This window comes from Miscanthus floridulus, chromosome 3 (assembly GCF_019320115.1).
Source record: "Miscanthus floridulus cultivar M001 chromosome 3, ASM1932011v1, whole genome shotgun sequence".
Lineage (NCBI taxonomy): Eukaryota > Viridiplantae > Streptophyta > Magnoliopsida > Poales > Poaceae > Miscanthus > Miscanthus floridulus.
The window spans coordinates 33,947,245-34,008,327 of NC_089582.1; the positions used below are offsets into that span (position 1 = coordinate 33,947,245).

General features: G+C 44.6%; 2 protein-coding genes and 3 pseudogenes across 7 annotated transcripts; 3 read left to right on the top strand and 2 right to left on the bottom strand.

Annotated features, from left to right (window-relative positions):
• Window positions 1-16,592: 16,592 nt before the first annotated feature.
• LOC136543493 (uncharacterized) lies at window positions 16,593-17,348 on the top strand (annotated as a pseudogene).
• Window positions 17,349-35,337: 17,989 nt separating this feature from the next.
• On the bottom strand, window positions 35,338-36,377 carry LOC136543494 (uncharacterized; annotated as a pseudogene).
• A 6,201-nt stretch (window positions 36,378-42,578) lies between these two features.
• On the top strand, window positions 42,579-43,980 carry LOC136545416 (uncharacterized; annotated as a pseudogene).
• Window positions 43,981-46,586: 2,606 nt separating this feature from the next.
• On the top strand, window positions 46,587-56,436 carry LOC136545418 (uncharacterized). 6 transcript variants are annotated; one of them, XR_010781021.1, is made up of 7 exons: window positions 46,587-47,087; window positions 47,931-48,066; window positions 54,768-55,012; window positions 55,152-55,310; window positions 55,418-55,513; window positions 55,582-56,075; window positions 56,312-56,425. XR_010781021.1 is itself a non-coding variant. In XM_066537436.1 (7 exons), exons 1-6 carry the CDS (start codon window positions 46,674-46,676, stop codon window positions 55,630-55,632), a joined length of 1,101 nt encoding a protein of 366 aa, XP_066393533.1. In that variant the 5' UTR covers window positions 46,587-46,673; the 3' UTR covers window positions 55,633-55,665; window positions 55,795-56,436. The 6 variants fall into 6 exon arrangements, 4 of the variants coding, with proteins under 4 accessions (XP_066393533.1, XP_066393534.1, XP_066393536.1 ...); XM_066537436.1 differs by having other exon boundaries at window positions 55,582-55,665; window positions 55,795-56,436; XM_066537437.1 differs by having other exon boundaries at window positions 55,582-55,665; window positions 55,798-56,436.
• Window positions 56,437-58,541: 2,105 nt separating this feature from the next.
• On the bottom strand, window positions 58,542-60,723 carry LOC136545419 (UDP-glycosyltransferase 76C2-like). The gene is made up of 2 exons (XM_066537440.1): window positions 60,160-60,723; window positions 58,542-59,440 (listed from the first exon to the last, which is right to left on the bottom strand). Exons 1-2 carry the CDS (start codon window positions 60,662-60,664, stop codon window positions 58,542-58,544), a joined length of 1,404 nt encoding a protein of 467 aa, XP_066393537.1. The 5' UTR covers window positions 60,665-60,723.
• Between the last annotated feature and the right edge of the window lie 360 nt (window positions 60,724-61,083).

Consider the following 61,083-nt stretch of genomic DNA (forward strand, 5'->3'; position numbering starts at 1 on the left):
AAGTAGAACATGTGCTTATATAAAATGGTTAGATAATGAACTAATCATGACTGCTAATAAAAAACATACATAATGATTCACTACTAGTATTGCTTTTCGTAAAAAGGAAATCCGGCAAACCATAAAGCCTATCATATCTTTTAGAGTCGGAAAATTATTCCGACTAGTCGGGTAAGTCTTGCGAGTACATTGTGTACTCAGGGTTTGTTTATCCCTGTTATAGCTTGACGAGTAGCTGTTGTGTGAAGGATTTTTCTGGTGGGTACAGACGGATCCTTGTATCTTATCGTTAGACGTTTATTGTAATTCCGCTGTTTAAATTCCGCACTCTGAATTTGGTATTGTAATAATATATTTCTAAGAGCTCTTGTTGTATGAAATGGACTAAGTATTGTAAACTCGTTCTCATTATTAGATTCTGGGGGAAAACGTGGATTATTCAAGTTCTTCTTTGGGTTGTGCTCGACGGAACCGTTCGATGTAGCTTGTTTTCGAGTGCTTAGTGTCTGATGAAAGACGAGCGCACCTGAAAACATGTTATTTTGAACGGTCGTGGCACGTCCGCCGGGTGCGATGAACAGGCACCGTCACCAGGGGGCCTCCACGGAGGCGTTGCAGCGCACATTCGAGGGCGACTGGGCGGAGCTCGGCCTCGCGGTCGCCAGCATGGGTGCGGCCCACCACCGGGCGCTCTAGGGCAGCACGCCATGCCTGAGCTAGCCGCTCGACTCCGTGCAACCCGTGCGCACGACGACATGGAGTTTGTCCGAGCGGCCACCTGTGCGCTACCGTCCAACCTGGGGGGTCCTGGGCAACACTGTCGGCGGCGGCGACGTCAACTTCGTCACTTGGAAGCATAGCCCCCGAATTTTTTACTTTTTAGCCATTTTTTCGGAAGTTTCTCACAAATAGACCCCTGGCAGAAAGAATTCAGAAAATGGACCCTAGCTCGGCGCCATCGATGCTGGCGCCGAGCCCCTGGGCTAGGGCAAACTTACATGGAAGGAAGCTCGGCGCCAGTCACTCTGGCGCCGAGCTCGGCGCCGTTGACGCTGACGCCGAGCATGCCAAAATGGATATATAAAATTAACACCCTAGTTTTACCGTGAGATGGATATATAAAATTTTGGCTAAGTCCCTAAATTTACTATGAGATGGACATGCTGAAATTTGTTAAGCCTGAATTTTTACCATGACTTGGACATTGTCAAATTTGATTTTTACCATGGGACAGACATATGCAAAAATGGCTAAGTCTGAATTTTTGCTATGACTTAGAGACTAGAATTACCATGGATATGTAATTTGAATTTTATTGTGACTTGGATATGTTACAATCTGTCTAAATCTGTGATTTACCATGAGATGGGCATATGTATATTTACCACGAGATGGTCTGATTTTTTACCGTGGCTAAGTCCAAACTTGATGAGACTTGTTTTGTTGTCATATCCTCAGAGAGTACTCAAACTCGTAGTAAGATATTAAATTGAGTTGCTATACAAATTTGGAAGATAAAATATCACAAACATGTCAATTCACTGCTACAACATAGCACTGTATTCAAACTTGTGGTCACTATTTGACCATGTTAAAAACTGATTTAGGTTTAGGTCCAAAAACAAAGTTTGTTGTACTCAACTCAAACTACAACTTTTATTAAAGGTCAAACTTTATATTAAAAAAAACTATAATTTTACTATGGTCAAAACTGCATCATGAAAAAGGGTGTTAACTATTGATCCAACACTTAGAAACAATTTTAGGCTCGTTCATCAACATGAACCCTAGATCATTTTTTATCCTAAGTATTTCTATGTTGTTTTAAGTGCTCAAAAGTCAGTGTAAAACTCTAGAGTTAGCCACATTTCTCAATATCCAAGTCATGGTAAAATTTTAAATTTGTCAATGTCCAAGTCATGGTAAAACTCTAGAGTTAGCCATTTTTGCATATGTCTGTCCCACAAATTTCAGCATGTCCATCTCATGGTAAATTTAAAGACTTAGTCAAATTCTAAGTTGTCCATCTCACGGTAAATTTACCATCTCATGGACAACTTAGAATTTAACAATGTCCAAGTCATGGTAAATTTAGGGACTTAGCCAAAATTTTATATATCCGTCTCACGGTAAAACTAAGGTGTTAGGTTAAATTTAGTGGTCGGCGCCATGACCTATGGCGCCGAGACGTTACCTTGGCTTGCCGCAACAGACTAGGCAGCGGGCATGCACTACCTTCGGTAGCATCGTCTCTACCGCTCTGAATGGTTTCCCGGCACCCGCAACTTCTGTTCGCGCATCAATCGATCCATCGACAGACTGGTCTGGTATTCAGCCCTACCCGTCTGGGACGGCACACGGACGGCAAGGCTTGGCCCTGCCCGCCCGGCTGCATGTCCCTGATCCAGCGGATTCTTCTTTCCTTCCTCTCCCTCTGGCGTAATCTGGCCCTCTGACATCTGCTGTAAAATCACGCACGTCGTACTTTGCTATTGCACAGGCGAGGGTAAGGCTTGCCACTGACACCCTTCCCCAGACCCTGCACAGAGTGGGAGCTCTCTGCACTGGGTACGCCCCGCCTTTTCACTTAATGAAGCCAACTATTTGGATCTGCCTTTATAGTTCTCCTTTTTTGATGAAAAGTGGCTTTTAATTGACAAGCTGATTTTCAATTTTGATTATTAATGTACTTCGTCCATTGAGCTTCAAGGAAATTTCCTAGAGAGGCTGTTGATCTAGGCCCAGGTTTTGTTGTATTTTGATGTTTGGGTATTTTCATCTGAATGATGGTTTGAACTATTGCTTCATGTTGCTGCACAGAAACTGAGTCATGTTTATTTATCTGATGTGCATTTCATTATTACAATTCCAAAATAGTCGATACTGCTTGGGCCTGTAGTTTTTTCTTATTGTTATACAGACTCTTATACAACCCTACTTTTCTTTCAGTGCAGTTGCTACTCAAGAAGATGCTCATGTGGTTGAAGACGATGTAGATGAAACAAAAAGACACTTGAATGTGGTTTTCATTGGCCATGTTGGTAAGTTCAGTTTCCTCACTGCCTTCTTTCTTTAACATTATTTTATTGTTAGCTAGATTTGTGCTTATAGAATACTTAATTGATTGATGTGTTCCTGTGTAATTGTTGACTGTGTCTGATGTATGGTTGTGTAACGTGGTTAACTATTAGATGGTGGAAAGATTTGGTTTGTGGGAGAATTTAGCTGTTCTTTGGTGGTTCATGATTGGATGTAAATATCTTGATACTTTGAAACTTAGATGGGGCCATTTTATCATATTTAATGCTTCAGTGGAGATTGAAAGACAAAGATCTCTATTTTCCATGTAATTGATATTTTCATCTGGAATCTTAAAATATTTTCCTTGCAAACTCTCATTAGTTACAGGCCAAAAGATTGTAACATATCAACCTAATCTGAATCCATCAAAATAACAAGATGACATTGAATCTATTCTATGTTGGAAAAATTAGTTCATTGATTGTTTTGACTTAAGTTTACAATTTTAAAAATCTGTTTTCTATCTATGTGTGTTTTGTTGTTCAATATATGACATACTTTTTGATTCTTGATCAGTTGATTTACTGGAGTTCCACATTTGAATTTCTTATTGGAGTTTTATGCTAGTTTTCTTTTTTTCTTGCCTATTCCTTTAAGCCCTAAATAAATCTTCCGATGTTTAATGGGAACGTGCAATTTTCATAGTGCACACTGCCAGCAGGGCTCGCCATTAATTAAATGTCAAGAGGTCATCATGATTTAGTAAATTTCCAGTAGTCTGGTATCCTTTCTCCTAAGCGCTAGGCGGAGTCACCCCCTGAGAACGCCTAGTGTATTTTGTATCCTTGTACGTCATCTACTGCTGAAAAGTTTGAACTAAAGTGCTAATAAAGGGCTCTACAGTAAAAGGTTAGTGTAATTGATTTACAGCAGCTGAACTACAGTCATCAGTGATAACTCAACAGTCTGCTTTATGGCTCATGTTTCTAATTCCAGCATGTACTTTCCCTCTGCCATGACATATTCCCTTGTTTCCCTCTTCCTTCATCCTTGAATGCTTCAAGATGGAAGCTTTTGCTTCTCTTTCTGATCATTATGGCCCTGTTTGAGCTCTAGCTCTACGAAAACTGGAAAGAGTGCCAGATTGTGTGTCCCAGCCTCCCAGGTTCCGAGCAAGTTGGCTGAGATTTTTTTACACTGATTCACTTCTCTGAGTATCAGTAGTTGATATTATCTGCTTACAATTCTTCGCTTTTAGCTTCTTCTACCTTGCGCCAATTATATTTTTCTATTGTCTGCTTATTGTTCTTGACTGGCATATTTAAGAATCACAATGGTTGTGGTGTATTTCATGGTTGCTTCCATTTGTTAAAGGTCATAAATAAATGTGTTAATATTAACTTCGTTGTTGCATGGATCCAGATGCTGGAAAATCAACTACTGGAGGACAAATATTGTTTTTGAGTGGTCAAGTTGATGATAGGACCATCCAGAAATATGAGAAGGAAGCAAAGGATAAAAGCCGAGAAAGTTGGTGAGTAGTTCATTTTTGTTGCAAATAAGTCTTGAGGCTCTCGTGTGGCTATTTGCAAAATTGAGTATTTGAGTTTCACCATGATGCATTTTGAAATCAGGAGACATCACTGTTTATATTACTGATAAAATAGATGCTATGTTTTGTGTGTCCGCTTCTGTTTCATTACAAGCACACTACTGTAGTGATTTTTTTCCCCTAGGTTCCTCTTTTTCTTCTCACGTTTTTTAAATATCTTGTGAAGTGAGAACAGTAAAATGTGCTTAGAATGAACCCACATATACTTATTGTTGCATTGAATTGTAAATAACCATTGCATTCTTGCCTTCGCTATAAGTGTGGCTATTTACTTTTTATATAGCAGGGAAAACAATCCCAATTTGACTTATAAAGGAGAGGGTAAAGACTATTTGACAATTTGGTGTGATGAACGTTAACTGCTTTTGTTGATGTTCATGCTAATACCATTTGTTTTCCTCGCCATACGTATCAAGCTATTTTCTATTTGTTTGTGTTTTTACATAGAAGTGGTTCAAATTCAATGTGTAATAGCTGTTAATGCTTCCTAGATATGAGTTATGAAGTGAATCAGTGGCACTAATTTAAATTAACAACACTTTAACAGTTCGAACCATCAATGGGCCCAATGTGAGGATTGTTCCAAATGGAGGAAACTCCCAATAGATGCCCTGTTGCCCTCCAAATGGACCTGGTCTGACAATAAATGGGATCCAGAAAGGTGATCTTCTCTCATTGTTCCTTTAAGACAATTTGTGCCCATTTTATTTTTTGTGGCATACGAAAACATGATGAATCATCTTTGCATCCATGGGTCCCACATGGCAGCAAAGTATTTTTTTCGTTCAAAGCATTTCATTCAAAGTCGTGTACTTGGAAATAAATCTTAACCCAAAAGCCAGTCTGGTGATCTGGTCTTTATGTATATGCTGTATTGATTGTAATAATAATTTATTCCATGTACGTGTAATCAAAATCTGTAGCAAAATGTTAGACAAAGAATCACTTGATATTGTTTAATCTGAATTCTGAAGTTTGCTATATAAAAAGAGGCATCACATAGAATTTCATCATTGAACATGTTCTATGAAGTATATGATGCTTGTAGCCTCCTATGTACTACATAATCCAGTTGCACATGTACTAGATAGAATGTCTGTTCAGAATACCACATTACACTTTTCACTGACTTGATGCAACTATACTTGCATGTGCTTATATATTTTATTCCTTCAAAATTAATCCCACCTATATGTTCAAGAACTCTCTTGTCCAGCAAATGTTTTCTCTAATCCATAGAATACAATTCATGGATATGTTATTTGACTTCAACATACATATTCGATTATAAGCTGCTGAATTCGTGTAAGTTTTGAAGTATCACCTATGTACCTTGCAGTAGTAAGGTGACTTTTTTCTTGTTTACTTCAACCATATGATAGCACCTAGTCAGTATTCTTTTATGTGATTATTTATGCATAGGGACACATTACTTTGCACCCAGTGCTAAACACATTACATCAATCAGTTCAGTTCCCAGACTAGTTTTGCCTAGCCTTGCCTGCACGAGCGAGCTCACTTTGCCAGCTCGGGTGAGCTAAAATCGCTCTCCCACCTTAGCAAGCAAAAAGCTTGCCGGCGTAGACTCCGAGGACGACTTGCCTGGAATCCAAAGACCTTCCTTCGATCACCTAGCTAGGTCAAGGCGAGGCAAGGATTCATCCAAGAACCAAACGTTAGATGCATTTTTCTGTGATGGATTTGGAAATTTTTATGCGAGTCTGTATGTAAAGTGCATGAAGAATGTTGATAGCTTTCTATGAATGAGTAAACCTAGGATTAAAGTATCACTATTGAAATTGAGCACTGGAGCTGCTTAGGATTGTATGGAACTATTTCCAGCTGTTAAACTGTGTTTAGCACTGGGTGGAAAGTATTAATTTTGTTTCTCGGGTGTTCTAGAAGATATGCATGTATGGTGATATGCTAATTACTCCCTCCATCCCAGAAAAATTGATGGTCTAGGATTAAAAAAAATGTCCAAAAAAAACTTGATGTTTTACCTCTTGGACAATAGATTTGGCCATATCAGTTTGAGATTGCAGTCATGTTTATCTTCAATAAATAGGGGTACATGGGTAATTTCCTTTGAGCACTAATCTGTCCTAAGAATTCTATATCTATATGGTAACAGAATTGCATGACCTTTCTATATTAAATAGGCAACATAACTGAAAACTGGACATGTTTCTTAAAATAATAGTGTTTTTCCCCACATCATGAGAACATCATACACAATTGTGACAACCATATATCTAAATGAGCAGTTAGTTGTATGTTATGTCAAGACAGCTAAATATTCTCCCTCCATTCCAAATTATAAGCCGTTTTGGCTTTTTTAGATACATAGTTTTTGTTATGTATACACTACGTGTAGAATCTAGATACGAAGTAAAAATGACATATCTAGAAAAGCCAAAACGTCTTATAATTTGGAACGGATGGAATAGTTATTTCAATGTTTTCAAGGCGGTAAGGCGAGGCGTGGCGAGTGACTACCGCCTTACGCTTAGGCGAGTAAGGCGTAAGGCGAGGCGACGCCTTACCAACTAAAGAAAATTTTAAAACAGCAGCTCAGAGCAGTATATAGATTTTTTTGAGCAAACTAGGAGCAGTATATAGATGATAAATAAAAAAGGAAAGGAAAAAAAGAAAAAGAAAGGAGGAGTAAGAAGCCCAGCCCACGTGCACCAAGCAGCCCATGTGGCCCTCACCCTAGTAGCCCGTGTCTTCATCTCTCTCGGTCTCTCCTGCACTGCGCCGCCGCCGCAGCTTCCACCTCCGCCCATCTCTCTGTCTCTTCCCTCCCGTTCCCTCCGCCTCTGCCCACCTCTCTCTCTCTCTCTCTCTCTCTCTCTCTCTCGATAGTGGAAGAGGAACAGAGGAGGCGGGGAAACAGCAGCCTGTCGCGCGGATGGGGAAGAGGGTAGGGGGAGGCGGAGTGGCTCGTGTCCTGCTCGATGGAGGACCAGAGGAGGCGGCGGGGAAACAGCAGCCCGCCGGCGGCTGCTCCTCGCGCGGATGGGGAAGAGGGGAGGGGGAGGAGGAGCCTATTCTTGAGGCGGAGGCTCGCCGGCAGCAGCTTCTCCCGGCGGCACGGGCGAACGCGTTCACGCGGGCGAGCAGGTAGGTCCGTCTTCCCCGTGAGCGCTCCTCTCTCTGCTCTCTGATTTCTCCCGCGCTCCTCTCTCCACGCGCGCCTAATCTCTGCGCGCGGGACTGCTCTTTTCCCCCATCCTTTCTCCCGCGCTCCCGCGTTTTCCCGCCGCGAGCATCCCGTATGGCGCCCGCCTTGCTCGATCTGGGGAGAATCGGACGCCAAAGCGACGTTTTCCGGACGCCACAGGCCTAAGGCGGACGCCATACGAATTTGAGGCGAGTCGTCTGCCAAATCGTCTGGCCTGGAGCGCCTTGGCGATTAGGCGACGCCAAAGCGACGCCTTAAAAACATTGAGTTATTTTGCAACTGCTTGGTTTACTCATCACTACATCTTAGTTATTCAGTTAAACACCTGTATTTTTTTTTCTAGGTCTTCTTGCGAACCTGCACAGGAAATAAGTATGGAGGAGCTTGCAGAACTCATTCCTATAAAACATGGTATGGTACACATGCCCTCTGTAGTTTTTATATGTGCTTCTGCAGAATTAGCATTTTCATTAGTGTCTCTTTCCAAATAAAAATGCCAAAGATGCATTTCAGACAGAAAAAGTGGATCGATCCACTATGAACTTTGTACTCTGCATAGAGCTGTAACACAAGAAAAAGTTTAGATCATGAAAGATGGCTCATTGCTACTTGTATCGAGGCATGCCACAGTCCTAGTGCATGCTATAGCTAGGTACTTAGCTGCATTAAAAGGAATCCAAGCTAATCTTGTGTTTTCAGAAAAATGCATGGTGGAGCTTGCCCAACCCATTACATAATGGGCTATGTTTGTTTTCGTTCTGTTGGGTCCTTTTGTTGGTAGCGGTATTGGGATTTCTTGCATTGTAGTTCCTCCGTTTGTAATATGTGGCGTTTAGGACAAGCTAGCTAGTCAAAGAATGCACTAATCAGCTTGTCCTAAAGGGCACATATTTAGAAATGGAGGGAGTGGGAGTCATGCATTTTAAAGGTAGGCCCAATTTGCATAACATCCCTTCATTATTCTATGTAAGATAGTTTGTGTGATGTCTACTACCCCGTTCCAAATTGCAAGTCGTTCCGGCTTTTACATAGCTTCTGCTACATACCTCGATATACATTATGTTTAGATACATAGTAAAGCCTACTTCGTTTGTGTAATGTGTACTAGTATGTAAGATAGCGGTATGTCTACTAGCTTCTGCTACATACCTAGATATACACTATGTAAGATAGTTTGTGTAATGTCTACTACTACGTTCCAATTTGCTATAAACCATTATGTTTAGATACGTAGTAAGCCAAAACGACTTACAATTTGGAACGGAGTATGTTCGAAGTTTCATTTACCTGTATGATAATCTATAACTGTATTTAATGGTTTGTTGTAGCCAAAAAGCCCAAATTGAGGATGGAATCTGATGCTGTTGATGCTTCAGATGGGCTGGACACACTTGCAAACCTTGCAATTCTTGGCGAAGGTGAAGCTCTTCTTTCGCAGCCAACAACAAAACATCCTCGTCATCGTCCCGGCTGTTCATGCATCGTCTGCATCCAACCACCAAGCGGGAAGGGTCCAAAGCACAAGCCGACATGCACCTGTAACGTTTGTATGACGGTTCGCCGCCGCTTCAGGACGCTCATGCTTCGAAGCGAGAAGAAGGCGACAACAGATACGCCTCGCAAGAAAGAGACAGGCCAATCCAGTGAGAAGGTCACACAAGCTGTGTCCGTCCCGCCAGTAGCCAGTGCCAGTGCAACCAGCTCCCCTCGGAAAGCAGATGGAATTGCCGATGGACCCGAAGACATGGCCGTGGATCACAAGGTGACATCCTCTCCCGTCAAGAACCATATTGACCTGAACATCCAACCTGATCGGGATGATGAGCAGTCACCGAAATCTGGTGCGTCTGGTTTGTTGAGCCGAATGTAAACCATAAGTTGCTAATGTACCCTGCACATATTTCTCCCGGAGTTGGCAGGAATTGCCACATTCGTATGTGTGTTCAGGATGAATGAGCTTTGTCTTCGAGTTTGCTCCATTGTTTATGTAAAAATGATTTATGACAGGGATGCCATTTGCTGGCTGCCTGTAAAGATTGGCGTCTAAAGTGTAAGCCTAAACGAGAACAGCCGGTCCGCCACACCGGTACGCGTGTTTTCGGTCAGCAGAGTAGACTGGGATACCACCACGGTTTGCGCAAACTTGAGGAAAATATCCTAGCCAGACTGGTTAAACCAGTATACTTCAAAAATCAAAATACATGGCCGGTGGCTGAATGACGCGATTACGGCCCAAGTGCGACGTTAGTTGGTGAACTGATTGCGTTGTGTGAGGTCAAGTCTGGCCACGCACGGCAGGTCAACTCAGATGGCCAAATCCTCCCCCCTCCAGTGCAGGACTGCAGGCGACTGTGGGACAGAACCTGCTCTTGCCGGGCAGTAGGAGGTCCGCGTCCGCACTGATTGCAAGAACAACACAGAATGAGCAAAGAACCAACGAAATGGGATGCGATGAGCAGCAACTGAGAGTACCCAAAAAGAAGTTGGGGGATGTCAGGGCATCAGTAACCAGCACCTCTGCACCTGTCACTGCTACCAAGTACGATCGAACTTGTCCTTTCTCTTGTGCAAAACCTATCACTATCCCTTGTTACTTGACAAAACCATTTACGAGTTACTTGACAAAACCATTTACGAGTTACTTGACAAAACCATATCTTACAGAGACCAAGAACCAAAATCGAGAACGATCACGGAACAAAAAACCAGAACCCTTCTTGCGAGCCGCAGCTATTGTTTTTGAGTGGTCAAGTTGATGATAGGACCATCCAGAAATATGAGAAGGAAGCAAAGGATAAAAGCCGAGAAAGTTGGTGAGTAGTTCATTTTTGTTGCAAATAAGTCTTGAGGCTCTCGTGTGGCTATTTGCAAAATTGAGTATTTGAGTTTCACCATGATGCATTTTGAAATCAGGAGACATCACTGTTTATATTACTGATAAAATAGATGCTATTTTTTGGGTGTCCGCTTCTGTTTCATTACAAGCACACTACTGTAGTGATTTTTTCCCCCTAGGTTCCTCTTTTTCTTCTCACGTTTTTTAAATATCTTGTGAAGTGAGAACAGTAAAATGTGCTTAGAATGAACCCACATATACTTATTGTTGCATTGAATTGTAAATAACCATTGCATTCTTGCCTTCGCTATAAGTGTGGCTATTTACTTTTTATATAGCAGGGAAAACAATCCCAATTTGACTTATAAAGGAGAGGGTAAAAACTATTTGACAATTGCTGTCTCTACTGGGGACAAACACTTCCTTTGAATGAATGAAAAAATTCGATACAAATGCATGTGCTGATGAGATATGCTTTGAATATCTACAATTGTTAGACAAGGGAAACATAGTAATACTGTGTAGTTCTGGTAAACTGAGAGCATAGGAAACTAGAGAGTTTTTGGTTTATGACTATTTATTATCTTAACCTCCTTTGTAAAGAAACTAGAGTATCGTGTGTGAAATTGTATAATTGCTGTTACGTTAAACATCAGATGCACTTGTTTGCATGGTACAAGCTAGACCACTGTGTATTCTTCAACCATATGCATGACTGATGTTATAAGGTTTTCAGGGAATGAACTTAATGGTAATCTTAATTCAGGATTGTTGATTTGTTTGTTCCCTTATATCATTTCATGTTTTAGCTTGTGTCTGCAGTTTTTGTTTTTCCTTTCTACATTTTTTCCACACCGGTAACAACCGAATTTCATTATGATAGTAACGAAATTACAGAGTTTAGTACGCATCGTTCAGAAAGTAAAACGTAACAGAAAGAGCCACCCCGATACTGATCACCCAGGGATCAGCCATCGGGGGATTAAAACCAGCCAAAAGCAAAACATCCACACTCCAAAGAAACTGAAACGCAAACGAGGGTTCTGATTACATGGCTCTCGGCCTTAGCAGCACGCAGGCTGAACTAACCAATGCAGCTTAGGCTTGACCAGCATACGGCACAATCTGCCTTTCTTGCGCTTGTCTTCATATGTTTCTGATGGAATCGCCTTGATGGTCTCCGCACCTTGAAGAACCTGCTTCTCCAGCTCAGACTTCTGGACCCCTGCCCAATATGTAATAAAAGAACACATCATACAGATAATTTCAGTAGGAGATTTGACCCTCTCATTATCAAAACAAACTGCGTTCCTAATCCTCCAGATGGCCCAGCATACAGCACCAAGACCCATAGCATAGACAGGAGTTTTCCCTTTCTACATTTGAAGTGTCGCATAATTCCATTTGCACATTTATTGACATACTGAGAAGCCTGAACACGAATTCCCTTATAATTCTTTTGACTGAATGAGTGCATCATTTTTTATTTTATTACACGTAACTACATCAATTCCTGTATGATACTTGGGAAGCATTATGCCAAAGAATTCTAACTATGTCACTTAGGTGGCGTTTGGTTTGTGGGATACAGCGGGTGGGATAGGGATATTTTTTTTTTGAACGCAAGGTGGGATAGGGATATCATAACCCAATAGCTGCATAACCCATGTTTGGTTCATTGGTTTGGGATACAGTGGAGGTTTGGGTATGGGATAGGATGGCCTCTCATCCCACCAAATGTATCCCAGTGGGGAGGGTGGGTTACGATGGGATAGCTCGAGCAAGAAGCATGGAGGCGGCGAGGGGAGCCAGGGACTGCACCTCGGATTCTGACATCGTGGAGATCGATCGATGATGAAGACGCAACCGCAGATAGTCGCGCGGCTTGCCGCGCTACGGAGGGCCGCGGGAGCTGGTGCTCGCCATGCCGCGAGGACCACGGGAGTTGCCGCGTCCGTCTCGATGCGTGGCGTCTAGTCGCGTGGGCCGAGCGTCGAGAACCCCTGGATCGACGAGCTTAAGCAGCAGCAGCCTCCGCCGCCTACCATCGGTGGCCCCACAAAGCTGCGCCGCCCCATAGGCAGCCGTAGGCGCCTCGCCATGCGGGCAGTAGTAACTGGCAGTCAGCGCCGCCGCCGCTTATCTCGTCGCGTGGTTAGCTAGAGTTGCTCGACTTGCACACCGCTGCACAGGTGCCTGAGGTCGCTGGATGCCTGGATCTAAGCTCGATTCGATGAACCAGGAGGAGGCGATGGAGAAAATTGCATTTTTAGCCCTCTAAACAATGCGCAAGCATCCGAAACATTGTTTTCGTAAAAATAGCATCCAAAACAATTGCTTCTTGTTTTCTTTATCATTTTACCTTTTCTCTTTCTTTCTCTTTATTTCTCCTAAAATCTGGACAAAAGTGCCCCTTGCTAATTAAGATGCTAATTTCACGTAACATCCGCATCTGCTGGCACTGGACAGCGCTGGTCGCCGCTGCAGGCGTGGGCGCTGGCTGCCTGCGTGTGACTGCATGTGCACATACCCATATAATAGAATAAACAAATTTATGCGTATCACACATTCTGCCGCCGTCTCTCTTTCCAGCACGCGAGCCCTAGCTGGCTCTCCACGGACGACGTGCCGCCGCCGCTCGAGATGACCCCGCCGGCCAACACGCCGCCGCCGTGCGACGTGCCGTGCGACGTGCCTCCGCGGCCCGACATGCTGCCTCCGCCTGATGCCGTAGCACACCCCATCGCTGAGGGGGACTTGATCGCTACGGTAAGAGCCCTGCTGCCCGTTGTCGCGATTCCGGCCTTGCCGCACAACGCGCCGAGGCCAACCCCACTGCCTGCCGTACATAGGTATGCGATGAACGACTGTACTCCTATTCTCCCAATTCCTGTCTGAAGTGCAGTTTGATGAAGTTAATATGATTTGTCAGGTCCGATTTAGAATTTGTGGAAACTATGCCACCAGTTGATTGGGATAGCTCGCAGATCATGGAAACACATGATGAGGAAGGACGAATCGAACTTTTGAGTGAAGATCAGATGTACGTGTTTTTAGGCTTGAGAGACGAGGAGTCAGGAAAGGTAGCTACATCACATGATCGTGTAATGGTTGAGGAGGGTAGTCATGAAGATGATGCTGTGATTCCTAATAATGATGACATACCCACTGAGTTGGTTATTTCATATGATAAGGACCACCCACAAATGGATCTTGGTACGATGTACCCATCAATGGACGAGTTCAGGTTGGCAGTGCGACAATTTGCAATCAATGAGGAGTTTCAATTAGGGACAACGCACTCTGATAAGGAGAGATTTAGAGGTTTCTGCAAGTCTAGTGATGATTGCCCTCGGCGGTCGCACCCGCCACAGCCCCTCAGGGCCGGCCCTGCTCTCTCGACATGTTCGTCGTTGAGAACAAGGGTTCAAATCGGATATGGTCGGATAACTACGGATACGAATACAGATAGCTACAATGTTTCTTGGATTTCGATAAAAATACGGATTGTTGGATATGATACAAATGTATATCGACATCGTAAATATGTGATTGAGTATTCGGATACTGATACGCTATTAGATGTTGAATATCCGGACTCGGATACGTACGGATTTGAACTAGTCTAAACAGATTCTCTCTATATCATTTGCACCACCCTTGCCTGCTAGAATGAATATTACATCACTAATAATAGATCAAAGTACACATTATGTTAACATAGTCCAAATGTTTGGTTAGTTCAGTTTTCCGTGGCATATAACCAAAACTTTTTTTTTGATCAATGCATATAACCAAACTAACCGTAAAAAGTTCGGGTAGCATAAACTCAGACCAAACTAATGACCAAAAACTTCTCAAATAGTTTGCTTCAATCTTCGGTCAGTTATGTCCAGTCTTATACTACCTGGCTATCCCTCTCCAGCAACGACTATGGCTATGGGTCGTTGGTGGCAGCAAGTCCCTCATCACCCTCTCACCTCTTTCGCCACATGGAGGTGCTGATTAAGGTCGGCCAATTGCGCAGGCAGTTCTCCCCAACGCAGTATTGCTTACCAACATTCTTCCAATTCCTACTTTTTTTTCACTCAAGCTATGCATCGATTTCTACGGATAACTTTTCCAGATTTTGTCATGAATATCCAAGAACAGGTAAGGACTAGAAAATAGCACGCGGCCTTGCCGCGTGTCTATACGGTTGATTTACCCTATGTTACCATTTATGTAGTATTTAGGATTACCCTCAATTCTTAGTAGGTAGTAGCTCTGGTGTTAGTACCTCAATGATATTTGATATGTGTCGCCACTATTAACCATAAGGCCATCAACAGTTTAAATTGCTATCTTCAGTTAGTTTAGCGTCAATCGTTCACATCTTAGGCAATCAATAAACTTTAGAAATATTTAAATAAAGAGGAAATTATTTTCTTGGCCCAAAAAAAGTGCTGCTTAGTTTCTTGGCTCTTTTTTTCTCGAACTTGCTTATTTGGCCCTAAAACGATTTTTCTTTAATTTGGTTTCTTAGCCCTTCCATTAGTTTGATGGGCTAATGATGTTAAGCTGTACGCGAACTTCGTAATAGGTCCATGGGCATAAACCTTGCCTTGGACTGGACTGGAGTATGAACCCTTAGAACTAACGGTGTTAAGCCGTACGTGAGCTTCGTAATAGGTCATGGGCATAAACCCTAAGCCTTGGACTGGAGTATGAAGGCTTCTGTGTTGGCTGTTGCGTGGCGTGCTGAGAACAGTCATGTGTACGTTCCAGGGACCAGCGGTGAGACTATATGGTGCTGCTAATTTTCAGTTTGTTTAGTCATTTGAGGTGTCGTCTATTTGATTTACATATTGATTTCTCTTTTGATCTTTTTTCTTTGCATATGCTGTGCGTAGGCTGTGTGGCCGGTTCCTTTCTCTCGGCGTTGCATATATAGTACTGAAAGAGATTATTTAAAGGCTTAGAATATTGAAGTTCATGGCTTTGGGAATCTGTGAGGAAGCTGGAGAGACTTGCTACAGAATCAGATGGAAATGAGAAGCAGGATAGTCAATCGTTCTTTTCAGTTGAGAAAGATGGGAATTTGCCCCGTTCGTTTGGCTGATAAGCCATGGCTGAAAGTACGGTTGGCTAATTTATCGTGAGAGAAAAATATTATTTGTTGACGAAAAAAATATGGCCTATAAGCCAAACGAACAGGGCAATCGCTGCTAGGCGATGGTGCTAGTAATTTCTAGATGAGTGCCAGCTGGTGAGCTCTATGACCAAATATCCACCGTTAAAAACGAATCCAACGTCCAATCAAAAGTAGATGACGTGGCTTTATGATTTGCTAGAGCTTGGCTCAGGATTAGAGTGTAGAGATTCTCTGTGTAGGTTCTAACACGTTTCACTCTGTCTGTATCTGCCATAATTCTGTGGCATCTAATTCATGTCTTCGTACACCTTTGTGCACACACTGCAGTTTAGAAAAAAAAGTTATGGTCCAAGTTCAATTCAATCTCCCCTCAAAAAAAAGTTCAATTCAATCGCTGCCGCACAAGATACAAAATTCGTCAGGGATGTAATTTTGAGTCCCAAGAACATGCTACGTTGCAGTTGGAGTGACGCCATTTTATTTATTTGATTGTTTGAACGGATAACTTGTGGGAAATTTTCAAGTTACAGGGACACTTGAGGAAATTCGAATGGTTATATGTTGTCTTCTACACCCGTTCCGTCGCCGCTCCCTTCAGTTTCTCCAAACCGGGCTCCTGTACGAAGATAGGCTTTTCTGGAGGTGCCATCCATCTCTTCCCCTTCATTTAATCTGCCGTTTAATCTCAATCAATCTCTCAAAAAGCTGTTCTTTTTTCCTTCTTTTGTTTTGTATCAATCAGATTCAGATCGCCTAGGGGGAAGTCTGAATGAATTAGGCTCCCAAGTCGAGATCGAGGAGGATGATCCGGCGGTTCGTGAATGTCGTGGCGCGGTCAATTACAAGACCGATATATACTCGCTGGACCGCCTGGACGTCTCCAAGCATCTCTTCCACCAGTCAAGAGCGGACGCACGGGTGGTGCCGTTCCTAGCAGAAGCACAGGACAACAGCGGTGATAAGCAGCCGATGCTGGACAGGTTGAAAGAGCTGCCATCCGCCATGACTACGTGGAGCAGCTCCAATGTGGACTACTTCTCACTTCTGGGCTCCCGCTGCAAGGAGGGTAGGATCCTCTGCATGAACAAGGTGGGCACCGCTGTCCTCTATGACCCCCATTCGAGTTCCAATTTCATCTCTTCCAGTGCCACCCTTTGTCGACGATCCCCAGTACAAATACAAACCAGCCGTCATCAGCTCTTGCACCGTGGTGGACAGTGGCCACACGATCTGCTTGTCTTCAGCGGCAGAGGGCATTGGAACTTATTACCTCAACACAGTGAGTTGTGAATGGAAGCGTGCTGGTGACTGGGTGCTGCCCTTCACTGGCAAAGGTGAGTACATTGCTGATCTTAAGCTCTGGCTGGGCTTCTCCCTCCGCAGCCCTGGTTACCTTCGTGCAGCGTCTGGCCTCTCTGACATGCTCATGGATCATCACAAACCAATGTCGCTGGTTGCCTGGCCTGATCACACGCCCAAGGAGTGGATGGCAGTAAATGTTAAGCTCCTCAGCCAGGGCTCAGGCAATTTGCCGTTGCTAAGGTCTTCAGAGGTGTGAGCAACACAGAGGAAACAGGCTTGTTTTCTGAGCGGGATACAGTTCAGGTTGAGGTTGTTATCCTGAGTGGCGTGGAGCTTGAGTTCAGAGGCAAGGATACTAATGATGACCTACAAGGGTTCAAGTTGTTCCAGCACAAGTACATTTGCTACACTTGTGCCAACAGTACTGCCATACGCTATGTGCTATAAATAAAAGATCAGTATCGTTGGCTCTAGTATGTTAAGCATTTCCTGCTTAGCTATTGTGTGCATTAGAGCCTGTAAGAGACCACTGAATCGAAACATGGTGTGGGTTTGTATACCTGATTTTTCGCTCATAATTGGATGTCTAAATAATAGCATAGACTTGCTATTAATCTGTTGACTTGCTCTGAGCTGTGTGACATAGTACTTTTCTCTTTTTTCCCTAAGGATTTCAGGAAGGCTTTTGATTCGTTGTTCCTACTCGTCTCATGGCTAGTATGGAAGGATAGGAACAGCCCGTCTTTGACAAGGTCGCAACCATGCCGGCTTGGTTGCTGCCGTCAATTAAGCTGGACGCAGATGTTCGGGTAGAAGCAGGTTTCAGCCGTCTGTCTGTCTGCGCTTCTTGTGCGCTGGTAGCTCGTTAATCCTCTGTAATCTAGCTTAGTGCTTCCTGCCGCTTTTATTTTCTTTTCTATTTTGTCCTGGTGTGCGGCAATCCGGGGTTTGCCTTGTGTTTGTAATGCTACCACTACGGGAATCAGAAGATTTGCCGAGTGCCCCTGGCACTCAGCAAAGCCTAAAAAACATCCGGTAAAGGGTTTGCCGAGTGTCACACTCGGCAAACGACACTCGGTAATTTTTTATCGGCAAACAGACTTTGCCGAGTGTTTTTTGTCGGACACTCGGCAAAGATTTCGCCGAGTACCCAAAATACACTCGGCAAACATTTTTTTCGAAAAAAAAACAACCACAAACATTTTTTTCGAAAAAAAGCCACCACCGGCGGTCTCCTAGGCGGCGCCCTTCCCCTGCGTCTCGCCTCCGCTCCCCGGCTTCACGGCCGCCGCCACGAGCCACCACCGGCCACCACCAACACGCCACCGCCGCCCACCACCACCACGCCACCACTCGCCATGCCGGGGAAGAGAGGGAGAGGAGGGCGTGGCCGCCGGATCCGGGGAAGAGAGGGAGAGGAGGGGGCGGCCGGGCCGGATCCGCCGCCGGGGAAGAGAGAGGAGGGAGAGGAGGGGGAGGGGTGCCGGCGGTGGGAAGAGAGGGAGAGGAGGGGGCAGTGAAAGGTCCTAATGGCTAGAGGGGGTGAATAGCCTAATAAAATTTCTACAACAACACTTAGCAAAACGGTTAGACAATTATGAGGCGAAGCAAGTGTTGCGCTAGCCTACTAAAAATACAAGCCACCTACCTCAATTCTAGTTTAGATAGTATCTATCCACACAATAGCTATAACACTACACTAAGTTAGTGTGCTCTCAAAAGCTAACTAAAGAGCCACACTAACCAAACTAACAAGCTCTCACAACTAGCTACACTAAAGAGCTTGACAACTAGTTTGCGGTAATGTAGAGAGTAAGTAAGATAGTTATACCACCGTGTCGAAGAAGGAGCCAATCAATCACAAGAGTGTATAACAATGAAGACCAATCACCTCGAAATCAAATGATGAACACAATGATTTTTTTACCGAGGTTCACTTGCTTGCCGGCAAACTAGTCCTCGTTGTGGCAATTCACTCACTTGGAGGTTCATGCGCTAATTGGCATCACATGCCAAACCCTCAATAGGGTGCCGCACAATCAACATAATATGAGGATCACACAAGTCACGAGCAATTTACTAGAGTACCTTTTGGCTCTCCGCCGAGGAAAGGTCAAGAAGCCCTCACATTCACCACGATCGGAGCCGGAGATAATCACCACCCTCCGCTGAACAATCCTCGCTGCTCCAAGAAATCTAGGTGGCGGCAACCACCAAGAGTAACAAGCGAATCCCACAGCGAAACACGAACACCAAGTGCCTCTAGATGCAAACACTCAAGCAATGCACTTGGATTCACTCCCAATCTCACAAAGATGATGAATCAATGATGGAGATGAGTGGAAGAGCTTTGGCTAAGCTCACAAGGTTGCTATATCAATGAAAATGGCCAAAGGTGTGAGCTTCAACCGGCCATGGGGCTTAAATAGAAGCCCCCACGAAATCGAGCCGTTGTACCCCTTCACTGGGCACAACTCGGGGTGACCGGATGCTCCGGTCATGTTGACCGGACGCTGGACCTCAGCGTCCGGTCGCTCGATGACAGCCACATGTCCCCGCTGTTCAACTGCATTCGCCCGATCTCAACGGTCATATCGTGAACGGATGCTGTAGCATAACTGACTGGACGCTGGACCTCCAGTGTCCGGTCATTTCCAGTAAGGGTCCAGAAACGTTTTTCTTCAACCGGACGCGTCCGGTCATGCTTGACCGGACACAGCCAGCATCCGGTCACACTGTGACAATTTCGCACGCTGCCCGACAACAGGACCGGACGCAGGACCTCAGCGTCCGGTCAGTGACCGACACTGGCGTCTTCACTGCCACACTTGATCGAACACTTAGTGACCAGCAAGACTAACTCCTTTTCACCTCTATCTTCTTCACCCTTGCTCAAATGTGCCAACCACCAAGTGTATCACCTTGTGCACATGTGTTAGCATATTTTCATAAACATTTTTAAGGGTGTTAGCATTCCACTAGATCCTAAATGCATATGCAATGAGTTAGAGCATCTAGTGGCACTTTGATAACCGCATTCCAATACGAGTTTCACCTCTCTTAATAGTATGGCTGTCAAACCTAAATGTGATCACACTCTCTAAGTGTCTTGATCACCAAAACAAAATAGCTCCTACAATTTTTACCTTTGCCTTGAGCTTTTTGTTTTTCTCTTTCTTCTTTTCAAGTCGAAGCACTTGATCATTACCATGGCATCACCATCTTCATGTTATGATCTTCATTTGCTTCACCACTTGGACTGTGCTACCTATCTCATGATCACTTGATAAACTAGGTTAGCACTTAGGGTTTCATCAATTCACCAAAACCAAATTAGAGCTTTCAATCTTCCCCTTTTTGGTAATTGATGACAACCCTTATACAAAGATATGAATTAAAATTCAATTGAATCCATGTTGCTTGTCCAAGCATATTTACCATATGTAAAAGGATATGGACAAGTTTCATGAACTCCATATGGTAGTAATTGCTCCCCCTACATATGTGCTAAGAGTTTGGATTGTAGCTTGCACATATGATTAGATAGGAAGTATAGGAGGCAATGTCTACCAAATGATGCTAAGGTATAAAAGATGGACCTTTGAAGCATGATACCAATCGGAGTGCACCATTATACCATCCTTAGCACCATGGTTAGCTAGATACCACTTATAAATATTTGAAAATACTAGAGATGAAGTCATTAGCTAACCTATGCATACTAGTTTTTCATTTCATCATTCAAATCTACAACTAGCATACACCACACAAGCATGGATATTGGAATTTAAAACTTGTGCCATGCAAGCAAACATATGAAATGCACATTCAAATGCACCATACAAGTTTATGAGCTTGCTCCCCCTACTTGTGTGCTCAAAATTTTAATTGATCCCCTTTCTTTGTCATATTTCTCCCCCTATGTGAAATGCTTCCCTTATCATTCTATTTTCCCCCCATGTACTAATATCTTCATTTCTCCCCCTTTGTTATTCTTTACTATCTTTGTACAGTAATTTCTCCCCTTTGTCATCAATGACCACAAAGGATTAAAATGTGGATAATACCACTTGTAGGGTCGAGATTATCAATGTCAATCAATGGGGTGAGGATCATATTTCCAAATTTGGTTTAAATCTAGATCATTTGCCAAAGATATTTAATTCGGTTTGATCCAAGGACAAGCTTCTTCACACCTCTAAATAAGGGTTATCTTGTACCATGTTGAATTAAACACTTAGAGCCTATTTTCTAGATTAAACACTAGGTTTACAAGCCCACAAACATGTCATATGCTACCACTAGATCAAGTCAAGCATAGAAACAATAGTGGTACCATATAATCATCAAATCCATTTGATTTTCATGAATGGACCTTATAAAAGGTCCTAATGAAATTGAGAAATGACTAGATGCACTAAACATGTCCTTAGCAAGGATGTATGTCATGCCAATCAACTTTTACCTTTGATTGCTCGAAGGAGAGGCATGTCATATAAGTGGGGGGGGTGCATCAACACATATTTGAGAAATCCAATATGTTCAACTCATTTCTTAGCTTGCAAAACCTTTTCTCATCCAATGGCTTGGTGAATATATCGGCAAGTTGATCTTTGGTGCCTATACTCTTAATGCATATGTCCCCTTTTTGTTGGTGATCTCTTATGAAATGGTGGCGGACATCAATATGCTTTGTTCTTGCATGTTGAACCGGATTGTTGGTCAACTTGATAGCACTCTCATTGTCACATAGCAACGGCACTTTCTTGAACTTGATTCCAAAGTCAATCAAAGTGGCCTTCATCCAAAGTACTTGTGCACAACAACTACCGACAGATATGTATTCGGCTTCGGCGGTTCATAATGCAAAACTATTTTGCTTCTTTGATGATCATGAAACAAGTGATCTTCCCAATAATTGACATGTGCCCGAGGTGCTCTTCCTTTCAACCTTGCATCCCGCATAATCCGAGTCAGAGTAATCAACTAGCTCAAACTTTGCTCCTTTGGGATATCACAAACCAACATTTGGTGTATGCTTCAAGTACCTCAATATTCTCTTTGTAGCCTTCAAATGACTTTCTCTTGGTGAGGCTTGAAATCTTGCACGCATGCATACACTAAACATGACATCCGGCCTTGATGCGGTCACATAGAGCCGGCTTCCAATCATAGACCGATACAACTTTTGATCCACCATATTTCCACTTGCATCACTATCCAAGTTGCCATTGGTTCCCATTGGTGTGCTAATTGCTTTACTATCATTCATGCCAAACTTCTTGATCATGTACTTAATGTACTTGCCTTGACTCACAAATGTACCATGCTTCAATTGCTTGATTTGAAGACCAAGGAAGTAGCTCAATTCTCTAATCATGGACATCTCAAACTCATTAGCCATCATCTTTCCAAATTCTTCACAAAAATCTTGATTGGTTGATCCAAATATGATATCATCAACATAGATTTGCAATACAAAGAGATCTTTTCCAATCTTCTTGATGAAAAGAGTGGTGTCAACCTTGCCCATTGTAAACCCTTTAGAGAGTAGGAAGTCCCTTAATCTCTCATACCATGCTCTAGGTGCTTGCTTTAAGCCATACAATGCCTTCTTCAACTTGTACACATGATTGGGCTTCTCATCATCTTCAAAACCGAGAGGTTATTCAACATACACTTCTTCATTGATGTAACCATTGAGAAATGCACTCTTAACATCCATTTGATAGAGCTTTATGTTATGGGCACAAGCATAGGCTAGCAAGATTCTAATTGCTTCCAATCTAGCAACTGGGGCATATGTTTCTCCAAAGTCAAGACCTTCAACTTGTGTGTAGCCTTGTGCTACCAATCTTACTTTGTTTCTTACTACTATCCCATCTTGATCTTGCTTGTTTCTAAAGACCCATTTGGTTCCAATCACATTGTGTCCCTTTGGTCTTTCTACCAATTCCCATACTTGATTTCTTGTGAAGTTATTCAATTCTTCATGCATAGCATTCACCCAATCAACATCCTTCAATACTTCATCTATCTTCTTTGGTTCAATGGATGACATAAATGAGTAGTGCTCATAAAATGAAGCTAATCTTGATCTTGTTTGTACACCTCTTGAAATATCTCCAATGATAGTGCCCAAAGGATGATCCCTTGCAATATTTGTTGGTTGGAGCATTGGAACTTGATTGCTTGCACTTGCTTGATCAATTGGTTGAGATGATGTACTAGCCACTTGATCTTGTTCATTATCATGAGATCCACTTGCACTAGCTTGAGTTGCATCATCTTGCACATTTGAGTTAGAGAGCACTTGCACTTGATCATCTTCATCATCATTCACTTGCCTAGGCCTCAATTCACCAATATCCATATTCTTCATGGCATTTGAAAGTTGAATGCCTCTAACATCTTCCAAGTTCTCATTCTCTATTTGTGAACCCTTGGTTTCATCAAATTCAACATCATGAACTTCCTCAAGAGTACCACTATTCAAATTCCATACTCTATATGCTTTGCTTGTAGTGGAATAACCAAGTAGGAATCCTTCATCACACTTCTTATCAAACTTGCCTAATCTTGTGCCTTTTTTCAAGATATAGCATTTGCAACCAAAGATCCAAAAATATGCAATGTTGGGCTTTCTACCATTCAAGAGTTCATATGGTGTCTTCTCTTTCAATTGGTGACAATAGAGGCGGTTGCTACAATAGCAATCCGTGTTGATAGCTTCGGCCCAAAAAGATTGACTCATATTGTACTCACTAAGCATAGATCTTGCCATATCTATGAGTGTTCTATTTTTCCTCTCAACAAGGTGAAAGGTCCTAATGGCTAGAGGGGGGCTGAATAGCCTAATAAAATTTCTACAACAACACTTAACAAAATGGTTACACAATTATGAGGCGAAGCAAGTGTTGTACTAGCCTACTAAAATGTAAGCCACCTACCACAATTCTAGTTTAGATTGTATGTATCCACACAATAACTACTACACTAAGCTAAGCTAGTGTGCTCTCAAAAGCTAACTAAAGAGACACACCAACCAAACTAATAAGCTCTCACAACTAGCTACACTAAAGAGCTTAATAACTAGTTTGCGGTAATGTAAAAGTGTGAGCAAGATTGTTATACCGCCGTGTCATGGAAGGAACCAATCAATCACAATGATGAATACCAATGTAGACCAATTACCTCGGAATCAAATGATGACACAATGATTTTTTACCGAGGTTCACTTGCTTGCCGGCAAGCTACTCCTTGTTGCGGCGATTCACTCACTTGGAGGTTCACGCGCTAATTGGCATCACACGCCAAACCCTCAATAGGGTGCCGCACAACCAACACAAGATGAGGATCCCACAAGCCACGAGCAATTTACTAGAGTACCTTTTGGCTCTCTGCCGGGGAAAGGTTAAGAACCCCTCACAATCACCACGATCGGAGCCGGAGACAATCACCACCCTCTGCTCAACGATCCTCGCTGCTCCAAGCCGTCTAGGTGGCGGCAACCACCAAGAGTAACAAGCGAAATCCGCAGCAAAACACGAACACCAAGTGCCTCTAGATGCAAACACTCAAGCAATGCACTTGGATTCACTCCCAATCTCACAAAGATGAAGAATCAATGATGGAGATGAGTGGGAGGGCTTTGCCTAAGCTCACAAGGTTGCTATGTCAATGAAAATGGCCAAAGGTGTGAGCTTCAACCGGCCATGGGGCTTAAATAGATGCCCCCACGAAATAGAGCCGTTGTACCCCTTCACTGGACACAACGCGGGCTGACCGGACACTCCGGTCATGTTGACCGGACGCTGGTCCTCAGCGTCTGGTCGCCCGATGGCGGCCACATGTCACCTGCATTCAACTGTGTTCGTCAGATTTCAACGGTTGAGACACTGACCGGATGCTCCGATAGAACTGACCGGACGCTGGACGCTCAGCGTCCGGTCATTTCCAGTAAGGGTCCAGAAACGGATTTCTTCAATCGAACGCGTCCGATCGACCTTGACCGGACGCTGCCAGCGTCCGGGCAGTCACCCTGGTCTGCAGTGTTGCCACGTCGGTTGGACCGGATGCAGCAGCCAGCGTCTAGTCGCCTAAGCGAGCCAGCGTCCGGTCGATTGACCGACGCTAGCATTTCACTGGCACATCTGACCGGACGCGTCGGTCCCTCAGAGACCAGCGTCCGGTCACTCTGTGACCAGCATGACTAACTCCTTTTCACCTCTAACTTCTTCATCCTTGCTCAAATGTGCCAACCACTAAGTGTATCACCTTGTGCACATATGTTAGCATATTTTCACAAACATTTTCAAGGGTGTTAGTATTCCACTAGATCCTAAGTGCATATGCAATAAGTTAGAGCATCTAGTGGCACTTTGATAACCGCATTCCGATATGAGTTTCACCCCTCTTAATAGTACAGCTATCAATCCTAAATGTGATCACACTCTCTAAGTGTCTTGATCACCAAAACAAAATAGCTCCTACAAATAATACCTTTGTCTTGAGCTTTTTGTTTTTCTCTTTCTTCTTTTCAAGTCGAAGCACTTGATCATCACTATGGCATCACCATCTTCATATTATGATCTTCATTTGCTTCACCACTTGAAGTGTGCTACCTATCTCATGATCACTTGATAAACTAGGTTAGCACTTAGGGTTTCATCAATTCACCAAAACCAAACTATAGCTTTCACAAGGCCATTTGATTGAGGTGTGTACTTGGCCGAGAATTGATGTCTAATTCCAAATTCATCACACAACTCATCAATTCTAGTGTTCTTTAACTCACTACCAGTGTCAATTCTAACTCTCTTGATGGTGGTTTCAAACTCATTGTGAATGCCCTTGACAAATGATTTGAATGTTGCAAACACATCACTTTTGTCCACTAGAAAGAATACCCATGTGTATCTAGTGTAGTCATCCACTATCACAAATCCATATTTGTTACCACCAATGCTAGTATATTGTGTTGGCCTAAACAAGTCCATGTGCAATAACTCAAATGCTTTACTAGTGCTCATCATGCTTTTCTTAGGATGGGTGTTTCCAACTTGTTTGCCGGCTTGACAAGAGCTACAAAGCTTATCTTTCTCAAACACTACATCTTTCAAGCCTCTAACCAAGTCATGCTTAACCAATCTATTCAATTGTTTCATTCCAATATGACCAAGCCTTCTATGACATAACCAACACATGCTAGAGTTAGTGAACAAGCAAGTAGATAGTCTAGCTTCACTATCATTGAAATCAACCAAGTATAGATTCTCATATCTAAAGCCTTTGAAGATCAAATTAGAGCCATCTACACTTATGATCTCTACATCATCTACCCCAAATATGCCTTTGAATCCAAGATCACACAATTGAGCCACGGATAGCAAATTAAAGTTCAAGCTCTCTACTAGCAACACATTGGATATGCTCATGTCATTGGATATTGCAATCTTACCAAGCCCTTTGACATTGCCTTTGCCATTGTCACCAAATGTGATACTATCATAACCATCATTGTCATTGGTGTTGATTGAGTTGAACATTCTTGCATCACCGGTCATGTGTTGAGTGCACCCACTATCAAGAACCTAATGCCTTCCTCCGGCTTTGTAATTAACCTACAAAAGAAGATCAATTTTTTTAGGTACCTAAACTTGCTTGGGTCCTTGAAGGTTAGTCACTTAACTCTTTGGTAACCAAATGGCTTTCTTCTTTGAGCCCATCCATGGTTTACCAATGAACTTAGCCTTTACACCATTTGCACCCTTAGTAAGCATATAGCATGAATCAAGCTTTATGAAAGATACATTAGCATTTTTGCTCTTGTTTTTGCACTCATGCTCTTTATGACCAACTTGTTTGCAACTCGTGCAAAACCGACCACTATTCTTCACAAAACTAGTCTTGTGAGGAGCAAAGGCTGCCTTACCTTTCTTGGGGGTATAGCCCAATCCCTCTTTGTAGAGAGAAGCTCTTTGGCTACCCAAGCACATAAGCAAGTGGTCCTCACCACCATAAGCCTTAGCTAAGGTGTGAGTGAGCTTATTGACCTCCTTCTTGAGATTCTCATTCTCAACCACTAGTGAGGCATCACAAGTGAGACCAACACTACTAGATGAGGTGGAAGTAGTACTACTACAAGAAGGGTTAGTGGAAAGAACAATGATAGGCATAGATAGTGATTCATCAATTATATCACAAGTTAAACCTACATTGCAAGTTTCAACAAGCTTTTTTTATTTTGCTCATCAAGCAAAGAAGAATGAGCCTTTTCAAGCTTTTTGTGAGCCTTGCCAAGCTTCTCATGGGCATCCTCTAGCCTCTCATGAGATGCATTAAGCTCATTAATGGCTTGCTTAAGGGCTTTTAGTTCCTTATGCAAGCTTTTGCATTCCCTTCTCTTGATGTCAAAGTGTTCTCTAGCATCTTCTAGCATGTCAAATAGTTCATCCTTAGTAGGCTCATCATCATCACTATCACTATCATTTTCATGTTTATTTTCACTATCATGTTCTTCATCACTTCCATCATCATTAGTTTGTACCTTAGTGGCCGTAGCCATGAAACATGATGGATCATCGAAGAGAGAAGGCTTCTCATTGATTGCAATGCTTGCAAATACCTTCTTCTTGGTGGTCTTGTCATCATCACTTGTGGAAGCATCACTATCCCAAGTGACTACATATGAACCACCCTTCTTCTTCTTGAAGGCCATCTTGTCCTTCTTCTCTTTCTTTTCCTTCTTGTCCTTCTTCTTGTTCTTCTTGTTGTCATCATCATTGTCGCTATTTTAGGGACATTGGGCAACAAGATGATCTTTGCTTCCACACTTGAAGCACCTTCTTGACTCTTCTTTATTCTTGGATGAAGACTTCTTTCTTCTTGCACGGTAGCCCTTCTTCACCATAAATTTGCTAAATCTCTTAACAAAGAGAGCCATCTTCTCATCATCATCATCATCCCATGAATCATCATCTTCACTTGATGTTTCTTGCTTTGCTTTGCCCTTGGATGATGTGGCTTTGAATGCCATGCTCTTCGTCTTCTCGTCCTTCTTCTCATCTTTCTTGTCCTTCTTTTCTTCCTTCTCATCTTCATCTCTATATGTGTCATCGGTCATTATGTCTCCCAACACTTGGTTTGGTGTCATGGTGTCCAAACCACTCCTCACTAGAATAGTGACCAATGTGCCAAATCTTGAAGGCAAGCATCTCAAGAACTTGTGGAAGAAGTCCTTGTCCTTCACCTCTTCTCCAAGTGCTTTGAGATCATTCACAAGCACTTGAAGCCTATGAAACATCTCCGGCACACTCTCATCCTCCTTCATCTTGAAGCTTGCAAACTTCTCTTTGAGAATGTATGCCTTTGCACCCTTCATGGCTTGAGTGCCCTCAAATGATTCTTCCAACTTCTTCCATGCCTCATGAGCCATCTCAATATACTTGATTTGCTCAAATGTTCTCTCATCAATTGCATCATGAATGGCACTTAGAGCAATGTCATTGTTTTGGAGAAGAACTTCTTCGGCCGTGGTGGGATGCTCTAGATCTTCAATCTCAATTTTGGTTTCTATCACCTTCCACACTCTTATGTTGATTGACTTGATATGTGTGGTCATCTTTGACTTCCAATATGGATAATTTGTGCCATCAAATTGGGGTGGCTTCTTAGTGTTGTTGATTTGAGCCATTTTAACACCGAAGGTTGTTAAGCCTCAAATCACGGTGACCTTGCTCTAATACCACTTGAAAGGTCCTAATGGCTAGAGGGGGGTGAATAGCCTAATAAAATTTCTACAACAACACTTAGCAAAACGGTTAGACAATTATAAGGCAAAGCAAGTGTTGCGCTAGCCTACTAAAAATGCAAGCCACCTACCTCAATTCTAGTTTAGATAGTATCTATCCACACAATAGCTAAAACACTACACTAAGTTTGTGTGCTCTCAAAAGCCAACTAAAGAGCCACACAAACCAAACTAACAAGCTGTCACAACTAGCTACACTAAAGAGCTTGACAACTAGTTTGCGGTAATGTAGAGAGTAAGTAAGATAGTTATACCGCCGTGTCGAAGAAGGAGCCAATCAATCACAAGAGTGTATAACAATGAAGACCAATCACCTCAAAATCAAATGATGAACACAATGATTTTTTACCGAGGTTCACTTGCTTGCCGACAAGCTAGTCCTCATTGTGGCGGTTCACTCACTTGGAGGTTCACGCGCTAATTGGCATCACACGCCAAACCCTCAATAGGGTGCCGCACAACCAACACAAGATGAGGATCACACAAGCCACGAGCAATTTACTATAGTACCTTTTGGCTCTCTGCCGGGGAAAGGTCAAGAACCCCTCACAATCATGACGATCGGAGCCGGAGACAATCACCACCCTCCGCTCAATGATCCTCGCTGCTCCAAGCCATCTAGGTGGCGGCAACCACCAAGAGTAACAAGTGAACCCCGTAGCGAAACACGAACACCAAGTGCCTCTAGATGCAAACACTCAAGCAATGCACTTGGATTCACTCCCAATCTCACAAAGATGATGAATCAATGATGGAGATGAGTGGGAGGGCTTTGGCTAAGCTCACAAGGTTGCTATGCCAATGAAAATGGCCAAAGGTGTGAGCTTCAACCGGCCATGGGGCTTAAATAGAAGCCCCCACAAAATAGAGCCGTTGTACCCCTTCACTGGGCACAACTCGGGGTGACCGGACGCTCTGGTCATGTTGATCGGACGCTAGACCTCAGCGTCTGGTCGCCCGATGGCAACCACGTGTCCCCGCTGTTCAACTGTGTTCGCTTGATCTCAACGGTCATATCATGACCGGACTCTGTAGCATAACTGATCGGACGCTGGACCTCCAGCGTCCGGTCGTTTCCAGTAAGGGTCCAGAAACGTTTTTCTTCGACCGGACACGTTCGGTCATGCTTGACCGGACACAGCCAGCGTTCGATCACACTAACAATTTCGCGCGCTGCCCGGCAATAGGACCGGACGCTGTACCTCAGCATCCGGTCAGTCCAAGACCCAGCGTCCGGTCAGTGATCGACACTGGCGTCTTTACTGCCACACTTGACCGGACACGTCGGTCCCTCTGAGACCTGCGTCCAGTCACGTAGTGACCGACAAGACTAACTCATTTTCACCTCTATCTTCTTCACCCTTGCTCAAATGTGCCAAGCACCAAGTGTATCACCTTGTGCACATGTGTTAGCATATTTTCACAAACATTTTCAAGGGTGTTAGCATTCCACTAGATCCTAAATGCATATGCAATGAGTTAGAGCATCTAGTGGCACTTTGATAACCGCATTTCGAAATGAGTTTCGCCCCTCTTAATAGTACGGCTATCAAACCTAAATGTGATCACACTCTCTAAGTGTCTTGATCACCAAAACAAAATAGCTCCTACAATTTATACCTTTGCCTTGAGCTTTTTGTTTTTCTCTTTCTTCTTTTCAAGTTGAAGCACTTGATCATTACCATGGCATCACCATCTTCATGTTATGATCTTCATTTGCTTCACCTCTTGGAATGTGCTACCTATCTCATGATCACTTGATAAACTAGGTTAGCACTTAGGGTTTCATCAATTCACCAAAACCAAATTAGAGCTTTCAGGTGGTCGCACCGGATCCACCGCCGGAGAAGAGAGAGGAGGGGGCAGCCACGCTGGATCCGTCGCTGGGGTAGAAAGAGGAGGGGGAGGGGCGCCGGCGGTGGGAAGAGAGGGAGAGGAGGGGCGGCCGTGCTGGGGCCGGATCAGGCCTCCCCGTGGCCACCGTCGCCGGATCCGCCCGCGCCGGCGCCGGTGAGGGAGGAGGGGCGGGCGGACTGTGCTGGCGAGGGAGGAGGGGAGGGCGGGCCGCGCTAGCAAGGGAGGAGGGGAGGGCAGGCCACGCTGATGCCAGAGAGGGAGGAGGGGAGGGGCGGCACGTGCGCGTGCACGGGGAGGGCGCGGCGCATGCCCGTGCGCATAGAAGGGGAGGGGGCGCGGGGAGAAGGGGACGCGGCGTGGGGAGAAGGGGGTGTGCGGACGCGGTGCTAGGGTTAAAAAAAGTTTTTTTGGTTTGCCGAGTGTCCCAGATCTAGACACTCGGCAAAGTTTTTTTTTCATTTTTTTCTTCTCTTTCTTTCCCAGAAAAAATATTTTTTTACTTTGCCGAGTGTCCTAGATATGGGCACTCGGCAAAGATTTTTTTTTCATTTTTTTTCTTCTCTTTCTTTCCCAGAAAAAAATATTTTTTACTTTGTCGAGTGTCCTAGATCTAGGCACTCGGCAAAGATTTTTTTTCATTTGTTTTCTTCTCTTTCTTTCCCAGAAAAAAATATTTTTTTACTTTACCGAGTGTCCTAGATCTGGGCACTCGGCAAAGATTTTTTTTCTTCTCTTTCTTTCCTAGAAAAAAATATTTTGTACTTTGACGAGTGTCAAAAAACACTCGGCAAACCACCTCTTTACCAAGTGTTTTTTTTGACACTCAGCAAACCACCTCTTTATCGAATGTTTTTTTTGCCGAGTGTTTTTATGGTAGCACTCGGCAAAGAACTTGTTTGCCGAGTGCCCAAGAGAATACACTCGGCAAACACAAAAACACTCGGCAAATTTGACATTTTCGGTAGTGTACCTTTTAACGAAATACGTGCTATTTGGTGAGGTTGTGAAAAAAATAAGATTTTCCTGTTAAATTATATGTTGTGCATGCCTTGCTAGGTGCATTTACGCAGAGTTCTAGGATGTGGTGCTTCTCGTCGCTGTCAGCGCTCTCCTCTAGATTAGATTAGGGTTGTAGGTGGGGTTCTTTGGGCGGTGGCGAACCTCGTGTCTAGAGCCCCCGACCCTCACCTCATCTTCATAGCGCTGCGTGACGGGGACCCACCAGCCATGTGTATGGCTAAGCGCTCCCAATCAGGGTGCGGGATCAAGGCCTAACTCGGTTGTTGGACCGAATCAGAGGAGATCAACCTAACATTCTCCTCCTTAATCTCAACTTACGACTTAAACTTAAAATACTTATCTCGGCTCATTCCATCACAGATTAATGTATAGAGCATGCCTCGTCATAACAGTTAGTACCATTAGATTAACAGCTACAATACACCTCTCTGTTTTCAAATAGATTCTCAACTAGGCCCTTATTGTCCAGGGATCATAAGCTTTCCCGTAAACCCATGCCAGCTAAGTGTTCTCTGAACACATTGGGCGGTAAGCCTTTTGTAAGCGGATCCACAAGCATTTTCTTTGTACTTACATGCTCGAGACTAATAGAATGATTCTGACTTTATCTTTCACAACATAAAACTTTATGTCAATATATTTGGCAGCACCACTTGACTTATTGTTGTGAGCATAACATACTGCTGGCTTATTGTCGCAGTACAACTTGAGTGGTCTATGAATGCCAGTTCACCTGCCCCGTGGCCTCATAACATGCTACAAACTTGGCATACATCATGGACGATGCAGTGACGGCTTGCTTGGAGCTTTTCCATGATATAGCTCTTCCTATGAGAGTAAATACATAGTCTGATGTGGACTTTCTATCATCTACATCTCTCACAAAATCTGAATCTGAATACCCCTCTATATGTAGGGAATCAGATCTTCTATACGTTAGCATGAGGCCTTTTGTGCCTTGCACATAACACGAAGCTTTCTTTACCATTCTCTATTATTCTATTCCAAGATTACTCTAATATCTGCCAAGTATCCCGGTAACAAAAGCTAAGTCAGGGCGTGTACATACTTGAGCATACTGTAAACTTCCGACACTTGAAGCATATGGAACTGCTTTCATTCGATCGATCTCATATTGGTTCCTGGGACATTGGAAGTCCCCAAAACTATCGCCCTTAGCTATGGGAGCAGGTGAAGGCTTACACGCATGCTTACTGTATTTCTTTAGAACCTTTTCTAAGTATGCCTTTTGTGATAATCCTAAAACCCCCTTTCTCCTATCTCGGTGAATCTCAATTCCTAAAATGAATGAAGCTTCACTGAGATCTTTCATATCAAAATTTGAGGACAAGAACTTCATCTCCAGTAGTAGATTAACATCACTATTAGCGAGTAAAATGTCATCCACATACAAGATTAGGAAAATGAATTTCCTATTCTTGAACTTTGTATAAATGCAATTGTCCTCTACATTCTCTTTAAACCCAAACTTCCTTATTGTTTCATCAAACTTTAAATACCACTGTCTAGAGGCTTGTTTTAATCTGTAAATGGATTTTTTCAGGCGGCATCCCATACGTTCTTTTCCTTTCACGACAAAACCTTTTGGTTGTGCCATATAAACATTTTCATCCAAATCCCCGTTAAGGAAAGTCGTCTTTACATCCATCTGATGTAATTCTAAATCATAATGTGCCACTTACGCTATTATGATTCTAAAAAAATCCTTGCATGAGACTAGAGAAAATATCTCATTGTAATCTATTCATTCTCTTTACATGAAGCCTTTCGCCACAAGTCATGCTTTAAACCTTTCCACATTCCCTTTGAAGTCATATTTAGTTTTGTAGACCCATTTACAGCCTACTGTCTTGGCTCCTTTAGGAACTTTTTCTAAGTCTGAAACATCAGTGGTACTCATTGATCTCATTTCATCTTGCATGGCTTCAAGCCACTTCGACGAGTGAGCGCTTCTCATGGCTTCTTCAAAAGAGGTGGGATTACCCTCCATTTGAAATTCTTCACTAACATAGACTTTATAGTCATCAGGAATGGCTGACTTTCTAGCTCTTTGAGACCTTCTAGGGGCCTCATTAGTTAGCGCTTATTCCATATGGGGCTGTTGTTGCTCTTCCTCATGTGCGACAACAGGCTCTATAGGATCCTAAAGGACAGATTCCTCATGTTCATTTATTGTTGTCATAGGAGAACTAACAACAGGTGTTGTCACTATAGTGTCCTGCACAGTTGGTGCAGCGGCAACAGTAGCGAAAAAAATAGCTCATGAACCATAGGAGTGGGCATGTATACCCGCTTCTCCTCAAAGTTAATTTCTCGCACTACCATGCTCCCCCTAACCATCTCATCCTCCAAGAACATAGCGTGTCTTATTTCTACAAACTTCGTATGTCTGCCAGGTTAATAGAAATGATAACCTTTTGACTTATTTGTATAGCCAATGAAATGGCAACTGACTGTCTTGGAGTCTAGCTTTCCAATATTTGGGTTAAATACTTTAGCCTTAGCTGGATAGCCCCACACACATAAATGGTTAAGTGAGGGTTCCCTTTCTGTTCACAACTCATATGGTGCTTTGGGCACCGACTTGCTTGGTACTCGATTGAGAATGTGAATGGCGGTTTTTAACGCCTCTATCCACAAACTTATCGGTAAAGTGGAGTAACTTATCATACTTCTCACCATATCCATTATTGTATGGTTATGTCTTTCAGCTACTCCATTTTACCGAGGCTCGCCCGGTGTAGGGTATTGGGCGACTATGAAATTTTCTAGTAAGAACTTTGCAAAAGGTCCAGGAACTTAGCCATATGGGGTATGTCGACCATAGTACTCCCCCCCACAGTCGGATCTTACTATCTTAATCTTTAAATTGTGCTGATTTTCTACTTCAGCCTTGAATATCTTAAATTTATCCAATACTTCTGATCTTTCTCTAATTGGATAAATATAGCCATAACGAGAATCATAACCATCCACACTTTTCACAGGAAAAGGACCACAAATATCTGTGTGAATTATTTCTAAAATTCTTGCTCTTCATTTGGCGTCTTTCTTTATTTTCTTAACATACTTTCCTTTAATGCAATCAATGCATTGTTTTAAATCTGAAAATTCTAATAGTGGAAGAATTGATTTCTTAATCAATCGTTCTATTCCCCCCCTCAAAATATAGCCTAAACGACAGTGCCATAATTTCGATGATACATCATAAATTCTCTTCTGCTTATTACTTACATTCATAGATGAGGAGGCATTCTTATTTTTAATGCTCACAACATTCACATTCTCACAAAGTGATAATAAATAAGTCTTGTCGGGAGGCAAGACCAACACACTTATGATTAAACATAATCTTACATTGGCCATTACCAAAATGGTAATTAAATCCATCATCGTCTAAACGTGAAACACTTATTAAGTTTCTACGCAAAGAGGGTACATAAAGGACATTTGTAAGCTTAAGTACAAAGCCATCATTTAATTCTAATGGGAGTTCTCCAATGGCTTCACTCCAGCTTTGACTCCATTTGCTACCTTAATGTATCTTTCTTCTCTTTGCAGGGTCCTCCTCGTATGGAATCCCTGTAATGAATTTATGACATGAATAGTTGCACCCGAATCAATCCACCAAGTAGATTTTGCATAACTTAAATACAAGGACTCATCTATAAATGTAATAATGTCCTTACCTTTTCTCATCAGGTGCTTCAGGAACTCTAGGCAATCCTTCTGGTAGTGTCCCTTCTTCTTGCACCATTTGTAGGTATCCTTGTCTACTTGAACATTGTTGAATTCCTGATGGTGATCAATCTGTGGGGCCATTCCTTGTGACTTAGAAGGGGAGCTACTGTCCCACTGAGGTTTCCCTTGTGGTTTAGCATTCTTAAAGTTTTTTCTTTTATTTTCCTTCACATGGTTGACGGAGTCACCATGTGATGTCTTAAGCCTCTACTCTTCTTGTACACACATGGCAATGAGCTTCTCAATGTCCCACTTATCTTGCTGTAAGTTGTAATTAACAACAAAGGTCTCATACTCTTTGGGAAAAGATGCAAAAATCAAATGAACTAGGAACTCATCCTTGAGCCCCATGTCCATTGGTTTGAGCTTGGATGCCATGTTGCTCATCTTTAATATGTGCTCTCTAATCCCTCCACCAGTGTATTTCTCATTGATTAACTTCTTAATAAGAGTGCTCGCATAAGCCTTTGAAGATCCAGTAAACTGACTCTCCACCTTCTTGAGATACTCAGTGGCGGTGATACATTCTGGGATTGATCCCCTTATTGGATCCTCAATGGAGCCCTTAATTACTATCAAACACTTGCGGTTTGAACTATCCAACTTCGCACGATCAAGGTCGTACTCCATTCTTATTGTTGCATGGTCACGCTGTCGAGTAGCGAAAGCTGCATCAGTCTCATTTTCTGCCCTCACCGGGTCCTCAGGCTCAGTGGGACAGGGAGAGGTTAGCGCTAGATCATTGTTGGACAACGCAAGTGCTGTCTCAAGCTTCTCTCGCCATATGTTATAGTTGCTTCCATTGATAGGCGAAATGGACGAGATAAACATCATTGGGTTGTATCCTGAAAACAACATCAAAGAAAGTGAGAAACATTTGACATAATAATTGCATGTCGTAATTTAACGTTGGACAAAATTAAATTTAACGTTGGACAAAATTAAAACATACAATGTGCTTCTACATTAACTCTACATCATTGTTGGGCAGAAATAGAACTAATGCATAAAACTCATAAATAAACTTATAGTATTGTTATCATCAATGTTGGTCAGAAAAATAACAATACCATAATTTAACTTAAACAAATATGACTACTCCTCGAATTAAAATTTTTCCGTTGGTTCCAATTTAATTAGAGGATTAACTTAATCATAGCAGCAGAAACATAAAAAAATTCTTGAAAAATAATAATTCTTAATCAGAAGCATTTCTGTGTGCTTATCTACTCTCCAGACAATTTATCCCATTGGTTCAAATTGAATGGAGATGAAAACTAAGCCAAAATTCATCAAAAATGGCTTCTGAAAAGAATAAAAAAAATTCAAAATCATACTGTACATTCGGCCCAAAGGCCCAGCCGCGCACCGCGCTCCCGCGTCCTAGGCCGCAACCTGGGCCTGGGCCAGGAAAGTCACTTCCCGCCTGGGCCGAATCAGACCTGAGCACTGTCGGCCGTCGATGACGATCCAACAGCCGTCTGAGCGGATCGAAGGAACAAAAACGCGCTCCCGGCCCGAACTCCCCTAGCCCTAGGTCATTTCTCTCCCTCCCCTTCTCTTCAGCGCGATACGGAGGGCGGCGGCCGCCTGTGGCGGTCAGAGAGGATGGCGGCGCCGCCGCGCGCCCCTTTGCCAATGCGCGCGCCCACTCGAGGGTGAGCGCGCCGCCATCGAACGGTTGTGTGGCGGGGCCCTTGGCCTGGTCCCGGGAGGATCCACGTGGCGGCGAGGCCACGCCTTTCGGTGGCTCGGGTCCTTCCCGCCGCCATCTTGAGGACGGTCGGTGGTGGTGACCGACGGCAAGGTAAGCCATGGTCCTTTGCTTTCTAGGGTTAGGGTTGGGGTTTGATTCGAATCGAATCACCTCCTTCTAATTTCTTCCCAAACGAGATCTACACGCTAGTGTAGGCTAACTGATACCAATGTTAGAATTTAGGATCGACTAGGAGTAGATCTATCGGGTGGTTTGTGTTCTATTCGGGATAAATAAGTAGATCGTGCTAGAACATGAACTAGAGAGAGAGGGGGGGGTAGAAGTGGCAAACCATCGGGCTTGGTGGTGGAGGTGGCCATGGCGACGGTGTCCGGTGACGGCCGCGTCCCGGCGGTGAAGTCTAGTGACGACGGTCCAGTGGTGGCGGTATCCCGGCCCCCACCTCCTCTTTATAGCGCCGCGGGACGGGGCCCACCAACCATGTGTGCGGCTGGACGCCCCCGATCAGAACGCGGGATCAAGGCCCGAACCTAGTTGGAGGAGATCAACCTATCATATAGTACTTGTTCTGCCGTCCTTAAATGGTTCTTTCCGGTTTATATAAGCAGATGGGGCATGTCTTGCATGGGTTTATTCATACTGGGTTTAGCATCCACCTCCACGGGTATTTGTGCCTGGGCTAGTGCAGCTGATGTCCTCGATGTAACACCCCAAATTTTGCACTTTTAGAAATAGAGTAAAAATGATTTATGTTAATTGTTTTGTGCTCATAAAAACATAGGTAAAAGAAATTTTTCTTTAAATTAAAATCCAACGTAAGGGTAACAACATGTTTGCGCATACATGCCGTTGCATTGATACTTTTGTGATGAGTGGTTTGGAAAATAAATTCAAATCTCGATCTTTAAAATATTGCTTTCAAGTAGTGGTTTAAAAAGAATTTAAAAATTTGCAAAAACAAAAGTTAGATAAGATGTCTTGTTTTTAAAATCTAAAGGCTTGGAAAAGGTTTTAAGACACGTTAGGACGATGCCTCTCTTTCCGGAAATCTTTCCGACCTTTTTTGGGGTTAAATTCCTATTTCTTAGAGCTTTGTCTTTTTCCTCGATCAATGCAAAAGTCTTTTTCGGGAGCTAAACCACTTTGGTTGTATTCCTTACTCTTCCATCTATCCTCAGGAAATTTTCTAGTATTTTTCGGAGCTCAGAGATATTTTTCGGAGCCTAAATAGTAATTCCTGATTTTCTGTAATTATTTTAATTCCGAAAATCAATATTTACTAAAATATCTCGGATTTCCAAAATATCCAAACCCTACGTATATATATATGCCGACGCGAGGATTCCAGAAGTACAGCCCGTTTTTCGAGCCGCCACTCGTAGCCCCGCAGATCGGACGCCGAAGTTCCCCACAGCTAGGTTTCCGGCGAACCTTCGGTGAGCTTTTCCGGCCACCTCGGACGTCTCCGGCGAAAACCGTCACCACCACGAGGTAGCTCTCGTCGTCCTCTACACCGTCTTGCCATCCTTTTCATGAATCCGTGTCCGTTCATCGTTTCCCTAATCTTTTTTTTTTCTTTTCCGGCGAGCTCCACCATGGTCCCCGACGTGTTCTGGGTGCTCGGCCATCTTCCGGCGCCGGCTGCTGCCCACGCTGCCATGCCGCGCTCCTACGGTCGTCGGCCGCCTGCTCCTAGGGCCGCGCGCCCCACGGCCGGCCTCCCTGCTGCGGCTGAGAGCAGCAAGCGCCGCCGCCGCTCATGGCCGGATGGCCACCGCCACAGGTGCGGGCCGAGCGGGCCCAGCCATCCCGCGCTGCCGTGGACCTGCGCTGCCCCTGTCCCGGCGCTGCGCCGCTGGCTGGCCAGCAAGCCCCAGCCGAGCCCCTCCCTGCCAGCGCGTGAGCAGCAGCAGCCTACAGTGAACATGGAGGCCACGTACGTTCTGTAATAGATCAAAGAGGAAGATGATCGTATTTACAAGAATACCACTGGTTCGTTAAATCTTTGTCGTTTCTTCGTTTTAACTCCGTTTCAGTTCGTTCCAGTTGCGTTAGATTCGTGTCATCGAGATCTTCACAGTAGAGTTATTAGTTTATATGTCACATGTTTATGAATTTATTTTATTAAAATATTAATTGTGTCTATAATTAATTAATCGCTGATTAATTAAAGTCGATTTAGATTTTCGATTTCGATTCGATTATGCGAGTTTCGTCGCAGTGAGAGATACGTGTTAGTAGCGATGTTTAACATGTCTCACATCTTGAAAATTTATAAGTTAAATATTAATTTGATTTGTGCTTATGCAATTGAGTTTCTAATTAAAAGTAACATAGGCATATACTTCGGCCTTTTATAAATGATTGTAAATCTAATTAATGTGCAACTAGCTTTCTAAATTAATTAAAAGCAATATAGGTTTTCCACGTCGGCCTTAATAAATGAATATTAAGCTGGTTATATCAATTTAAATATATGTTTTTATTATAATTTGGTTAGCTGAACTCACGTCATATTCAGTTATAGTGTAGATGCTCTTACATGTTCTTTTAATTTGAAACGTTAAAGTTTATTTTGATTAAATAATACATGCACATCCGCTCCTTAATACATTATTAATTATTCCATTGATAAATCCTAAACTGATGTAATGCTTACATCATTTTGGTTTTCCTTTTAAAAATAATAAATGCAAGGGCTTATACGTGCTATATATGTTTTGAATATATATACTCTCATTTGTTATTATATTTCAATTTAATTTGCATAAAAGATATCAAAATGTTTATAATTAAGATATGATTAATTTATCTTAGTTTTCTAAATCTAATAACTCAGGTATAAAATGACTTAACTCAATTTTAGATATTCCCCTGAGATATCTTATACATGTTTTATGATCATTAAAATAGATAAAGCATATAGTTTTCTTTCCAACGTAAATCCTTCGATAGATGTTTCTGTTTTAACGTAGCTCCGATTAGTGTGATTTTCGCGTGTGCGTGATCGCAGCAATGCGAAGATTAGATTTCGAATCTTTTCATTGATTGGTGTATTGTTCTAATCTAGTATGTTTGCTATGCATGCTTGTTCGGATGCTTGTGTGGTGCTTTTCGGTCTTGTCCAGTCGGTGAGTTTTGCGTTGGTGATCTATAAGAAGTTGGAGATCAAGAAGAAGAAGGAAACGTTGAAGATTAAAGCTTACCGAAGGATCGGTGTTTAAGGCAAGTATAGCTTGGGTTTTCTTTCTGTGACCATGATCTTGAAACTTGATTAATGAATATGCTATAAACACAAAAGATGACTTGTTAGCAACAACAGGAGGGTTAAATTCCCTCTCCACAAGGTCTCATTTGTAAGTGATCATCCGGGACTTACAGTACAACTGTGAGGGCTATATGGCTCTGGCTCTAGTTGCTTGGGAGACCTTTTCTAGCAGGCTTAGAGGATACTGCGAGTTGGGTATAGGACAGCCTCTGTCCTGTTGTGCCTTGCTATGGAAGCGGCCTTTTAATGGAAGGGGGGTTCCTATATCCAATGACCCTGCGGCCCTTCCCGGTTAGACGAACTTCTGAGCAGCTTTATATGATTTCCGGTGTTTGGACCTTGCAAACCCATACATTTGGAAATCATGACTCACAGTGAAAGTGTACACCTCTGCGCAGAGTTTAATAAACTGATATATCAGCCGTGCTCACGGTCACGAGCGGCCAAGGGATTCTTATGCCAAAGATGAGCACTTGTTAAATCATGCTTAACTGAGTTATTTTGAGCTATTTATTATTCAATTATACTTGATCATGTGGCTATGGAATGCACTACCTTGTTGCTATATTTGCTGAGTTCGACATGGACTCACCCTTGCAATTTCCCCCACACCTCAGGCTGCTGGAGTCTGAAGGAGTTAGGCTTGTGATCAACCAGTCAGTTGGATCCAGGGGAGTGAAGTCTGCACCCGGAGATTAGAGTTGTCTATCCGTTGATTGCTTTCTAAGGTTATCTCTTTTGCTAAGTTCGCTATATATTAAGCATTGTGAATTGATACTGCCCCTTCATTTGTAGCTATATGTGAGGTTTGATTACTAGGGCTCACATATGGTGTGCATTCGGCTTTGTCCTTGAAACCGGGTGTTACACTCGACAATCTGGGGGACTGGGTTTTGTGGCCGGCCACGGTTGGCCTGAAGATGGCTGAGGTCGGCTTCGAAGTTCGAATGGCTCGCCTTGGCCGACGACGGGGTGCCATGCGATGCGCGCTGCGGCGCCTGGTCTGCGGCGCCGAGCTCGCCCGCTGTCGACACGGACTCGCCGTCGCCGAGCGCCTCCGCCAATACCTCCTCCTGTCCACCCCGTCGCGCCGCACGTGCCGGTCTCGATGCCACCGGTGGTTTTGCAGGTCCGGGAGGTGCGCGCAATCTTTCATTTCCTCAGTCCCGTGCCTTTCGCTTCCTCTTGATACTGATCTAGGCTACTGTGCTTAAACTTGCTGTCTCGTTCAATTAAAATCCGTAATATTGTGTGTACAATTTGGTTTATTATAGCATGGACAGCTCTATAGTCCGTGGACCGCCCTGTTCGCTTGAACTTATCGGCTCGGCTTATCAGTCATGGTACATTATTTTTCTCTTACAACAAAACAACATCAGTCTGCTTATCAGTTGTAGAAACCATCAGCCGATCTGTTTCTATGTTAGGATGCTGCGTGTGGGCTGCTGTCGAAATTAGAGTAAAGATGCCGTGGAGCTCTAGTGAGACCCTACCGCCCACGACGATCTCCTCCTTCCCCTCCAGCTCCCCCACCCCCTCCCGCATGTGGCCATGACGAACTCTGGCAAAGTCCGACCATGACGTCTCTGCCCCGATCTGGCCTGACTGCTGCTACCGTCGCCAACTCCCCCAAACCACCCACCGGCCATCCCGGCCGGCCCCTTCTAAGGCTGCCGGATTCGGGGAAGCCAGGGGTGGCGTGGCTCGCTGGACCTTAGCCGTCGGAGCTGGAGAAGGTGCGGGCGGGCACGCGCAAGGGAGAAACCTGTGCAAATAAGGCGGCCGGGATGAGCAGTAGCATGAACCGACGGTGGATGCAGGTGCGCGCGCCGTAGCTCGGGCACGTGCGCGCTCGGAATACGCACTCCCGTTATTTGATTGTTTGAGCTGGTAACTCGTGGCAAGTTACAGGGACACTTTAGGAAATTCGAATGGTTTATGTTGTCTTTTCGGCCCATGGAAGCCCGGAAATGGCATCTGCGCGGCCCATGTCCCATGGCCTAAATAGAAGAGCGGACATTCTGCCCGGCCGCCGCCGCTCTTCTGCTTCCGTTCCGTCGCTACTTCCTCATTTTCTCCAAGCCGGGCGGCTCTCCTGTACGAAGATAGGCTTTCTGGAGGTACCATCCATCTCTTCCCTTTCATTTTAATCTGCCGTTTAATCTCAATCTCTCAAAAAGCTTTTCTTTTTTCCTCGTTGTTTTGAGTATCAATCAGATCGCACAAGGAAGAGTAGATATACCAATCACGTCTAGGGGGAAGTCTGAATTCTTCGATCTTGGATGATCCGGCCGTTCGTGAATGTCGTGGCGGAGAACTACAAGACCGGCGTGTACTCGCTGCACCGCCTGGACGTCTCCAAGCATCTCTTCCACTAGTCAAGAGCCGACGCACGAGTGGTGCCGTTACTAGCAGAAGCACAGGACAGCAGCGGTGATGAGCAGCCGATGCCAAACAGGTTGCAAGAGCTGCCAGCACCGTGCGTGAAGATCCACCCGTCCTTCGGGGAGGAGCCGGTCCTCGACAAGCTGCCTTTTTGGGGGCTCTTGAGTCCCCGCAGCAGCGAAGACAAATTCTTCTGCATCAACTGGATGGGCGACACCGCGACACCATGCTCTGCGACGCCGACAAACCATCCGTCGACCCCATGCCTCACCTCCGAGATGAAGTGGGAGTGCACCCCATCTCGTTCTCCGTCGTCCGTCCTGATGCTCTGGATCAGGAAGAAGAAGACCTCTACGTTATCCACGATGTCCCATGGCGGGGCGCCAACACCTCCTGCTTCCGGGTCTTCAGAAAAGACGCCGACGCCGATGGGCAGCGGTGGCGCTGGGAGTCTCTTCCACCGCCACCCTTCGTAGGCGACCCCCGGTACAGTCCCGACCTCTTCATGTATGCCTACACGGTGGTCGACGGAGGCCGCACCTTCTGCTTTTCCTGTGCGCCACCGGGCATCGGCACCTACTGCTTCGACACGGTGGAGCGTGAATGGAGGCGTGCTGGCGATTGGCTTCTGCCGTTTCTAGGCAGAGCCGAGTACGTCCCTGAGCTCGCCCTCTGGCTGGGCTTCTCCGCCTGCAGCCCATGCTGCTACCTGTGCGGCACGTCAGACCTCAACGCCATGGCCATGGACCACCCACCAAAGTTGCAGCATGTCTGGCAGGACCTTGTCACACCGGAGAATTGGTCGGCAGGGAGGACCCAAGTCGTCAGCCTGGGCTCAGGCAGATTTTGCATTGCTAAAGCCTTTGTAGTCGAGAATCGCCGCACAGGGAAGTCGTGCAGCGGCTTCGATGAAGAATGGTGGGAACTTGAAGATGAGGTGCTTCCGTGCTTGTCCTAACTGGAATTGAGGTGGGCAGGGGCGAGTCGGCGACGATGGAAGGCTCAAGGTGTGGAAGCACAGGTCGATACAATACGGCTCCAGGTTCAGCGTAAAGGGCGTGCTGTAGATTATTCCTCTTGCAACTCTATGTTACTTCGTTTCTATATGTTTGTTCGGACATGGATTTGTTTGAATGAAAGCTTAATTTTCACCCAAAAAGCATCAACCTAGGTAAATTAATAACTCAGTTGTATGTGCTCCACTTAAGCTGAAATTTTTACCATAGCTCAACCATACAATGAGTGGTCTACCATAAAAGTTTCACTACAATTGAAGTACAGGAGATCCAGTTATGAATTAAACACACAAACATAGATCTACGGCTACTGCAAAAAGCCTAAACTAAAGCATGACATACTATATATCTATTGTATAGATCTACTCATGTGGAGTCTACAAAAATTGGATTTTCCATTTTACAAATTTTCTATAATTTTATACTATTTTTCAAAATTTCCGCCTGTTTATGAAATAAAAAGAAAGAGCATGTGGTGCCACATCAGTACCACGGGGAGTAGTCCTATGTAGCCTGTTTTGGATGGCGTCTAGAACGTAGACAAAGTTCATGGACTCAGATGAGTGAAAAAAAGTTAACAAACCTAGGTAAGAAGTGGAGAAAAGTTTTAGGACCCATTCACTCTTTTAGAAACTCTTGGAGATGCTTGTAAAAACCCATCGGATTTCGGATTTTGGGTAACCACTATATCTCCCGAGCTTCCGCCGCCGCTGTTCTGCTCCCTTCCCGTCGTCGCTTCCTCACTTTCTCTAAGCGGGGCTTCTCTCATGTACAAAGATAGGCTTTCTGGAGGTACCATCCATATCTTCCCCTTCATTTAAATTTGCCGTTTAATCTCTCCAAGAAAGTTTCCTGTGGTTCCAATTTTTTGATATTTTAGGACTTATATCCTAACGCCCGGACGTCTGGCGCAAGCGCTGCGTCCGGACGCCGCTCCCCTTCCCAACACCCCCCCCACAGAATCGGATCCCAAACCGCCCGCCCCCCGCAGAATGGAATAGAATGGAACAGAATCCGAACGCCGCTTCCCTCCCTGACGCACCCCGTTCCCCCATTGTGCCCCTGTCCCAAATTGCACGAAACACTTCAAGTGCAACATTGCAAACATATGGGAAAAAACTATGTAGTACAAAATGGGAATATAAATATTACAACATCGCAAAAATATGTAGTGCAACATCGAAAAACATGTACTGCTACATCGGAAAAATATATACCGCAACATCGAAAATTATGTACTGCAACATCGAAAGTCATGTACTGCAACATCGCAAAAATATGTAGTCCAACGTCGAAAAAACATGTACTGCAACATCGAAAATTATGTACTGCAACATCGAAAATAGTAGTACTGCAACATCGCAAAAAACATCTGTTGCAGCGACCCAAAAATCCCATTGCAATATTTAAAAATCATCTATTGCAACATCAAAAAAACCCATTGTAACACGGGAGAAACAGCAAAAAAACGTACAAAACAGCCCCTGGCCCATCACCTTCGAGCTCGCCGGAGGGAGGAGGGAATAGGACCCCAGAGCTCGTTGGAACCCTAGCCACCGCCGCGGCCCTCAGATCCAGAGGAGGAGGAGGGCTCAAATCCAGATGAGGAGGAGGAGGAGGAGGAGGAGGAGGGTTCAGATCCAGAGATGGACCGACCTACCTCATTGGAACCGCCGCGGTATCCTTGTCTCCGGTGGGGGGAGGGAGGGAGCGCGGGCGAGCGGGATGGCAGCAAGCTAGCGTGCAGGCGCGGTGCTCTCCATCCCGGGGGCGCAAGCAGGCCCGGAGAAATAGCGCGGCGGTGCGGTAGCAAGTGGGTGGAGGGGAGAGTGCGGGCAGAGTGGGCACGGGGAGCGGGAGGGGGGTGTCACGGGATTAGAATAGAATGGGATGCGTTCGACGTGCGAGTTGAGGACAGACATCCTACTCGAATCATTATTGTTTTTTAAAATTGTTGGAGAAACTTTTCTTTGCTGTTCCTAATTATTTCTAAGTATGAATTCGATCCTGCCCATCCACAAAAAATCTAGGTCAGATTTTTTTAAACTCAGCAGCAACAATTGTGACCGTGACCACAGAGCCTGTATCGCTTGGGTCCTGTTTAGTAGAACAGTAAATTCGGAGAACAGAAATGCTGGGGTCAGGACGTTCGATCATACGGACGCTTCGTTGCCGTGGGCCACGATGGCACAACAGCCCAACTATCCCGAATGCGTCATTCATTCGGCACGCGACGGGAAGAAAAGGAAGCGAGATATCTCGGTCGTTTGGTAGATGGGCTGTGTGTTGAATCAACAGAACCGTCCGGATGCCGACAGTTCCGTCACTATCCCCTAAGGGCTCGTTCGTTTATTCTGGATTAGTTGTCCTGGAACTATTCCAACAGGAATGATAGGCTTATTTGTATTGACATGTATTAGCTGGAATAGTTCCAGCCTCAAAATCAGGCCAAACGAACGAAGCCTAGAGAAGAGCAGTTCTGTCATGAGAAACGTGGCTTAAATAAAAAACATAAAAAACATACCGTTTGATTTTTAATCTCAATTTATTTTAAATCAGAAACAGCTTATAAACTGTACCGATCATAGCCTTTACTCTTCCCCATTCCCCACGAGTAGTCGGCTTGCCTTTTAACTCCCTTCGGCTCGCTGAATTTTTTTCTGAAAAACTGTTGCGGCTAAATCGTTGCTTGAGAAAAATTCTGTTGCGGCTGAAAAAAAAAGAAGAGAACAAGCCGGTCTCGAATGTCGCCGCCGCCGGCCCCGGGGGAGGGGGAGGAGGACCTCCTTGAGGTGCGGTGCGCCGGCTGCTTGGAGACGCTGGAGGTGGAGCGCGGGTTGACGGAGTTCCTCTGCCCGGACTGCTCAACGCCGCAGGCGCTCCCGCCGGAGCTCATGCCGCCGCCGCCGAGGCGCCGCCGCGCGCTGCCCATCCCGCCCGCCCCGGCGCGGCACCTCACCGCGGCGCCCCACGTCGGGCTGCCATGCGGGGCGTGCGGGGCGCTGCTGAGCGTGCTGCCGGGGCTCGCGCGCTGCGGGTGCCCGGTCTGTGGCGCCGAGCTCGCCGTCGACGCCGAGCGCCTCCGCCAGTACCTCCTGTACACCGCCGCCGCGCCACTCGTGCCGGTCTCAACGCCGCCGGTCGTCCAGGCCCGGGAGGTGCGCGCAATCTTTCGTTTCCTCAGTCCGGTGCCTTTTGCTTCCTCTCCGTAGGATCTCTATACTAATCTAGGCTACTGTGCTTGCACTTGCTATCTCGTGTAATTAAAATCGGTGATATTGTGTGTTCAGGTTGGTTTATTATAGGTACCGTTGGAATCCCTAAAAGGTTATAGGAATGTGAATTCTAAAATCTTCAGACTTCAATGATTCAGACGGGCACATAGTGTGCACAGCTCTAATATTTTGCTTGTCCGTGGACATTGGAAATTGAGGCCCTGTTTCAGAAATGTAAGTAGGATGCTGCGAGTGGGCTGTTGTAGAAAATGGGGTAATGAAATGGCCAGACCGCCAGACGCACTTGACCTTCTATCTCCTGTTGAGCTAACAAGAGTGTAGGAGAATGTAGTACCACAAATTGTCAAGGTGTTCTTGTGGTACCTTGCATTTCATAACAAGAAGCTCAGAGTCTAGATTCAATGATTCATGAACTGCGCGATAGGTTTTTCTTTTCCCCAATTTAGAACTTCTTTTATCCTTGCTATGTGCCCAATGTGAGGAGAGTTAAAAGATAAAGATGATGATCTTGTATGCTTTTGTAATTTTCCTCATGAATATATGTAAAATTATGTAGATTAACTGCATAACTTAAAATTGTGTCACCAGAGTACCAGACTTGCTAAGTACTTCGATAATATATATTATCATTAGTGCTAGCACATCATGTTAAGTGACCGTATTTGATGTTTGCATCAGGGACTGGAAAAGTAAAAAAAAATGATTATGCCTCTTTCTCTGAGATACTGTGCTTCTTAATTTTGATTTGCTTTTACTGTGGTGCAGGGATGCCAAGAATATCCTGATTCTGCAGTTTGTTTGGGACATATTCAAGGGCATCCGGACAATCAACTGGTTCATGTAAAGCGATTACAAGTCAGATGTCGAAATAAACAATCACTTTCGGAGTATCCCAATGCTGGTAATGATATATGCATTGATATGTCAAACGAGATTAATGAAATGCACTGCCATAGGACCAAAGTCTTGGTTGCTGCTAAAACTGTTAGTACAAAGTGGAGGCAAGTGGAAAGTCTAAACTATGCCACATATCAGGCAGATGCACAGCAATCCTATCATTCAGTTCATGCAGAACATACAGACCATTCAATCCATGTTGGAGAGGCACGAAATGAATCTCTTAGGGCGCGTTTGCGCACCTGGACCAGCACGGCCTAGTCAGCCCAAACGAACCAGGCGTGGGCAGGCCTGCCCCAACTGCTGCAACGCAGCTTGTTTGCGCACCTGTACCGATTCAGCCCGGCCCAGGCGAGCTGGTGTTTGTGACCCAATACTCAGCCGGGCTCAAACGCCAACCGCCACCAATTGCCGAGCACAGATTGTGTTTGCCAGCTACTGTGCTCGGCCTGGCCCAAAGAGAAGGAAGAACAGCATGATCAATAGAGAAGCAAACACTTTGAATGAAAATGTACAAAAGACATAGGCCTCAGACTAATTCCATTTAATCAACACATACATTGCCGGCTACATTGCATAATCAAAGAAGCAAATTAAGAACAGTAGTAGAATTAAGTAGTTTGGCAAGCTGAGAAGGGCAACAAGTTAACAGAAAAGAGAGTACATGAATCAAAGTGGCATGTAGCCAGTTAATGCAGTCATCCTATTGTGTCATCATCCCCCTAATTAAAACAACAGCTGTGGCACATGAACAGCTTGAGTGACAGACCAACTACAACCATAAACAAGATCAAGATGACAGCATTTTTGCAACAGCCTTGCAGCCCAGGTGAATGAGGATAGATTTCAGAACCTTGAGCTGTCACTAGTTCATGGGATGCTGATGCATCCCCATGAGGGGCATCAATTGGTAACAGCAAGGGTTCTTGAGGTACCCTTGCATTAAAATCTCTAAGAGCATCATCATAGTTGTTGTACTTTTGATAGATAGCTCCTTCTTCCCTAAGCACTTGCTTAGCACACTCATACCATGTAAAATAAATCCCAGGTTTCTTCCCTTCAAAGACCACATAGCAAGGATGCATTCTCTGAAACCAACTAAATGTAGAACATGTAAGTGGTCTAAATGACATGCCTTAGTCGACCATTCAGTTTGAATGATGGTGAACATCATCGGCTACTTGATAAAAAAATTAGCCTCAGCTTAGTAGTTTGGTGGTTTTTTTCCTTGTTTAGTCATTGGTGGCTACCAAGAATTGTAAGAACCAAATAAAGAGGCAAATAAAGAACAGTTGCACTCACTGCCATACAGACCTTTTGATCAGTTGCACTCACTGCCATCAGCCATCACAAGAGGATGTTGTTGCTATGGAGTACAACTGAGCATAAGTGTAGAATGGAAGGATAGGCAAATAAAGAACAAAGCACAACAACAAAACCATCAAAACAAGAATAAGGTAGCCACCTCATGTTTGTTTTATGCATCATAGGCCTTTAAATCCCACAGTTACCACCAGGGCATAAACAACACAAATAGGCAACTAGTTATCAAATAAAAAGTAGCCAACAGAGGTTACAAATAAGTTTCTTACAATACCAAGTTCAGCCCAACAGCCAAGGGCTCAAATGTTCCCAAATCCTTGCCTATTGTTAGCCACCCTCCTAGGCAAACTACACCATCAAGGTCAGGTGTCAAAAGAACAAGCAGACTGCACAAAAGCTCCTGTTGTCAAAAGAAGAGAGAGTGGGTGAGGGGGGTGGAGGAACTATACATCTCTACAGTCAACCCCCTCCTGGCCTTCTAGCCCTTCATGTGTAGTGAAACTACACATAGTAGTTTTTGGCCAGGAAGGTCCTAAGCCAAAGGGTCCTGTGGGCATCACTCATGTTCACAAAGCCCCTGCCTTGGGCCTTGTTGTCCAGGAGGAAGGTGTAGGCAACAATAAGTGCCTCCTCACTGAAGCCAGGCATCTCCATCACAGCAAGGTACAGATTGACATCAACATGGGCAGGTCCAGTCTCCCTAAGAGCATTGGCCACATTGTTCACAGCATCTGACATGTTAGTCAACATGAGCATCTCCTCCTTAGAGAAGTTCCCTCTCTTCCTCTTTGGGCCAGCAGCTGAGGAGGTAGGAAGCAGTTCAGTGGCCTTGCTATCCCCTCCCTGTTCACTAGGAACTGTGGTGTGGGTCAAAGGAGGACCATCAGCCTTGGCACCAACACTGTCAGCCTGGTTCTGCCCTAAGGCTTCACCAGACCCAAGTGCAAACTTGCCTGTGGCCATGGCATTAGCAAAGATAGCCTCCATCTTAGTGTAGAACCTAATAGGGCAGTTAAGAAACTATGCATCTTTAGGATGGTCCTGCAGGGTTGGGCAAATGTAGTTTAAGAAAGGCAAATGTAGGTAGTCAAGGCAAAGACGAGATCAAATTGCTACCTTGCAGTGGCCAAGGTAGTGCTCTTGCTCAAGTATGATAGCATGAGCCTGGTCATCCCAAAGAGCACCACTAAGGTCCTTCAGCTTGCTCACCCTAGCCCATTTCTGCCTCCACTTCCTCAAGTGGTTGTACACTTGAGTTGGGCTAACAACCTCCCCACAGAACAGCTTGAGGGCTTTGGCCACAGAATTCACATCTTTGTCCTTGAAAACCTTGTCAGGCCTGCTACCATCACTAACAAGGGCAGCCATCCTCCTTAGCACAAAGCCAGAGGTGGTGTTGGTCCACCTCATTGCCCTCACAGCCCTATTCCCAGCCACAGGAGCAGCAACATCAACAGGGTTTGCTGCACCTGGAGCAGCACCAGCACCAGCACCAGCTGCAACAGGGGCAGCAGCACTAGCACCAGCACCAGCTACAACAGGGGCAGAACCACCATTGATGAGCTGCTCCATCACAGAAGTACCAGCAACAAACCCACCCTCAAATGCATCTGAATCCATCCTAGGGCTGGCATGTAATGAAATCAACAACAGAATTAGTCAAGAACAGACTGACAGCAATATTAACAGTTGCATAAATAAACAACAGACTGACAGATCATGAAGAACAGAATGATTCAAGAACAGACTGACAGTAAGATTAACAACAACAGAATGAATGAAGCATAAAATTGGTCTCAGCTTTGTCCACCAAATTATTACATCACCATGACACACACATGAGTTCCATAGCAGGGTATAGAAGCTAAATTCAAGAACATATTACATCAAATAGTGTTTGTTCCCCTCCCTTCCCACATAGCATTGCAAATGGCATCCCTTATTTCAGCCATGTCAACAGAGTCTTGGTCTAGATGGGCTGGGGGCAGGTTGGTTGGATCAGCAGAAGCAGTGAAACCTTCCTCATCAGGCACTACTTCATCAATGCCAAAACCTAGGATCTAGTTGTGCAAAATGGCACAGGCAACTACAAGCTTCACTTGTGTCCTATACTTGTGGAAGGGTTTGTTGTCCAAGATCCTAAACCTGCCCTTCAGTGCACCTATAGCCCTCTCCACAGTCACCCTAAGTGATGAGTGCCTAAGGTTGTAGAGCTCCCTTGCATTGGTGGGCCTGTTCCTTGGGCCATACTTAGACAAATGGTACCTAACCCCCCTGTAGGGAGGTAGGAAACCATTTTTGCATGCATACCCAGCATCTACCAAGAACATTTTACCTACACAAGACATCTAGTGTGAGAGTGTGTGTTAATAGGCCATGGAATATGTAATTAGTGTTGGTGTGCAATTACCTTCTAGCAAACTCAAGCCATCTTCCCTGGCTACAGCATCTGCCAAAACAGTTGCATCATGGGCAGAGCCCTCCCAGTCAGCCAGGACATAAGTGAATTTCAGATCACAATTCACAGCTACCATCACATTTTGGGTGGGATCCTTTTTCCTACCCCTGAAAGCTTGTTGCATGCGCCTAGGAACCCTTGCTAGGAAATGAGTGCCATCTATAAAGCCAATGACATCCTAAAAAGCATGGGTCAGTCATTGCAACAGGTCTAATATAACTAATGAACCCAGGGTATACAATTACCTTAAAATATGGATTCCATGTATGGCTTCCAAGAATCTTTGGGTGAGTGGTAGTGCTAGCTGGCTTTATCATTTCATTCCTAAGCTCACCCACAGCATACAACACCTGATGGAAGTGCTTGTGGACAGTTTGGATGGACCTCCTAAAGGACTGGTGGACAACCCTAAATCTTTGGTTGTGCCCTACAACATGTAAAAACATGGCAACCTGCTCTTCTACTGACACCCCCTCCCTATCAGTGACAAGACTCCTCTCTCTAAAAGTTCTCACTAACTTAAAAAAACAGCTCTCTTCATCCTAATCATAGAAATACACTCTGAATCAGTGGAGTTGTATATCATTCTCAATGTTCTCTGTCTGTGCTGTTCATTTTCATCCCTAATCAGGGCCAGTGCTATAGGATCAAGCAGTGGGGTTTCAGGTTCAGGGGTTTTCCTTTTCAGCCTAGTGGATACAAAGGAAACCATAACAACAGTCGAGGCAGCTGCCTTCCTACACAGCATGTCATGGCTCAAAGACAGATCCATCTACAAGCATGTAAAAATGTAACATGATTTCAGCTTAATGTACCCTGCTAGGCATCAACGTGAATGTGAAATGAATGCATATGAACAAAAGCACGGCTGCATCTTGTATGTGATGCCTCCCAGTGCTAAATTTGGACAACATCATCGACCAATGATGGAACAAAAAACTCAGAGCAATAGTAATCAGAAACAGATCAACATCCCTAACAGATCAAGAACAGCAAGGTACAAGTAACACTAACAACTGCATCAAACAGTTATGAACAGCAAGGTACAATACTAATCTGAAACAGATCAACAACCCTAACAGATCACGATCCCAACAGATCAAGAACAGCAAGGTACAAGTAACCCTAATAGGAGCATGAAGCAGTTATAACAAGTATGAAACCCTAACAGATCATGAACAGCAACGAACAAGAAACCCTAAGAACTTCAAGAAGCACCACAAAAAAGAAGATTGGGGGTCGATTTCACCTTGGCTCGGGGTCCAAACAACGGAGAGGAGGCAGATCTGGAAGTAGAGGATGCAGATCAGGAAGAAGACGAAGCAGATGCGGACGGAGAAGAAGAGGAACACCGTCGCCACGGAGTCCCAGCAGCAGCCGGAGCGGGGACGCGGCGAAGAACCTCGGCGCCGGTGACCGAACCCACAACCAGCCGGAGGTCGCCGCCGCCGCCACGCACCACCACTCACCGCCGGTCTCTCACGAGGGAGGTGGAAGAGCAAGCACCGAGTGGAAGAAGGAGAGAGTGGAGAGTGGGAACCCGTATATAAAGGCCGGCGAAATCGCCGCCATTTCGCTTCGCGCGCGGCGGCCAGAGCGGGAGCGGGGAGCGGGGACGCGCGCGAAGAAGTTTCCCCTTCCCGCCAGAGCCCGTGCGAGCCACCCCGCCGCCGCCCAAAATCGCCTGCGTGCGCCGCCACGAGCTCGGCTCCAAAGAAACGAGAGTTTTGGTCGTTTCCAGAGGGCCAGCCAGAGAGGGTGTTTTTGGCTCTGGGAAGCCAGGCTTGCTCGCGGGCCACGACCACAAACATGGCAAGTTGCAGCCCACGGGCGCAGCCGGGCCTCCGGGCCAGGGTCGCAAACGCGCCCTTAGTCATGCAATTCACAGAGGTATGGGGCACGTTGAGCTGATTAAGGAGAAAACTGTGGTAAGGCAAGGCATACGAACTGGGTACCTGATACCACTGTCTGCCCAACACCTGTAAGTGTGGAGAAGAGGCAGGTTCAAACTTTGAACCAGATCGCACAGGAGGGATAGGGAAAGACCGGGCCACCCAAATTGCTTAGTCCTACTGAACAGGGCCCAGAACATTGCAATGATAGCATTCAGACAGAGGAGGCTGAAACTGAGATGGGCCAGCTGACTGCAAGATTGGCCCATAAGCACTGTTTGCCTAAACGGCCGTTTAGCCCGTTTAAACACCGTGTAAACGCTATACGGTGGTGCGCCGTTTCTGTTTAATCACCTGTTTACCCCGTTTAATTGACCGTTTAGCCCGTTTAATGGGACGTTTTGCCCGAATAATAGCTAAACGGTAGGTGACCGACTGTTTACCGTTTAGCGTTTAGGAAAACATTGCCCATAAGAGCACAAAGAGGAATTTGACGCCTTCATCAAATAATGGGTCAGAGCATAGGCGTAGTAAGCGTTTAGCCAAGCAATCTGCTGCCACTACATACTATGAATCTCATGAAAATGAGGCTGTTTGTCCAAGTCAAACTATATCTGATTCTCAAGCTTCTGAAAAAGTCAGCCATGATTCCTCTAATTCATTGCGTCAACACAATATGCCTCATAGAAGCTCTAATGAGGCAGACAATCATCATGCCACCACACAGTCTGCTTCTTCGATTCCTGATATGTCCGATCCTGAAAGCTTTGCACGTCATTACTGTAAAATACGCCCTCCAGAAGTTAGGAGAGCTCTCGAAAGGAGTCCTAATTTAGGCAATGCTGGTAAGGCATATTAATTTTCCTTTTTTTTGTTGATCTTTAATATCTTAATGAATGATGAGCCGGCTCCAGAGGAACTGATGGTTCTTTTATGCATAGATTTAAGTAGATAGAAAAGGTTGTGACATGTGATGTGAGTAAATTCAGAGATATACCTATCGATTGTTCAATTCATATTTGCTTTATATAGGTGGCAAGGAAAAGAAAAGATGTGGTCGTGGTCCTACACTCTGCCTTAAAGTCTGGACAATGCCTGAGGGTGAAAGGATTCCAGTGTCTTTCAATGATCTTGGTCAACCTATCGGAATTGAAGCTGTCACATTGAGTAGCTTTCTGGGACAACTTGCCCGTGATGTAACACTGGCACCTCTGACATATACAGATTGGAGACATTTTCCAAAGAAAAACAAGAATGCAATGTGGCATTTAGTTAATGTAAGCATAACTGTGCTGCCACCCTGAATTTTTTTTATATATGTCCTCACATATATTTTTATTTAGTTATTTCCTGTCCTCTGGTGGTTGCCACAGTTCAAGTTTATCATCCCACCAATTGGCGAAATCTGGGTTTCAGGCATTGGGCAAAAAATGGAAGGACTGGAAAGGTATCTTAAAACATGAACGGTATGATGTTCATGAGACAGATGAGGAGCGTCTTGCTGACCGAGATCCTCGTGTCCCAGAAGAACAATGGAAACTCCTTGTGGCATATTGGGGCACTGAGAAGGCCAAGGTAGTGTTGAACATTGTATTGACTTTATCAAAAATATGAACTGATTTGGAATATTTCAGTCTTGGCAACATGTTCGGTTTATTTACTTAGTTGTTATTATGTTATAGGCTGCAAGTGCTCGATCTAGAAATTCTCAACGATACCAACCTCTTCATAGACACAGAACAGGATCAAAGAGTTATGCACGGATACAGGAGGAGGAGGTAAGTTTACATAACTACTTTGTTTTTACCTAGGGGATGCCTTGATTATGTTGTTTGCAATTAAACAGCGGCAAAAGCGACCAAATATGGAGGACAGATATATACATACTGATCCCTAAAGATGGGAATGGAGACCTGGCAAAGCAACAGGTGTAAGTCTCTAATATAATAACACTTAAGAAAGAAAGTTACATTGAAATCTGATGCATTTCACGCTTTGAATCACATGATACTGACACCCAACACATATTAATCTATTATGACGTCTCGCTTTCACGAAGAAGCTCAAAAGAGGCTTCATAGTTTGGCAAGTGGTTCTATGGATGATGTGTTTGCTGAAGTTGTCGGTCAAGACTAGTCAACTAATCGACACGTGCTCTGCTCTAGTGAGCCTTTTGGAAAGATGGCTGCTAAGGTGTCACTGAGGCAAGTTCAAGAGGCTAAGCGTAAGGCTGAGGAGCCAGCCACACTGAGAAAGAAAATGCTGGAAATGGAAGAAAATAACAGGAAGAGCCAGGGCAAAGATGATTCAATACTCGTTCTCAGAACTAATATCTCCGAGGTAACAAGAGCGGACTTTACCTCTCCTCTGTTTTGTGCTTTACTCTACAATGTCCCTAGCATTTTGGTGTGCCTTTACTATTGTGCTTCAAGACTTTACCTATGCCTCGTTGACTGTGATTTGTATCCAGGAACTAGGGATCATGTTATATAAATGTGGTTCCCTGAACATCTAGGATATTAGTGCATGTTATGCTACTTCTGTACTTACTGTGGTTATTACTGCTACTTGTTTAGGTGCAATCTACCGTGTACATCATCTGCAGTTAACCACTTGTCTGTTTTTTTGGTGCAAACGGCAAAGTGCCAGAAAATTACGGAGTTGTTACATATGTAAGCCTGAAAATGAAAATAAATAACGATTCATCGTGAAGACAATCCGCAGTCTTTGTTTTAATTCTCTGATGCTCGGTCTTTCGAAATCCAATGGTCTTCCTCTGTCGTGCTGCTACTTCGTCATCTGCAGCATTGCCCCCAGCACCCAGCCGCCTCTAGCCGTCTCCAGCCACTCTCCTACTGCTGGAGTGGACAGGCGCCTACGACTGTTCCAGTTTTGCGCTCTAGGTAGGAGTTTCTCTCCACTTTTCCTTCTATAGTTCTCTACAGATGATTAGAGAATTACTTTCGCTCATACTGTCATACATGGCAACCATCCAAATAATATACATGTCAAAATTCTTTAGGAAGAGGCCCTAACCTATGATTTTATATAAAATAAAACTATATAGCTAACCCACTTATCAAGTCACAAGTATTGTTATTGGACTAGTGGCGTTCTACAGAGGTTGAAGAGATGGGGCTGCAAACTTGGGCTAGGGAAATGATTATTGGACTGCAGCAGGGGCGCCAGAAAGTGGCAAACACATGGGCTTTATTTGGCTCACAACCACATCCCACACCAGCACTAGCAAACACCCCATATAAAAGTATAAACACCTTTGCCCTTTGGTGTTCACATGAGCCGAGTCCACGGGTGAAGAGAAAGGGAAGGGGGATGGCGTTTGGCTCCGGGCCCGCGCGACAGGAAGAGAGGGAGACGGCAATGAACGGGGGCGGAACGGCAGCGAGACGGCGCGGCAAGGAAACAGAGCAGCGGCGGAGGCTCACCGGAGTTGTTGCCCCCGGTGTCATTCCTGGCCGAAATGCGTCACAATCGGGTGGATGATGCTCCCGAGGCTAATCCGCAGCTTTTGGGGTAGTGGTTGGTGGTGGCGGTTGCGCGGGGTGGCAGCGGCGGCTTGCCGGAGCAGGTGCAGCGTCATGGTGGTGGGCTTTAAGCTCGTGCGAAGATTTTGGGCGTGTGAGGTGGGTGTGACTAGGTAGTGGTATGCGTAGTGCGCGTAGCGGTTGCAGCTAGGCTCTATCGTGCTTCATCGACGACGGGCAGTGGCGAGGGCGGCGCGGCGCGGCGGCGGGTGCTCCACGTGGCCAGGGCAACACAGAGGGATGAAGAGAGCTTGGAGAGGCGGAGGAGGTAGGAAGCTTGCTGGCTAAACCTATTGATCTACGGTGGACTAGTGAGGGGAAGGGTGGGGTTCGCCCCAAGGGGATTTGAAATATGGTGGACTTAGGAAATCAAGGAGAGGTCAAGGAGGTTGTTTGAGCGGAGAATGTCAAGGGAAATGTCAAGGAGAATTATTTGATGCCAAAATAAATTCTCGGGCAGACAAACATGAAATCACACAATCAAGCACTCATTCAATCAAGCAAGCACTTCATCACTCAAACATTCTAACCTAAATGCATATGGTGACTTTTGATGCATGGTTTTGGAAACATTTTCTTTGAAAAAGTAATTGGGCAGGAAATAAACTGATCAAGTTTTAATTTATTGCAAAGTTTTAAAAAGTTCAAAGTTTTAGTGGTTTTTAACATGATGCGAAAACACGGGTGTTACAAAATTGTCTCTGCAAAACGCACGTTAGTCACAATAATCTTATGTCGTCATTAATCACCGAAACCCATTAGGGGCCTAAATGCTTTCACATTTCTTGGTGAACCTCCAAAAAGTTGTTATCGATATGTACCGTCTGCGCTTTAGTAGTCCCAACGTCCAAAACAGCTAACCAGCCAGTGGCACCGGAGGAAATCAGGAACTTTTGCTTGGCATTCAGACCTGAGGACATTTCGGACGTTTTTCGCCTTAGTTTGACGCCGTTAGAGACAACTGTGATGGAAGTGACACGAAAGACAACAAAGTTTTCACTAGTTTCACTAGAGTTGCCCAAACTTTTTTAGTGGCTCGTGAAATTTCGAACTTTTACAATGGCACACAAGGAAAAGACTCAAAAACCATATCCTTATTCCATATAAAAATGAACCATTCTCTAAGAAAATTACTCATCACAAGCCATGACAACAAAAACAAAATGACCCATTCAGCTGAAGAAACATACACACAATAATATACTATAGGTATGTATATGCATGCTCGTGTACATATGCACCAGACAGTTAGAGAAACAAGTCAAAGAGAAAGTATGTGATCAACCAGTCTATCAAAATCCCGTCGAGAAGACCCACCGCTCTGGACGCACAACCGTGCCTTCTCCTTCAAACTCTTTGCTCTTTCTCTTATCTCCAATCCATCGTTTGCTTCCATCAGGGTGGTGATGGCCTTCTTAATCTTTCCTCGTTCAAGCAAACTTTCCAACAAAACTCCCATCTTCCACGCATCCTCCACGTACCTTCCGGTTGCTAGCTGATCTCCAACGTAAGGGCTCGATAGCATAGGCACTCCCTCGTAGATGCTCTCTAGTGTGGAGTTCCATCCACTGTGAGTCCAGAAGCCACCGATGGCGGAGTGCGCAAGCACCTCCTGCTGTGGGGCCCACTCAATCACCTTGCCTCTACCCTCCACGGCGCACTCGAACCCTAGAGGTAGCTCAGCTTTCTCCACCCCAAGCACAAGGTCGTGTCGAACTACCCACAGAAATGGCTTTCCACTATCCGCTAAGCCCCATGCGACCTCTGTAAACTCATCTTCAGTGATACGAACCACGCTACCAAAGCTTACATATAGCACGGAGCCTGGGTCTTGCATGTCTAACCACTCGATGCAGCTGCGGTCTTGGTTACATAGGCGAGTCGTCCCAACGCTGTCGATTGAGGCGATTTTGTGAAGTGGACCAATGGCAAAAGTTGGAACCCCCTTGTCAGCAAGAAGTTCGTCTCGGACCGCTGTGAGCTCGTGAGATTCAAGAGCTTGGAATGTGTTGATTATTGCACCGCAAGAATTTGCTGCGGTTTCGCTGGCTAGATTCAAGAGCTTCAGCCCAATTTCCTTGCTGGGAAGTATGCTTGGGTCAAACAAGTCCCGCACTTGTAGTGGTGGTAGTTCCTTCACGGGCAAGAGTAGGTTGGACTCTGGAAAAAGAATGAAATATAAAATGTTGCATCCTGGTAGAACAAGTAATGAAGTAGATGGCATGAAACTACCAGTAGCTTTTAAACATAGGAAATTCATTCATGAGTTGACTTGTCTGTCTGTCAATGGGAAGCCAGAATATGACATATCTAATATATGTATCTAGCAAATAATAAAAGCATATATCAATTTAACAAAGTAAATGTGTCATAAATTTGGGCATTTTTGCAGTATTTGAACCTACCTGCCCATTTCTAGACCTCACTCTACCGAAAGTTACTTCTAGGAAGAGTTTTTGTTAAAAAAATCACAACACCCACAATTTTTTTGTAGTAATTCTGGTAACAAATCTAATGATATTAAAGATTAGTTTGTGTTTTGGTGGAATCTAGTCTGTTTGCAGAAATTTCTTTTGATCAATCTTACATGCTTTGCCTATAGTTTAGCAGCCAAAAAGCCAAATATCTGACGAATCATGTTTGAAAATATCTAAGAAATAGAGTGAATAGAGTATCAATTCATCTTCATTCTTTTTTTAAACAAATCAGGCAAACGAGCTCTCGATTATATTTAAAAGAAGAATCTAAGACTGGATAGTACAAAAACTCGACGACAACTAACATGATAAATAACAACAAAAACACATGTAAGCTAAGAAAACAACCGAGACATCATTCAGAAATAGTAATAGTAATAGTATGTTGTGCGTGCTACAGACCTTCCGCTGGCAAATAGCCCTTCTCGTAGAGCATGTCGTAGGACCTGAACATTCGGAAGCAGGCCGCGCTGCACGTCTGCAGGATGAGCGTCGGTATCCCAAGGCCGACGGCCACCTTCTGCATGCCTGTGAGTGTGCAGTCGAGGATGAGGCACGTCAGCCGGGGCTCCCCCTCCTCCGACTTGTTGAGCAGCGACGCGAGCGCGTCGCGGGCACACTCCGCCAGGGCCGGTGCCTCCACGGCGGCGTTCAAGGCGAGGATCTTGGCTATGCCGTCCTTGGTCGTGGTGACCACGTCGGAGATGGCGTCAGGCAAGGCGACGAAGGAGAAACCCGGGTGCCGCGCGGGGTCCGGGGCGTTGAAGGTCGTGTGGAGGACGGTGATGGCAAGCCCCCGCTCGTGGAGCGCGCCGGCGAGCTGCAGCATCGGGTTGATGTGGCCCTGGAACGGCAGCGGAAACAGCGCGACGCCGGCGGCGGGCCTGTGCCTGTCTACTCTGGCCATTCTCGCTCGCCGTCGCGGCCTGTGGCGACGTTGCTTGATAGGCTGCAGGATGACTTGGATTTCCTTGGTGTTGCAGCTTGAAATGGCTACATGCCAGTGCATATTTATCAGTGGAAAAAATATGAGCTACTGATGGCGATGGGCAATACTGTCAAGTGTCAACTATCTTTGGAGCTTCGAGGTAACTTCATAAAGCCATAAGGATACGGCATGGTCAAATTGATGCCCAGGCCCAACTACTGCTAAAATGGGTGGGAAAGGGCCAACAGTCATTGACGTATCACCGAAGACCGATCATCATCTATATATATAAAGAAAGTATTCTTAACTTATCCTATGGATCAACATCCCACCACAACTGCTTGGGCTACAAGCCTACAATAGGAACATGTACATCCTGTAGGAGATGCTATCTTCAC

Coding starts and splice junctions, on each gene's coding strand:
- LOC136545418 (XM_066537435.1), top strand. CDS start 46,674: ATGTCGCCGCCGCCGGCCCCGGGGGAGGGGGAGGAGGACCTCCTTGAG. Junction 48,067..54,767: donor TTCGGAGTATCCCAATGCTG/GTAATGATATAT, acceptor TGCTTTATATAG/GTGGCAAGGAAAAGAAAAGA. Junction 55,311..55,417: donor GGGGCACTGAGAAGGCCAAG/GTAGTGTTGAAC, acceptor ATTATGTTATAG/GCTGCAAGTGCTCGATCTAG.
- LOC136545419 (XM_066537440.1), bottom strand. CDS start 60,664: ATGGCCAGAGTAGACAGGCACAGGCCCGCCGCCGGCGTCGCGCTGTTT. Junction 59,441..60,159: donor GGGCTATTTGCCAGCGGAAG/GTCTGTAGCACG, acceptor TTCTTTTTCCAG/AGTCCAACCTACTCTTGCCC.